The sequence below is a fragment of the Cyprinus carpio genome, unplaced genomic scaffold (genome assembly GCF_018340385.1).
Source record: "Cyprinus carpio isolate SPL01 unplaced genomic scaffold, ASM1834038v1 S000006767, whole genome shotgun sequence".
In the NCBI taxonomy this organism is placed as follows: Eukaryota; Metazoa; Chordata; class Actinopteri; order Cypriniformes; family Cyprinidae; genus Cyprinus; species Cyprinus carpio.
This window is the reverse complement of record NW_024879361.1, coordinates 69,658-127,325: the sequence shown is the minus strand read 5'-3', so window position 1 is coordinate 127,325 and position 57,668 is coordinate 69,658. Positions and strand designations below refer to the sequence as shown.

Genomic DNA, 57,668 nt, shown 5'->3' with positions numbered 1-57,668 from the left:
TTTCAGAGAATTTAGCAGTACATCTAACTGGCCTCACAACCGCAGACCACATGTAACCACACCAGCCCAGGACCTCCACATCCAGCATCTTCACCTCCAAGATCATCTGAGACCAGCCACCCAGACAGATGCTGCAACAATCGGTTTGCATTACCAAAGAATTTCTGCACAAACTGTCAGAAACCGTCTCAGGGAAGCTCATCTGCATACTTGTCATCCTCATCAGGGTCTCAACCTGACTGCAGTTCGTCATCATAACCGACTTGAGTGGGCAAATGCTCACATTTGATGGCATCTGGCACTTTGGAGAGGTGTTCTCTTCACGAATGAATCCCGGTTTTCACTGTACAGGGCAGATGGCAGACAGTGTGTACGGCATCGTGTGGGTGAGCATTTGCTGATGTCAACGTTGTGGATCGAGTGGCCCATGGTGGTGGTGGGGTTATGGTATGGGCAGGCGTATGTTATGGACAACGAACACAGGTGCATTTTATTGATGGCATTTTGGATGCACAGAGATACTGTGACGAGATCCTGAGGCCCATTGTTGTGCCATTCATCCACGACCATCACCTCATGTTGCAGCATGATAATACATGGCCCCATGTTGCAAGGATCTGTACACAATTCCTGGAAGCTGAAAACATCCAAGTTCTTGCATGGCCAGCATACTCACCTGACGTGTCACCCATTGAGCATGTTTGGGAAGCTCTGGATCGGCGTATACGACAGCGTGTTCCAGTTCCTGCCAATATCCAGCAACTTTGAACAGCCATTGAAGAGGAGTAGACCAACATTCCACAGGCCACAATCAACAACCTGATCAACTCTATGCGAAGGAGATGTGATGCACTGCGTGTGGCAAATGGTGGTCACACCAGATACTGACTGGTTTTCGGACCTCCCCGGACTCCCCAGTACAGTAAAACTGCACATTTTAGAGTGGCCTTTTATTGTGGCCAGCCTAAGGCACAGCTGTGCAATAATCATGTTGTCTAATCAGCATCTTGACCTGTGAGTTGGATGGATTATCCCAGCAAAGGAGAAGTGCTCACTAACACAGATTTAGACAGATTTGTGAACAATATTTGAGAGAAATAGTCCTTTTGTGTACATAGAAAAAGTCTTAGATCTTTGAGTTCAGCTCATGAAAAATGAGGGCAAAAACAATAGTGTTGCGTTTATAATGTTGTTCAGTGTAAGTGTCATTAGTGTGAATGTTTTACCCAACAGCCCCCAGCTGGGAGCATGTATCATCATCATCTTCAAATTTCCTATAGAAGTGGCAGCACTCCGGTGTCTATAACTCTAAGTAGAAACTTGATCCAGGAGAATCAGAATTGGTCTGTAGCTGAAGTGCTACCTTTCAGAGGATCACACAGAAGTGGTATTCTTTAGGCCTGCTCTGTCTGTCCTTGTTCTAATTGGTTTAAGAAGAAATGTTGTGGTGTTTGTGCCCTTGTTTATGTGGCAAATCCACATTCTGTCAGTTGAAGGGGCTGCTTATACAGCGAACACTCAACAACACGTTATACACTGTGTCAAACATTTCCCAATTGTTGTACAGATCCAGAACTGGTATGCTCTTGCATTTGGTAAAATCGTTCTTATTTGCTGATTTGCTGTTGTGCTGCCTAATATTTTTGTTGAAATATCAATACTTTTTTCAGGATTCTTTGATCAATAGAAAGTTCAAATGAACAGCAAAAGAACATCTTACATAATATTTTAATTGTTTTACTGCAATTTTTATCACTTTAATGTACTTGGTGACTATTATTTTATCAGTTTAATGCACTTGCATAAATAAATAAATTAATAAAACAATTTTTAACAGTAGTGATTTGTTTTAACAGATAATCTGTTTTCTTCTTCTTCTTCTTCTTCTTCTTCTTCTTCTTCTTCTTCTTCTTCTTCTTCTTCTTATTCTTCCATCTAAATCTTATAGCTGGAATTTTATTCTTTACCAAACATGTCACATAGGCTACACAGGCTACTGGTTAATATTAACCAGTATAGTTATTTAGGCATTGTTTTACACTTTTGTTGTTAGCAATACAACATTTAGGTCAATTAGTTGAATTTAAAAATTGGATCAGTCTGATTGATGAACCTGATTATCTGCTTCACAAATCAAACCAAATGATATGCAAATCAATCATGATTCATGAATGGGACAGATTCATTTCTTCAAGATCAGATTTTCCATTAAATTACAAATTAATTTCAGTCTGTTCCTCATATAAACCGATTGCAAAATCTAAGGTTCTTTTCCAGTGAATCCTTACATTGAAATCTGAAAGAGAAACAAGCCCTCACATCTTCTAGTTGGACATGGTCAATATCCATGTATGGATGCTAGGTAAAATGATTGCAAAATCAACCCAAGTGGTCTTTGAAACCTGACAACTTCCAATGGAGCGAGACCGAGGCTGCAGGAGTGAACGGCTGCTGTTTGAGGCGATATGCCTGCATGCTCTTCCCTGCATCCTGCATTGCGTGACAACTGCTCTTTTATTAGTGGGTGAAAGTTTAATGGCTACACATCCACTGCTTTATTCACCTTGTTTTGGCATTTGTGATTCTCATGCTTTTACCGCCACACCTGTTATTTGCAAAGCTGGAACAACAAACGTCAATTCTGCTTTCATTCATGGCAGATTTAGAAGGAGCAGCTAATTTTGTGTCATTTCAAGTGATAAGCAATTATTGTGCTATTGTCCGTTTTGCCTCTGTTAATTTTCCCCATTCTCCACTTCCTCCTTCCGAACACTGCGCCTCCTCTTTGGTAATCATTTGCACCTTTTAAGAATCACATGTCCTGCACGATTTACTTACATTTTATTATCCAGCTTACTTCATGGCTGTTTCCCCTGTTCTCTTTGATGTTCCACTTGCTTGCTTTATAGTAATAGAGTTTGGTTTATTTTGTGAGGTGAAAATTGCCCCCAATAGGACCGGCTTGTTTACGCCCTGAGGATTTTCACAGGATTGAATTTCAATGAGAGTTTATCTTCACTTCATTTAAAAGAAAAGAAATCTTTTACAGGATCAGCAGCCCTCAGGTCAAACCCATAATCCACAAAACACTTACAAATGCACATCAAACCAACATCACAGGCCATTAATAAACTCTGTACGGGACTCCTTTCACTTTTGGCAAATGTGCACAAATGATTATTTAGAAGAACATTTGATGGTACAAAATCACACCACGTGTCACACAGCACACACAAAAGTGTGTGGCAGGAGAAAATGGCAATAGGATCAAGTGCAGATATATGGGTACATCACATGAAAACATGTTCAAGTTATGTTTCTCTTCTCATTAAATAATCATTGTAATTCCCTTTTTCCCTAGTGGTGATTCTCCTTAAATTCTCATTATATATTAATAAAGGTACACAATGGAATTGAGCTCTCTAGCGACATCTCTGGTTCAAAGATCACAATGCAAATTGCATGCAGATGACCATCAATTGTCCTTTGGGTTTGCTTTTCTGTAGATGAAACTGATTTATTTATTTTTTCTGCCAAATTAAACACAACTCTGAATATAAATCATTATTGGCAGCTTGAGGTATGGCAAGGACCTGGTTTTGAACAAGGCTTTTTATGTACTATGAAACATAATAGGATTTGTTCATTTCCAACTAAAAATAAACAAGAAATCTTTTAAAATGTACCTTTAATTGTCGCAAAAACAATACAACGATGTAAAATGTTTTAAACCCTCTTTTTCTAGGGTGATTTATAACTTGTTGTTGACTGGTTTTGACCTGAAAATAAGCTGAAAGCAGTTCAATTAAACAGTAGGTAGATTTTAGAAATTAAAAGCTCTACATATATTGTTTGATTTTTAATTTTCTCATTTTAATGAGCTTTTAAGGAATGCCAAGTAGCAAGCAGTTATTTTTGGATGGTGTGGTTTGGCCAGTTCTTTAAGATCATGGTATCTTGTCACCATAATGTCTTTGAGCAAGACACGTGTATTTACATGTATTGAAAGTTGCATTAAATAAAATCATCTGGTAAAATAGTGGTTTTCAACTGGTTTGGCTTCAGAACCCAGATTTTATTTTGCAGATCGAATTGCGATTCAGTGTACCAAAATTAAAACTGACATTTATTAAAAGGATAGTTCACCCAAAAAATGAAAATTCTATCATTAATTTCTCACCCTCATCTTGTTCCAAACCCGTAAGACCTTTGTTCATCTTTGGAACACAAATTAAGATATTTTTGATGAAATCCGGGAGCTTTCTGACCTGCACAGACAGCAACGCAACTACCACTTTCAGGGCCCAGAAAGGTAATAAGGACATCTTTAAAATAGTCCATGTCTTCCATGTCAGTCTTCGACGCATGTTCACGAGAGTACCACGATGCACGTGTGTGGTGCTGCCAAGCGGCAACCTCCCGCTCTCTCTCGTGAGGCCAACACGGAAGTGACTTAAACTGTAATTCGTCAACTGGCCGCTAGAGGCTGGCTGCAAAAGGGAGTCAATCCCATAGACTCCCCATGTTAAAATGCCCAACTTTACAGCAGAAAAAAAAAATGTTTATAGTCTGGTTCAAAAAATGATTTTGGTCTATATAGCTAATTTTGCCCTTCATGACAACTGTGAGGGGATGAATTTTTTTATAACTCATCCGTTTCAATTATATTAAGCCTTAAAGTTGTGCATAATTAAGAGTGTGGCCACTTGAGTGACAGGTGGATTGCCGCTGCTGTCATCACCTTTGAGATAGGTGGGTGTGGTTTCAGCAACCAGCTCCTGCCTTTTTGCCCATTTTCGATTATCCGTGAGTGACCCCTGGTGACGCGCTGCCAAGATGGCGGCAGTCGGCTCCGCCTACTTTAGGCTTCAAAAACGCTCTTCGGAAACCTACAAGTGATGTCACGGACACTACATCCATGTTTTTCACAGTCTATGGGTGCTGCTGATACAAGAGCTGCCATTCTGTTGTTGTGGTACTGTCGTGAACACGTGTCAAAGACTGACATGAAAAGAAATTGAATTGAAATTTAATAAAGTTATTATTTTTGTTTTCAATGCATGAAAAAAGTATTCTCATATCTTCATAAAATTAAGGTTGAACCACTGATATCACCTGAACTATTTTAATGATGTCCTTACTACCTTTCTGGGCCTTGAACATGGTACAGAAGTTGCTTTGCTGTCTATGCAGGGTAAGAAAATTGACGTAATTTATAAAAAATATCTTAATTTGTGTTCCGAGGATGATCAAAGCTCTAACGGATTTGGAACGTCATAAAAATAAATAAGTATGGCAGCATTTTCATTTTTGTGTAACTAACCCTTTAATATTACTATGAGCAGCACAGACCCAGTAATATGCTAAATTATTAACATGACATATTACATAGAAAAATTCCATTTTAGATCATTTTGACATCCAAATGATTTTGATTTGTTGGCAGGCTTGTAATTAAAGCACTTGGAAGCCAGTGGTTAAAAACACAAAGAACATTGTGATTGACACAAGCTATTTAATTTGATTTAATGTACTCTGGGTCCTATTCTATTTTACCTTAAATTTAGTTTGGTATTGGCATCTATCTAGTTTGACTAACTTCTGCTAAGTGAAATATGGATTTGCGCCAAAAATACTGTAGAATTTGATTGGATGCATGACCTTTGACATGAACAATATATATAGGAAATAATGGAAATTTTAAACACTGCAAATTAGTATTGTATTTTTCTCTCAGAAGAGAGCTCCTGCCCATTTTTGTGGGCCAGTTGAGCGTGATTATTTGCTTGTCTTTAATTGCCAATTCTTCATTAATCCTAGGTTGAAATTCACACCTCAGCATCTAAAATGACCGCATTGACCTCTGCAAGGCCTTCTTAGTTTCTTTTAAAACACTAATCTGCTATGGAGGGTTATTTTTCCCATTCTTGAGTGTTTTTCCCCAATCTCTCTCTTTATGAGGGACTGGAAATTATTAGGAAATGAGGCCATTGTGAGGACTACACCAGCCTGTTGAGCGATGACAGAGACTGTAGCCTCATTCGTCAAGCTGTTCCTCTTTCCCCTTAACATCAAATTAAACACAAATGTGTAGCGAACAGGAACAGAGAGTGTGAAAAGAGCGCCCATGATGCTCTAGTGGTTCATTGCTTGCAGGAGGTCAGCGAGATCATTATTTCACTTTGATTTGCTTCTGATTTCTTGATTTCTGATTCTCAAGGACTAACTCAATTGGCAGCTAAACTATTTCAACTAGACTAGTCTTTTTCAAATCGGCACTGGTTCCTTATACATTTTTTATGATTTTTACGAAACGACTTTTAGGTCGTGACTTGTTATTGCTCATAACCCGTGAGAAACGTTTCTTTCTCAACAATCAGGTTGATCCGCATCATTTCCCATCAGCGATGATGCGACCAATCATCACGGCGATGACTGTCTGGCCGGTTGCATTAATGAATCCCAACCGCAAAACAGCGCTGCAATCCAGCGGTCACACAGCGAGGACACGCGAGATGCCATGGAATGTGCACCCCGGCCCATCACACCAGTCTTGCCGAGCTCCTCTGCACGCCTCTGTCGTCTTTTTCCAATCCAGACTTCATTGTCTTGGGAATGTTGTCCTCCATACGGTCGCGAAAAAACACTTTCCTTCCCACATCACTTAAAGTGACTCCTCTGAACTTGTATTGTTCAGATTGGGTTTCAGCACCAGCTAATCATTATCAGCAGTACTCAATGTAGAAACAGCAGGGATTTTTCCTCCTTTCAAACACAATGTGTTTTTGCTGTACGCTCAATAACAGCAAAGCCTCAGGATGGGGAGCAAGACCAAGCGACCAAGCGTTTATTTATGAAACAACTTGATCAATTAATGGACAAACCTTGTCCTATACAGTGTTGGTTGGCCACCTACAAACATTTATTTTTTATTGTTTGGATCTGCGGCTCAAGGTTTACACAACGTCTTTTGTCAAAATTTGCATTCAGTGCAAATGATTTGCACATAACACAGACGGGTTTCCTGACTGCAACCGCACAAAGTGAAATTCAGACATTGTAAAGTTGATTTTTTTTAAAGACATTGCAGAGGTTAGCTATATTGCTAATATTATCTTAAATACAGTATTTTCAAGAAAAATAGTTTTTTTTTTTTTGTTTGTTTCATGGTTTCCACAAAAATATTAATCAACAGTTTCAACAATGATCATAATGAGAAATGTCTCTTTAGCACCAAATTGGCACAAAACTGTGTATATTTTTTACTGTGAAAAACATCCGGTTTGTTTTTACAGTTATACATGCAGTAAAATACCTTTTATAATATACTTTCGGTTAAGCACACTTGACTTATGGATGAATTACATCTTGTGCAGGATATTAGGTGAAAGATGAGTTTAAAGTTTCCGGAGGGACGCTTACTTTCTCTCTTCAGTTTTTTTTTTTTTTTTTTTTTTGATACAATTAGAAACAGATGCAGTAAGAATAAAGTCAGGTACCATTGCCAATCACACTGTGAAGAGTGCAGTCCTGTATGACAGGGTAATCTGTCACAGGTCAGCATGACTGATAGATAGGGACCACGGCATGGATCACATAGCACACTGTAATATTCCATGTCTCCCTGCTGTACCTGTCAGTTTTGGCACTGTGTTTGTCAGGAAAATTGTTTTAAGTTGAAGCAGGTTGACGCAAGTTAAAATACCAAATGATTTAACTGAAGCTAAATCTCTCTAAATATTATTAATGTGTCAAGAAGTACAAGATTTCTACACATTTAAAGGTGCAGCTGTGATGTTAGGCTGTTGTGGGTGGTTGCCAGTGTATTACTATGTAGTTGCTTGTTTTCAGATATATATAGATAAGTGCTGTTCAAATGATTAATCACGATTAATCACATCCAAAATCAAAGTTTTTGTTTACATAATATATGTATGTGTACTGTGTATATTTATTATGTATATATAAATAAACACACAAAACAGAATATATTTTTAAAATATTTACATGTATATACATTTATATATTATATTCTTATATTTTATATTATATATAATATATTTTAATATATAAACATAACATTTTTCTTAAATATATACATGAATGTGTTTTGTACTTATAAATACATAATAAATATAACACAGTATACACATATATACTTAAGTTTTTCAAAGTTTTAATTATATTACCTAACCTTTGAGACTTTTTCAAGGTACAAGTTTTAAACTTTTGTGTAATTTTATGCTCAGTTTTTTTTTTTTAATTTGCATTTATACAATATATGGATACATTCAAATTTAATTTGACAGTCCACATGAAAATTACAGCTTATATTTATTTTATTTAGATACTTAATTCAAAACTTCCACAGGGCAGGAAAAAAATTACCCAGGACCAGTGCTGGGTGAAATGCATTACTATAATTTAAACACTTTTCCCTTGAAAAAGTAAGGGATTCACTACAGTTACTTCTGAGGTCATTGCATTTAATACTGTATAGACATTTCTATATAAAACAATAGTGGATTGATTAAACATCAAAAATGTAATATTTAATATTCAAAATCATATATATATATATATATATATATATATTATATATATATAGATATATATATATATATATATATATATATATAATATATTATATATATATAATATATGTAAAAATGTATCCTCCCTTTAATTTTTTTTTTTTTACATCACAATTTATTTTAAGGTCCAATTCTCGCTATTAACAAAAATAAGCTACATCTTTTGCCTCAATAAACTCATAATTTGCTGCTCATTAATAGTTAGTAAGGAAGTTGTAAAGTTATTTATTGGGTGTAGAATATGGTTATGCAGATATGTCCTTTTAAAGTACTAATAAACAACCAATATGTTAATAATATGCTAATAAGCAACTAGTTAATAATGAGAATTGGTCCCTATACTAAAGTGTTACCGTAATTTTATATTTATTTGAAATAATTAAAAGCAGTTTCATGTCTATCCTTATATTATTTAGCTGGTCAAGGTTGATATGGATTTATAAATTAATAAGTAGTAAGTAATGTAATTAGTAAAGTAATCTAATTACACTGTTGAGATGTAATTAGTAGTTGAGTAATTAGTAGTCATAAATTACTTTTGAGAGCAACTGATCCAAGACTGGCCAGGACTCAGCAGAAGTCAATTAAAGGGGTTTACCTTTATGTGAATTCTGCTTCGTAGAAGCCATGGACAGGGAACAGGGATAAGGCGTCTTATGAGAGATGCCCCCTGGTGTGTGAACCTGAGAGGCCAGAGAACATTCCAACTCCCAGAAGACAAACATTTCCACGATGGTCATCTCTGTATGTGAAGAAGTCAATAAAAGCTTTAAAAATCCCATCAAGACGTTTTTATAGACGACAATTAATACCAAGTATCTCAAACTGCTGTTGTCATGATTTGTACCATGACACTCCCGCCGATCAGCCATCAACCCCTCCGGCACGAAAGCACACAGACCCATATAAACTGAACATTAAGGTGTTCCAGAGACTCAGAGCTCAGCAATATCCTGCCTTATGAAGACGGCGGGCATTAAGCCATGGCTGCGTTTTTATTACAGCATGTGTAAAAGAGACTGACTCCAGATTACATTTTGCACTTAAGATGGGCTCTAAAATGAGAATTCAGACCAAGGACAAGTTCATGTTCAAAACCAGTAGAAAATGCAAAAGCATCCCTGCGTTATTAAACACATGGACGACTCGCCATGCCCTCAAAATGCTTTGGGGAAAATATTTACTGTACGCGAGTCATGCTTATAGAACTGCATGTGTCTTTCCTCAGAAACACAATGGCATTGGAGCTGCTCGGGTACATGAACCAGCAGCCCCTTGTTTGTAATATATTATTCAGTCCTGTAACCTCTAAATTTTATTCCCTGAGGTCCAGTAATAATGTTACAAGGTTTCATGCACTCACAACAGCTTTAATTTAGATTTACATGACCATTTTCGTTCTCTACCTGACTATAAATACTCTAGGCTGGTTTGCTACTGTAGCAATTAGACTTCTATATGCAAATGACCTCTGTTAAGAATGGCTAACTTGTTGGCAGGCACGTCGAACTGCTGAATACTGAATATGCTGATATGTAAATGTGTGGTTGCACTGAGTGAGTGAAGACATTATGTAACATATGTACAAAAATAAATAATAAAAGTGAAATCAAGATGTAACCTGAAAATAAATAAATAAATAAATAAATTATATAGCTCCTAATATAAGCTGCAGATATGGGGAGGCTGTTTTTGCAAAAACAGATAAATTCAGATATCTCTCTTTAAGATTACTGATGTGGCATATTTACCCACTGTGTTAATAGAAAGATGTAATATAATCAAGTGTTAAAAAGCATGAGAAACCATCACAATGGCAAGTTCAACACTTTTTAGCTTTGATGGAATGTTTAAATTGTTGGGAATGTTAGTATAAAATTGAGCTTGTCAGTGAATGCAACACACTTAGTTGCTGTAAGGCCCGTGTTTTGACTGTTTCAGAAGTTTTCAAAAGGAAAAGTAGACATTCAAAGCTCACTGATTACATTGGTATGTTTCACTCCCCACAGAGAGCTTTAAGCAAAGTTTACAGTGTCCCTTTAACTAAAATCCTTATTCAACAGCTGAGCCTTGGGTTAAAATGATTTGGATCTTTAGATCCAAAAGGTTTTCGGAATCATCTTGGATCAGCGAGCAAAAGAATATTCTCACTTTAGCATTTCAACACCAGCTCTTCTTTAGTATTTGAACAGCTGGCTTTCACGTGTCAAACTGTTGTGGACTAAAACACATAATTACAGAGGAACACTTCATGTTATAATTAGAATACAAAATCGGCCATTATCACATGGATTAAACACTGTGGACTAACTAATAAGTTATGTAATTTAGCTAATGTCCACACAGTCACAAAGACTAAACAGGATGGTCATTCACTTTGAAGTTACATGTGAGTAATGACGCTGCTTTTTATACTGCTTAGATGATGATTTCCCACCTCTTTTAATTGAGATGTATGATGCTACTGTAATTAGCTAATTCTTTGCTATTTGTGCATGCTACATTTATTTGTTTTCATAGACCGACAACAAACGAAATTGTGCATCACAGTGTGTGTGTGGCCTCATTACTGAACCTGTGATTATACAGGATACAGCTCTTTTTAAAGTACCAGACAGAAGCAGAAAATAGGGAAAGCGAAAATAAAAACCTGAAATGATGATTTGTTCCAACTATCTATCTATCTATCTATCTATCTATCTATCTATCTATCTATCTATCTATCTATCTATCTATCTATCTATCTATCTTTTTAATAATATATCATCTCAATGATGATTCTTATTAGATTTCCATGAATAAATACATTTCTATTATACTACAGCTACTATAACTGACCTTCACAAAGAGCTTGATTGACAGGCGATCTGACCAATCATAATGCAGAATCTGCCATCTTGTCCGACAGCTACAGGAAACTAACAATAAATTTAATTGTTCACCTATTAGATTGTGTTTTATTAACGCAATCTAATAGGTAAAACCTAGTCTCAGTCTCAGACGTCACGCCCACGGAACATTGGCTAAACGTCTGATGCATATGGGACACAAAAGTGGAAACACTTCAGGAGTGTCGAAGTCGCCATCGGATTGGTTGAATTCTACAGGATTTCCGGGTGTCGCATTCTTTAAAGGGGTCATATGATGCGATTTCAATTTTTCCCTTTTCTCTTTGGAGTGTTACAAGCTTTTGGTGCATAAAGAAGATCTGCAAAGTTGCAAAGACTAAAGTCTCAAATCCAAAGAGATATTCTATATAAAAGTTAAGAGTCAACCATGCCCTCTTAAAACGGCTCATTCTAACACACCCCCACATGTCTACATCACAATGTGGGAAGATTTGCATAACACCACCCAAATGTTCACGCAAAGAAAGAAGGTGTAACTTTTATTCTCGCTCTTGCCGCCGTTGCCATGTTGTGGAGTCGCTGTGTGTTTCATTGTGAAAGCGAAGCTACTTTGTTTGGCCTTCCAAAAGAGGACACAACTAGAAATCAGTGGTTAAGTTATATTTACAACACTGTTCCAGAACAGTTCAACCCAAATATTCAGATGTCTGCTGTGCATTTTATGGAGGATGAGAACTGCAGTGCAGACATGGTTTTATTTTTATGCAGCGCGATACGCAATACAACGCATAAAAAGACAGCATAAGTCATTATAATGAGTAATTATGTCCCCACTGGATGCCACAAATGGCTCGTTTGTAATGGGTTTTATTGGTTTTGTCACGTCTAGTGATGTCCGGATCACGAACAAATCGTTCCATTTAACCGGCTCTTCTTAGTAAACCGGTCGAACAGTTCACAAAATCAAACTGAATCGTTTGAAACTGTTCGTGTCTCCAGTACACACTAATCCACAAATTACTTGAAGGGATACTTCAACCCAAAATGAAAATTTTGTCATTAATCACTTACCCCCATGTCGTTCCAAAGCCCAAAAAAGCTCTGTTCGTCTTTGGAAAACAATTTAAGATATTTTGGATGAAAACCTGGAGGCTTGAGACTGTCCCATAGACTGCCAAATAAATAACAGTGTCAAGGTCCATAAAAGGTATGAAAGCCGTCTTCAGAATACTCCATCTGCCATCAGACGTGCAATCTGTGTTATATGAAGTGACGGGAACACTTTTTGTAAGCGAAGAAAACAAAAATAACGACTTTATTTAATAATTTCTTTGTCAACGGTCTCCTCTGTGTCTCTCCATATCACCGTATGCTGTGTATGCTCTTGTGTCATCCACGCCACAAGGATGCACTGTTTCTACGTGTATTTAGCTTTGATTTGAAATAAAACAGTGCATCCTTGTGGCGCGGATGACAATGGGCATAACATTTCCGTCACACGCTTGAGATATTCAACCAATCACAACGCACTGGATAGCTGGTCAATCAGAGCACACCTCACTTTTTTTAGAATGATGAGCTTTGTAAAAATCAATGCGTTTCAGAAAGGCGGTGCATAGAGGAGAAACAATAATGTACATTATATGGAACATAATGTGTTTTTTGAACCTTAAACAAAAAAAAAACACATCACAACAAAAAAAAAAAAAAATAATCTTCTTATCAAAGCAACATCACACCACCAACTTAAACTTTCTGCCTGGAAACAAAGATGCCATGACGCCAAACCCCCTCATGTGATGATGTGCAATTATCAGATTCAACTAAACACTGGAGTTTCAAAAGTATGTGAAATATGTAAAGTTTGCGGCATAGAATCTTTAAAATGCGTCCGAGAGTTTTACACACAGGTCTGTTATTGTGGCGTAATTTCCACTCCCCGAAACGTGACGCTGAATGAAGCGAACTGTGATTGGTTGTTTGACATGTTGGTCAAACGGCCTCATGGGCGGGCCTTGGCCAATGAAAGCTGCCATGGATTCCGTCAGTCTGAAGGTCTGGCTACACGAGACTAGGTAAAACGCTACCACTAAAAACAATTATGCAAAAACAGTAATGATTGTTGTGCAGCTTGTAAAAAAGTATAAGCTATATTGATGTGCGCATGCCCAGGAGCTGCAGCTGTATCCCAACCACAAATCAGACAGGAGAGTAGACTTAAGACTTAAACTTGATAAATGGTGTGTTCCGCAGTTGAAATAAAATATGTTCACATGCCACTTTAACTGTGGCAATATAGTGATCTGTTATTAAAGAGCCACAAAACGGTATTTATATTTTGAATTTCTTTAAAAATGACAAAATTTGAAAACTGAAAGTCCTGAGACATTATTTCATACCAGAAGGAACCTGCTCTGTCTTGTCTGTCAGTGTGTTGTCAGTTTCCTCTTTGCTCTGCAATGTATTTTTCATTATTTTTAACATGATATGTAGTGTGAGAGTGGCAATGTTTGTCGGAAATAGCAAAAGTAATTAAGGAGGGCGGATCATTGTGAATGGACAGTTATAATAATAGCACAAAAATACTACCACAAACATAGAAATTTATTTATTTAAATTGTATTATGTTTCGTTTTGTTTTAAAGTTTTGCAGTGAAATGTGACCTGGACATGTTTTCATGAGATTCATTCTGAAAGTTTGGAACACCTTTATTTATTTATTAATATTATTTATTGTGCACTGCATTCAAATGTACCGGTGGATAAGGGCAAATGTACTTAACTGTCATAAAAATAATGTTACAAAAAAAATTACAATCATCCCTAATTTCATATCAGAAAATATAATTTCTTACTTATTTCTGTTGATTTAAGGTTAAATGTAGTCCAGACACACTGTAAAAAAAAAAAAAAAAACAATTCTAAATATTACTAGAGATCTTTTTATAAGAAAGTACTATTTCAGTCATTCTACTCCAAAATCTTATGTTTAATTCAATGCAGTACTTTGTACATACATTTCTTTGTAAATATTTGTGAAAATCACTAATCTTACAGGTTTTTTTTTTTTTTTTTTTTTTTTTTTTTTTTTTTACTGTGCAAGTTCTTGACAGATATCGTGACAAAAATAATATTCATTCATTCATTCATTCATTCATCAATAATAATAATAATAATAATAATTCAGCTTGTTCAACTAGGTCAGTCTAAGTCATCACATATTACTACAGGTATCCCACAGGGTTCCGTTCTGGTCCCTTTATTATTAACTTTTATTTACTGCCACTTGGAAACATTTTCAGGGAATATTGTATTCATTGACCCTAAAATTGTATGATGTTTCTTGCTGTAAGAACTCCAATCACTATAGGTGGTTTTCCTTATGCATATGTGTTGCACCATTGGTGTGGTGTGCCATTTCTTAATAAATAGGTATGCGCTGTGGATTATTTTTTTATTTTTTTTCTATTTACAGAGCAATCTTATAATGTGTTTTGCTTGTGTGTAATTTATCAGTGAGATTGTCTGCATGTTTGGATCTTAGTTGATGCAGTGTTCATGGGGATTTATATTAGGAACCATGTGCTCTATGCTCTCAGGTCAGAATCATTCACTGTGTCAACAACCCATCACTTATTACTGAAGCCACAGTGTACCACATTTAGTCATAGTGACATGAAAAACCTGCCATTCCAAAAAGGCACCCACCTTTGATCAAAACTACTTCTTGAATACTTAATTTCAATAGAATAGCAGCAACACCCTAAAAGACACATACTTGCTGAAAATGTGGACTCAATCAAAACTTCAGATCAGAGCATTTAGAGTCAAGTCACCCTCCATTATGGATTGGTTGATGTTAAAAAGAAAGTGATTTTCTTTTCTTCTTTGAAAGGAATAGTTTCCCTAAAATAAACATGTGCTGAGAATTTATTCACCCTCAGGCCTTCCAAGATGTAGATGAGTTTGTTTCTTCATCAGAACAGATTTTGAGAAATGTAGCACTACATCACTTGCTTACCAATAGATCCTCTGCAGTGAATAGGTGCCGTCAGAATAAGAGTTCAAACAGCTGATACAATAATCCACAAGCAATCCATACCACTCCAGTCTATCAGTTAACATCTTGTGAAGTGAAAATCAACATGTTTGTAAGAAACAAATCCATCATTAATATGTTTGAACTATGAACTGTCACTTTGGCTAAAATATGAATCCATAATTAATAAAAAACACTTCCTCAAGTGAAAACATCACTCCTCTCTTGTCCTCTCACATCAAAATCCACTGACATATTTGTTTAGAACTTTTTTCTAAGTAATTTTACTCTAATGGCAATGTATAGGTCCTTTTCTATGCAATTAAAGTGAAATAACTTAAAATAAACAGGAGCCTGAAAAAAATGTTAATTTTAGAAGAAACTTTTAGATGGCACTTAAGCGGCTTTTGCATCTGAACTCTTCACTTGTATTCTAGTTAACAACAACTTAATGATGGACTTTATTAAGTTCCTTTAAGTAGCTTTTGAATACCTTTAGTAGATTTGTGGTGAGATAGTTATCAATTTCTCCCATTGATCCGGACTGGATCCCACATCTGTTGGGCCTGATCCGCCTGCCTCCATGGCACATCCTGTTCTGATTAAAGATTAAATCGTGCATGGTTCTGTGCGTGTATCAGTATGATCTGACTTTGCCATTGAGACGCTTTTGTCACTCAGAATGTTTTGCTCATGTCTCGGCAGAGCTATTCTTTATTTAAAAAAACTGGAATGTTTCAGGCACCTCGTCAGCATAATTATTCCAAAAGTGTGCACTGCTAAGAAGAGAAAAGCACATTCTCTGAGCAACTACAGAATCACTGATGTTGCCGTGAAGTTATAACATCCCAAGAGAGTTTCAAGCAGACAGAGAATGTTGTTTGTGAAGTTGAAAGTCACGAAGACCTCAAACTCCACGTGTGAAAAGATCTCCACCCTGCAAAACATTGAGATGTCGTAGTCTTTTAGTTTGACTATGTCTAGTAAGATTAAACAGTACAAGAGAAATCCAGTCATGTTCCTACTTTAAATATATGTGTGTTGCTGGTCCAGGAATAACATTCCCATCAAACTCAATACCCATCTATGAACATAACCAACACATAAATAATAATAATAATTAAAATAATAATAATAATAATAATAATAATAATAATAATAATAACTCAACTTGTTCAACTACACAAGTTTAAATCTAAGTAATCACATATTACTACAGGGGTCCCACAGGGTTCAGTTCTGGACCCTTTATTATTTATAAAGATATCTATAAATATCTACTATGATAATATTTACTGCCACTTGGAAACATTTTCAGGGAATATGGTATTAATTTTCACTGTTATGCCAATAGAACCCAGTTCTAATTGTCTTCAAAACCTACTTCTAAACTTCCTCCATCCTCTCTTTCTAACTGTTTTTCTGAAGTTAAAGTTTTTTTTTTCAAGTAATTTTTTTAAACTTAATAGCAGTAAAACAGAAACTTCTTGTAATTACAAAAAATAATTTGTCAAAGACCAGTGGTTTCTCTGTGTATCAGTGGTTCTACAATTGCTCCTTCAAGGCAGGTTAAAAGTGTGGGTATTATCCTTGACAATGCAATATTTTAAAGCACATATTAACAAAGCACATAGTTGCTTTTTCATATATATTTTTTAACCTATTTCAACTGATTGAGTGAGTATTTGGTTAACATTTGAGTTAAAAAATTCTGTACTTCAAACTGTATGATGTGCTTTTCATTTTAGTGTGATTACCTGTCTTTCTTTAACATCTTCCCTTAATCCAAATCCAGCGTTAATACTTCCTTGTGGCCCGTGACAAAGAAAGTGAAGAGGCAATTCATCATCATACCCTTAGTGTTGATGACTAAGTGCTGCATTTTTGTGCCAAGAGTCTTGCACAGCTGTTGGGGAAATGTTTTATAAACTAATCCTCTTATCAAGATCCCTCGCTGGCTCACCTGCAGGGCAGAGGAAGGCCTCACCTGGGCCTGGAGCAGGGGCTGAAGACACTGTACATGGTTTACTGCTATCTGTTAGTTTACCCCTAGCAGGCCAGTATCTGCCTTATCTCAGCTGGGATTCTTCTGTCTTTTCAAGCTGCTAAGGTGAGCATGACGCACTGTCAGTGTGCTAGAGCAAATAGAGGTGAGAGGGAAAGCCATAGACAGAAACCCACAAGACAAATGTCATTTCTTTGAGGTTGCTTTTTCAGAACTCAGTACACATAAAATGCAGTACGTAAATTTTATATATAAACTATTGACTATTATTTCATAATTGATTTATAAATGATAGATTGTCTAGAGAGATACACTTTGTCAAAGGTTTATGCAGTGTAAGCCATTTCTTATATTCACCACTGTTTATACAACAAAACATTTATAATTTATAACACAATTTTCAAAAAAAAAAAAAAAAAAAAAAAAAATAATCCAAACAATTGAACAAAATAATGTGGATGGCAGCTCAGATGTTTTGTTGTTGTTTTCAGTTCATATTGAAATATGTTCACATTTTGATTGCAGGCTTTGGTATCTGGAAATGGCAAAAAGTTAAGATCTCTTCTGAAAGTCTAACAAGTCACAATTAAGATTATTTGCTCTCAATTTGATCTCATTACTGTTTAGAAGAACCAACTGAGGTATTAAAAAGGTATCCGTTGTGATTTTTCTTCACTATGTGAAAGCATTTTAATGGCACACCCTTCCTAGTATTACAAAGAGTAAGACTGCATTCATTCATTTTTGGTTTGCTTACATTCTTTTCAGGTTCTAATTTAAGACACAGACTGCTGAAGTAATTACTGTACAGCTGAATTCCCATGTGCTCGATATAACAGTGAGAGTTTACAGTGAGCTGGGCTCAATGAACAGTACCCTCATTTCTTCATGACAGTAACTGACAAACTTGTTCTTGATCCTATAAAAACTCCAATCTATTTCATCGAGCAATAATCAGTGGTGAATATAAGAACATCTATCTAAAAGAAGCATTTATAAACCACCAAATATGAAATGAATAGTTGCTATTTTTGGATAAACTGGTCAACGGGACCTCTAGGAGGGAATTTGACTTTCTAATGTTTGAGGAAAAACACTGAATCTTGCAACCAAACATAAGTGGGAGTCTTCGGTGGCTTCCAAGATAATGCAATTCTGCTATTAAATGCAATAGCTACAGTATCTGCTTAGATAAAGCAGGACACGTTTCCAAGAAATCCAAAAATGGAAACTGGTGGAGACAGACGTGAATCAATCCCATAAACCCTCAGAGAGAATCCCTGCATGCTGATATTTGTAAAACAGACAGCATTGCTGTTAACAGTAAAAGTGTAGCTTTTTTAATGGTTTAAATGCTTTTAAAGTTTTTTTCTTCTCTGTACACTCCTAAAAATAAAAGTTATTTACTGGCATCCATGCAGCCTATCCATTCCTCGAAATGTTCTTCATCGTGGGAGAATGTTCTTTATATTTTTAAAATGTTTCGCACTAACAAAAAAAAATGGGGGGGGGGGTCTTTTAAGATGTATTCACTGAATGGTGTGGTAATTCTATGGCATCGTTGCAAAAACCAAGCGAAAAGTCAATGTAGTTGCTATATGCTCTTTTGGAATTCCAAAATACTTTCCAGTTATTTTAAAGGTGACATATCATGAAAATCTGACTTTTCCAGGTTTTAAGTGCTATGATCAGGTCCCAGGTACATCTACCAACCAACGAAACGTAAAAAAAAATTAACCCAGTAACTTTGTTTTGGTAAGCCTTTTTCTGCAGGCATCTGAGAAAATGAGCGTGTCTGATTTCGCTTCCCTAGTGATGTTGCAAAGGGATCTCATTATAATATTACCACCCCTTAATCTGTAAGTTTCCACCCACGGCGCCGTCATTTTGATTTTGCAAGTGACAACGGCGACCAGCTCTAATGCCATGGTGAAAGTTTGAGCAAAACATGCTAACATGGCTGCAAAGACGAGCACAGAACACTGTTTAGAGTCCCAGCCTCAGAGGAGACAAGAGAGCAGTGGATTCTTTCTTTCTTGACTGTGAACCTTCACAGACATAACCGACTGTTTTTGTAACTTGCGTGTTTTTAACATAAACTTGTCTGTGAATGAGAACTTAGTTTAGTACTCACATGCTGTGACAGCTGCTTTCTGTCCATGTGCTTCGAATGTGTGCACTAAGAAAACCGTATCTCAGAAGTTTAAACTAATGTGGTTTAAAACGGATGATTTCAGCGTGATAAACATGATAATCAGAACCAAAACAGATGTTTTTATCAGGTACGAGCTGTAATGGTGCAGCTCTATTCTGGAAAAGGGGCAGGGAACAGCAGCTCATTTGCATTTAAAGAGACAGGCACAAAAAACAGCGTGTTTCTGCTTCCACTCAAAATAGGCATTTCAAACGGATATAATAAATGAACTTTGGGGTATTTTGAGCTGAGACTTGCCAGACACATTCTGGGGACACCTGAGACTTATATTACATATTGTAAAAAGGGGTATAATATGTCTCCTTTAAAGCCCCACTGCAGGTGGTTTGTTCTCCAAAGAAGGTTTTTCTGTGGCATCAAGCCTTTACTTTCCATGTCTACAAACATAAACACCTTCATAAGCACTTTAATCAGGTTCTCCTGATGCTCATTAACAGTTGATTTCATTGCTACAGCCCTAAGTTCTTCCACAGTGTTTAGAGCTTCAACAGTTTACAAAGCAGAATGTCGCTCTAGGGGCCATTTATGGAGAATGTCACCGTTTGTACCGGAGCACAAGTGCAACAGCCAGATTCTCATCGACATCTAAACAAATCAAACTTTAAACAGAAGCAAATTAATGAGCTATGATCAAACTCTCCAGTTCTTATTGATTGTCAAATAAACTAAATATTTGAGGATATGAAAACAGTGTAATCAAATCAAGATTTAAACGTTAGGTTCCATAAATGACCATTAAATGCAGATGTTTTTCCATCCATAATGATGAGCCACACGGCATTGCACAGAAACACGTGTTGGTTTATTGCAATGGACGCCCTTATCGATTTAGTTAAACACTACAAGTGTTTCAGGATGCAAACTATCTTGTTCTTAACTCTGCGTTCCAACCAAAAAAGATCCACCGATTATCTAATCCACCAAATTCAACAACTCTTAATGAAGATAGTAATTCATAAAAGTGTTTTTTGCAACTGCCATTAGGATGATGAGGAAGTCCACTGGGATGAAGTTTAGGAACATCCCATCTCTCTTTCCAGCCGTCTTGATGCCGTTTATCTTTCATTCCCTACAAGAGCAAGTTTGTCTTTCACAACTTCCTCCATCCCGTGGGTCTTTATGTCCACATGCAACACTGGCTAATACATTTGCCTGTTCATAAAGCATAAACTAATGTGTATTGGCTTACCACTTTTCACATGATTAATTCCCATGTACAGGGAGGAATGTGGTCCCTTGGAGAGCAACGGGGTGTTTTTAACTCCCTGGGATGAGCCAGCACTGCAGACAGACCGAGCTGAGACAAAGTGAGCGAGTGCAACACTTTATTGATAACAGGTGGTCATGCATGCCGAGACGTTAACGATAACCAGCTGTGAGGCTGGTCTTGCGCCAAGCGCCTGGTCGGAGGACCAGAGAGTGATTGGCCAGCTCTTACCTGACCTGATCTATTAGCTCATCAGTTCTGCTTTTATTGTTTTCTGGGGTCAGACGCAGCTGACTAAATCTTGACAAAGCGAGCATCATTACTCCGCGGTAGAGAATCGTTTAGCCGCACATGTGTCAGGCAGCGTATCCTGTAAAAATAGTGTTAGAAACAATATGTTCGTTCGTTTTGGTCCTCTGCTCAAAAGGCCTTCACATGTCATGCCAAATGGATCTCCTCTCCAATCTCTGGTCTGATAAAGATGGGGTGAATTAAGAGAGAAAGGTTTGTACCCTTTAAAGCAAAGCCAGACATCTGCAGACTCGATGAAGACTGTGAGCAAAGAGCTGAAAAGCTCTTCTAAAAAACCAAATGGTTACTTCAAAATCTCACATTTAATTCAGTGTGGTGCTTGCCATTTACTTGTAATTTTTTGAGAAATTTACTAGGAAGTGGAAAACACACGATCACATCTATTCTCTTTACATGATCTCCTGTGCCCAGATGAGATTTGGGGGGAGCGGACAATCCAAAGCAGATGCGATGAGAAGCGAGACAACATGGCCAAGATCTGATATCAGGAAGACATGCTTCTGGCTCAACGCTGTAGATGCACTGAACTTGAAGGTAAGATGAAATAAGATGCCCTCCAAATTTACCAGCAGCTGCTTGAAAGTTCCACTTTCTGCATTGAGCCATGTTGAAAATGGCAAACGATGCATCAGATAAGTGTATCTCCATTGCTCTCTTTCATCATGAGGTTGGAATCAATGCCATAGCGATGTTATCAGTAAAATGTAATCCATATAGAACGCTATAATAAATGCTTCATCGCATTAGTCTACTAATCGTGTTCTCAAGTCAGAAACTCTGCCAAGAGCAACAAGAAAATGAGTTTGGAGGAGAATGAGGGGGTCGGAATGAGATGCCCCCCGCCCTCACATCACCGTCACACCCGTCATGTTTACCCGTATCAACAGCTCTGCTGAATGAAGTGGTGAAGAGCACCTGATGTTCTGCTTTCCACACATACTCTCGTTCTGTCAATCATGTTAATGAATAAGAGCCCCCATGGCTCACCCCACTTCCATGGCACAGTGGAGGGGGAGCGGGACCCCCAGGGGGGTAAGTGTCAAGGGTAAAATGCACGCACACACATACACACACACACAAACAGAGGCATCATTTGTGATCATAATTTCTCAGTATGTTTATTTTTACAGCTCTCCCATTGGAAGTGACAAATATCAGTACACAAGCAGCAGTATTTAACCTGTTGGTTAACTTTAAAGTTACCCAATATTTTTTGACTTTAAAGTTTTATCTGCTGATCTCTGTAACAAAAGGTGAAATGCAGTCCTCTGATCACCATTGTAAATCCAGTGAAAGTGAAATTATGGAACAAGGCCCGTATTTACCCCCGTCCATAATCGTCCACTTCTCCATCCAAACCACAGGCATTTGACTGATGGATGGAAAGATGGGTGAATAATTGAATATATTATTCACCTAAGCAGAATTTTATTCAGTGTGAGCAGCATTTGGGTTTTTGACTGCTTTGGGCACACGCAAAGTACTCTTGGCATAAACACAAGTCAAGATACCACACTGTAAATGCCTGAGCCTGTTTACTCGGTGCAGTAAACGCTTTGAGGGGGAAATGAAAATGTCTGTGGTCTATTGGGTCAGTGACCTGTCAGTCTGTAAGAGTGACAGTTAGTACTCACAGTAAGACAGGGAGGTAATTATGGGGCGGTCATTCTGATTAATGAACTTTGACCACTCAGGTCAGTGTAAATGACAGTTATGAGAAATATTAACTCTTACAGACATCATAAAAAAGGCCCCGTTTCAACTAATTAGATACTTTTGGCTACGTTTAGCAAAAGTATTTCCACAATTGGTTCTGTCAAAGGTGGTAGGAAGGTCTGTAATTCTTAACCTGTTGACCAGTGCTGACCAGCCTGTTAAAGTTTTCTGCTTCAAAACATAGACAGCTGTGTATCTGTATTCCTCCTATTGTACATTAATTTTAGCAGAACTCGAAGGCAGCATCACATGAATCCTTCTTAGAGAACAAAGTCCCATAATGCAATGGATCCAAGGAATCCAAGAATTGAGACAAATGTTGATTAGAGACACTTTAAGCATTTAACACTGAAAAGTATTGAGAAAAGGTTCAATTGAATTTAAAATTATGTAAAAATAATATTTTATCCAATAATTCGTTTTATTAGAGTATAATTTTATTAGAGTATTAGAGTGTGCTGATGTTAACTCAGCAACATGTTAAAATTGGACTCTGCAGAAATTATATTCAGAATTTTTGACTTGTTTTATATCTAAACATTTTTAAAATGTTCAAAATGCCAAGTAAATCATTTTGGGGTGTGCTCAGTATTTTTGTCTAGTACAAATATTTAAGCATTATTAAATTACATAAGATACATTTATATGAAAAGTAAACTGACAAGATATTACGCCTTGCTTTTTAAAAAGTTTATAAATAAATAAACGTAAAAAATATAAAATCTGCCAATGAAGTAAGAAAATTCACCCATTCAACCTGAAAACAAGTTAATTTATCTATACCCCACTGGCAGATTTTCTCACTTTAAATTTCCCCCTCCAGATAACAACACTTAATAGCTTAGTGTGTTTGCTTCTCAAGTAAATGTATCTTAATTTAATATTAACTCTATGGTCCCAGTGGTCTCCAAACACCCAGCTAAAACCGGCCAGCTGGATAACCAACTGAGACCAGATTAAACCAGTTTAGACTATGTTTTCAAAAGGTGTTCACTTTCATTTAGGCTGCTGTCTATTTAGGGAATATACAGCTAGACAGCTCAGTAGGTTTTAGAACAGAGCTAAAGAGTGTTTGCAGTATGTCGCAATCATTGGGTGGTTACCACCATTATTTCCATTCAATTACAAGAGAAATTGTCCTCGTCTGTTAGCTAATCATTAAACTTCTGTATAAACGTTCTTTTTAACTTTCGCAGTTTGCTGGGCAAAATCAATTTTTCTTGCTTTTCCAACAGCTTCAAGGCCTCATAGGTCAGTGGACACAAGACTGTCTTTCCTTGATTTTGCTACAACAATAAGTCCATTGCTGGTTCCTGCAGTATGATAAATTTTCCTTCCAGGTCCACTTGTCTTAAACCGACCTTGCCCACCATGTCCCCCTTCATTTTCTGCCCTCTCTACAACTGCAAAGCAGCTCCTGGGACGACATACATTGAATGCCCTTGAGCTGATTAATAAAGCAGAGGGCTGATGGGAAATGAACCGCAAAAACTTACTCAAACAGCAATAAAACAAGTCAGGATTCACAAATCTGCATTAAGAAGGCCCTGTGCTATTTGCACCCCCTCCTTCCTCCTTTCACGCTGATTTATAAAACAGGACTGGCTGTAATTGACTCCCCCTCGGATCCTAATATAAAGTTATAATCGGACTCGAGCCTGCGAGCCAGGTCTCCGCCACACGTTTAAAAGCAAATAGAGCAAACTGCATGGAGCACAGAAACACAGCCATGAATGATGTCTCTGTGAATGTTGGCTAAATTAAGAGGCGAGGGTTGATTTAGGCCATCTCACTCCTCTCTCTCTCTGTCTTTTTCTCGCCTTCTCTGTTTCTTTTTAGGGTGGCATCTACAAGTCCTTGTTCTAATTGAAATAAAATATATTGAAGTTGAAGTACTAAAATTGCTAAAACTAAAACTTATATAAAAATTAATTAATTAATTAATTCATTAATTAATAAAAATTACAAAAACATAAAATTACTAACGTTTAAAGTGAAAACTGAAAACATACTAAATGTATTTTAGTGCATTTTTATTTTTTTATTTTTATTATTATTATTTTTTTAAATTCCCTTTATTAAAAAAACTTTAACTTTAACTTCCTTTATTTAAATAAAAATAAAAAAGGCCCAGATTTTCAATGCGGTCACAGACCTCTGGATCCCACTGTGGTTAAACCAGATTAGTTTCATTGGGCAATTTATTATTTAGAGTAGAAGTTCAAGTACTTATCATACAAGAATAAATGTTTTTATAGTGGTTTGGCATGTTTATTGAGCTGATATTCATTATTTATTTGTGTTAATATTATTCAGGACATTAGATGTTGCCTTTTTGGTTAACAAAACTACAAAGCTCTTTATTTTCGTGCTGATTTCTGCAAGAACTGTACCCATGATGAACCAGGCACCAGCAAACTACAGACCCTGACATTAAAAAGATCGCTGAAAGTAATTTATCTGAGATTGATGGCATCCTTCAGAGCCAAAGTCAGCCGGTTCATTAGCTTAATGGCTTCACTTCAGTGTAGTTTATCTCCCAGATTTCATAATACTAACAGTTTTGTGCCAAACACTGCAACTCACATTATACAAGAAGGTACTGTGGAGGTGAAGTAGTGATACACTTTTCACTCAAATTGTGCTGAGAATATAATTTGTACTGAAAGAATATTTTTTAAAATTGAAAAGACTTCAGTCAAACTGGAAAGAATTCTGCATCTCAAGTCAAAACATGCTAAATGATATACTTAATAAGTCAAAGTCAAGTAAATCACACGTTAAATTGTGAAGAACTTTGTGTGCAGATAAAGAAACATTCTGCAGCAAACCAAATGGGCTGAGCTTGGCTTTCAAATGTCATGTTAATGCTCTAAACATTGTGTGAATCGAATGCTATACAAGGATATTGAAGGAGTTCATCTGAAAGTTCACGCTCATTTGGCCCAAAGGACTGTCTAGTGTCGAGTTGATATGTGTTTAACAATTCACAGGGCATTTGATAGGTATGTGTCTTTGAGCAGCGCCCAGACGCTGGGATCCACACATAGCTGGTCGGTCTATGGCTTGGCAGCTCATGCAAAACGTTTTATTTTCATAACCAAGGTTGTAATTCATTTGATACTGAAAAATATTGCTTTATTACAGTAGAAGTGGGAAAGAAGTCAATGTCAGTATAAATAAAACAGAGAGTTCTACTGTCCTATAAAACTTAGCCTTTCGTTTGCGATTTCAGTGATCAACTAAATGAATTTGGTGCAATATATGTATGGTAACAGCAGTTGTTATGACTTACCTGTTGAGTTCAGCAATGGAAAAAGAAGAAACCCACATACCGTAGTTGATTTTGATAAGGTGTATGAGCGTTAAAGGATAACCAATTTTTGTTACAGCAGTCAGTTTGCGACCCATGAAACTTCGCCACCACCGTGGCAGCAGGCATTCCAGAACATGTATCTCTACTTACGTAAACAGACGTAAAAATCCAGAGGAAAAAAAAAAGAGGGAGAGAAAAAAGGTAACATGTTGAAAAGTGCAAATCAAACACTTACCAGCATTTAAAGCAGTTCACTGTGAAGAAGCTTCGGACAGATCGCTAACACCTGTGTTAGCTTATGACATATTTTGTTCAGGCAGTCAGCTATATGGCACTTAACATGTTCGCTCACATTTGCCTTAGAAAATGTAGTTTCAGGGAAAAAAAATACAGTTCAGAAAAGTTCATTTTCATCCATTAACAGTTGAATAAACAGCTCAACAAAATCTGCTCTCAACAACCTTAATTATTACATTGTCTCACTGTATACTGGGCAAAGTTATCCACCTTCTTTTGCAAGACTAAAACAACAACAAAAAATCTGTGAGTGTGCAGTAAATGATAAAACTAGTACGCTATAAACCAGTGTGTTTATAATTAGGACACTGGTTTAAAATAATATGATAAGAAATGCCAGTTTCAAGCAGCAGAACCAGCTGTTTTGTACAGGTAAAATAACTGGAAGCACCAGAAGCCTCGCACATCCAAGAGCTCAAGCTCTTACGTTAAAAAATAAAGTGGATGAAGTGTATAAATTAGAATAAGTTGATGCAGACAGTAGCAGTAAATATTTTGCTTAACATTACCTCTTTGAATCACTGATGGTTTGGTGAAGCCTGCAGACCAGCCAGAACTTCAACAGTTGCTTTTTTTTCATTCCATTAATGCTTTTATATAGTTTTTATTAAATTATCCTCTTTGACCATTACGCTAAGTTTTTCAGCCTTGAGGTTATAAAAACTGTGTGTCAAGGAAGTTCAACTTTTAAAAATATGTCTCAAGACCCTGCGACCTGCGTGTTTTTTTTTCACTTTGCTGCGCCTCGTTTTTAAATGTAAAAAAAGCTCTTTGTGAACTGTGTTCATTCGTGTTAACCTGACTTTTACAATTGTTAAGTCAGCCATCCCTTACGAAAAAGAAGTTTATTCAAGTGTGCTATTAGTATACTTCTTTTAAACTAAAAATAGGAAAGTATGCTTTTAGTTTACTTTTTATGTACTTCTCAGAAATGGGCTTTATGTATTTCTCAGAAATATACTTAAAATGACATTTAAGTATACTTGACTTATACTTACAAAAAGTCTAAATATACTTGAACTATACTTAAGTATACTTAATATAATAAACTTGAAGTATACTACTTTTTGGTAAGGGATGGCCAGTGCAGCACCCTGCTATAATGGAAATAAGGGCTAGACGGAGGGATTGCATTGTTAAACAGAGATTGTGATGAAACATTTTAACAGAGAGATTTGTTGTAAGTTTATTAAAATTCATATAGTTGAAAGACTGATCATGTGATTGATAAGTTCCAGGTGTCATTAAGATTCTATATAGTTTCAAACGCATATTGTGAAATTGCAACTTTTTAATCTCACAATTAACCTTTGCAGGGTTTGATTGACAGACGATCTGAACAACCTTAATGCTGAATGTGCCATTTTTCTCTCACAAACAATCCAGACAGGAGAGTAGATTAAAGGGTTAGTCCACCCCAAAATGAAAAAAATATTTAGTTAATTACTCACCCTCATATCATATCATCCCAAACCTGTAAGACCTCATCTTTGGAGCACAAATGAAGATATTTTTGAAGAAATCTGAAAGCTTTCTGACCTGCATAGACAGCAACGCAACTGCCACATTCAAGACCCATAAAGGTAGTAAGGACATCGTTAAAATAGTCCATGTGACATCAGTGGTTCAATCGTAATGTTATGAAGCTACACGAATACTTTTTGTGTGCAAAGAAAACAAAAATATTAATTTTGTTCAACAATTTATTTTCTTCCATGTCAGCCTTCACCATACTTTGGAGAATACCACGATGCATGCGTGTGATGCTGATGATGCAGGTGCCGGCGTTGTGACCTAGAACCCGGATGAGTTGCAGCTTGTTTACAAGCAGAAGAAGAAGCATGCTGTATGTAAAGCCCTACTTATTCAAACCAGAATATGCAGACGATGAACTAAGACAGATGGATTCACTCTCATGAATGCGCAGTGAAGACAGACATGGAAGAGAAGAAATTGTTGAATAAAATTGTTATTTTTGTTTTCTTTGCACATATAAAGTATACTGGTAGCTTCATGAAATTAAAGTTGAACTACTGATGTCACATGGACTATTACCTTTCTGGGTCTTGAATGTCTCAGTCGCATTGAGGTCTATGGAGGGTCAGAAAGCTATCTTAATTTGTGCTCTGAAGATGAACAAAGAATAATGACAGAATTTTTGTTTTTGGGTGAACTATCCCTTTAACATTGGTGGACTTGAACTTGAACAAAATGGTGAGTAGCCTATTTCATCTTTCCGCGGTTGAAACACTTCTGATGTTCATTCATGTTTGTTTCAACTAGTAAAGAGGAAGAGATGATCAGTTCACGTGCCGCTTGAACTGAGGCACTACAGCGATCTGTCTTGATACATTAAAGAGCCACAAAATGGTATTTACTGTTTGAATTTCTAAAATTGACCAAATTTGAAAGGTGAGACTTTAAAGTATCCTGCTCTCTACAACGTATTTTTCACAGCGTGAGAACATGATGTGTGGCGTCAGAGCACCATGGTAGAGGGCTGCATTGGGATTGAGTCCCGCCGGGTCCCGCGGGACCCAACGCAAATCTCGCGGGAGCGGGCGGTTTGAATTTTGCTGCGGGCGGGAATGGGCGGCTAAAAAAACACCACGGGATAGGGAGGTTGCCTAGCGACATGATGGAGAAGAAGTCAATAGATGATGTAGAAAAGAACCTCAAACATGGTATTCACACATGGAAAACACCTTAGCTGACAGCTCCCTAAATTATGTGAGACTACAGTTTCAACAGGAACCACACGTTCAACAAAGAGCGCTTCCCAGCGCTATCAAAGCTGGCACGTTTCATTATCCCCGCATCCAGTGCGCCTTCAGAGCGGGCCTTTAGTGTCTGTGGGCGCATCTTGGAAGAGAGACGCACGGGATTGGGACCGCAGTCGATCAGCAACATTCTCTTCCTCCACAGCAATATTGCAAAGTGATTCATTTGTTAAATTCATTCGTTAACGTTGTTTATTTTATGTTATTTATTAGTGTTGTTTTTTTGAGCACAGCCCCTCGTTGCCATTTGTTAATTAGGTCAAGAGGCGTGATGATGCCAGTTTTATTGAGCAGGCTGCCTAAGTTTGAATGTTTTTATTCTTATTTGTATTTTTCAAACAGAATACCTGCGACATTTGGCTAATAATTGTAAAAACTGCTGTTTTTTTCATGTAGCCTAGTTTATCATATTATGTATATATATATATATATTTTTTTTTTGCAAAGCAGTCTATTTTTATGTGCAAAGTTTTTGATAAAAACGAAATTATATTTGAATGTATTGTGTGTGTTTTTTTTACATGCAGGCCAGGGAAACTAAACAAACAACCCCATGAATCTCTTTAATAATATCAATACAAATACGTGTTTTTTGTTTTGTTTTTGTTTTTCCTGCGGGACGGGAGAAGACACAAAATCAATGCATCTCTATTATTGTGCGGGAATAAATTCTCAGAATTTTGCGGGTGCGGGCGGGAGTGGACATACATATTGCGGGAGCGGGCGGGAGTGTAACACATACGTTGCGGGAGCGGGCGGTAATGGTCAGAAATTCGGCGGGCGGGAGCGGGATGAAGAAAACAGTCCCGCGCAGTGCTCTACACCATGGCTTGTCGGACATAGTAACAGTAAGAAAAGGGGGGTGGATCTTGGCGAAGGGTAAATTCTGACTTTTTTCTAACAATTGAGAAAATAAAAAACAACAGAACTGGAAAATATAAACTCGCAATTCTGAGAAAAAAATTCAGAATTATGACATAAAAAGTTGTGATGGAGATACTTTTTTTGTGTATTTGTTTCTGTCATTCCGAATTGTGAGTTTATATTTACAATTCAGAGTTTATGTTTATGCAGTTCTGAGTTCAATTCTCACAAGTTGCTCAGAATTTTGAATCCAAATCGCGAGAAAATCACTTTGCATACAGGCAGGAACCCCACTGGTTAATCTCCTATGACAGGTAATTTACCTCGTTTATTGCTAAAGTACTTTATATGTCTCACTCAGAAACCTTCTCATTTGTGTGATCCTTTTACAGCCCTACGTGGCCTGTGCCCTGTGGTGGATCTCTTGGTTTAGGCCATATTCACTACGCACTTTGCTGCCAGAGGCATCCGCTGCTGTGGCCAAGCGCACCCCTGAGCCATACACTGGAGAATATGTAAGCGTCTCCCTCAATTAGTCCTGTTTGGTCTTAACACTGCTCCTGGCTTCGGCAAACCCACCACTCCCAGGGGACCCAGTGGTGATATTTTCAGTGTCAATAAACCTTTACAGCAAACTGGCAAAGAAGTTGCCCCTAATGGACATTAGTGGTACTGCAGTTTAAAACTGTAAGAATCTTTATTCATAGACACTGGAACTTATTATCAGTTGCAGTCTTTTAACAACAGTGAATTTGAATGAACTTGTGTAACCCATTACCATTATTCAGTGTTTTTATTAGGTTTTTCAGCATTTATAAGTGTTAAAATAAAAGTGTAAAAAATGTAAAATAAATGTAAGAAAAGCATAAGTAGTTTGTAATATAATATCATCATTTGCTAATAGTTTTATTTTTCCACATTGAAGTGTTAATGTGTATGCAAAGTAAATCATAAATAATAATAATAATAACACAAAATTTATAAAACTAAAATTGCTAAATATACATAAAACTAAATTAATAAAACTAGAAAATGCTAAATATAAAATTGGAAAGTAACTCAAAATACTAATAAAAACTACAATAGCATTTCTTCTTTTAAATATGCTTACAAAATGTTTGTACAGAGCCCAACACATGATGCATTAGAAGAAAAAAAAAAAAAAAACTAATTATGATGACCACGATTTAAAAAAGTTTATAAAAGTTAAAAAAGTAATACAATGTGGCCATAATTGACATAAAACAAGGAAAAAAATTAATCAAACATGACCATGATTTAACTAAAATGAGGGAACAAATTAATAAAATGTGATATGTTTGTGTCATTTTTTGGGCAGTGCTATTTTAGTGTTATTGATATATTATTATATTTTTTTTGTTAATAATTTAAATTAGATATTATTTTTATATATTTTCTGTCTTTTTAATCTTAAAAAGACATTGTATATGTCTAGTATATAGTGTAGTATATTTAGTTTAAAATATTTTAGAATTAGATAAAATAAGCTTACTGTTTATTTTTTTTATTATTATTTTAACAGCTTTGTTATTTTTATTTCAACTAATGAAAATGTTTTTATGGTTTTAGTTTTAGTTAATGATAATAATCTCAGTAAGGTGCACCATACTTTTGAATGGCTGTCAGTAGAGAGAGATTTTCCCCACCATGACGTACCATGATGTAGTAGAGCATCTACCATCAGGGGCAAACTGATAAAGCAAAACCTTCATAAAGCCAGGGACAGTCTCTGTGAAGTTAACCTGAAATTAAGTTGCTGATGTGAGATCTGGCATGCTGTTCCAAAAGAGCAAATGATCCCATCACATGTTGACCATGACTTGCATATTATGAACATCTGGAGGTTTGTCTGCAGGTCTGTGGTATGGTGGCACTTAATGATTGGACGTCATTGGGTCAGAAGCCAGTCCTGACCACAGTGTGGTTATTCATTCTTCTGAATTACACCTGTATCCCCAGAAGCCCGCAGAGCCCTGCTTTTTTGTTTGCACAGCTGGTTTGCACTAAAACAGTCCAGGTTAAATAGTATCTTTGGTTGTCCCTCTAAGATGTGAACCTACAGCCACATACTTTGTTTAAGATGATGGCACAGTGGTTGCAGGTTTGAATACAGCCAGATCTCTACATCATATTGGCAAAAAGGTGGTTTACAGTACATTGTAGGCATGCATCTCATCAGTATGCACACTGCCATTAAATATATTTTTTATTTTTAAAGTTAGAAATAGAATATCTAAAAATCCTTAAAACAAGATATATTTATATGATATTAGGACAGGTTTTCAAACAGTTCTTGCAAAAATAACTAAAAATAAATTCTTACACTATTTTTGTGGGGTAAGAAAAAATAATTAAGAATCAATATGAGTTATAATTCATTTTTCTTACCCCATAGGCAGATTTTTTTAATAGATTATATAAAAAAGGATTTTATATCGCTTATCTTTGCTTCTCTAGTAAATGTACATGCCAGATTAAAAAAGTTAAAAACAAATGAAAAGATCTTCCAGTGCAGTAAGACAAAATATTAAAGATGCAATCCCTAAAAATGAGTCTTAACATGCATTGTTGCTTTTCTAGTAAGTGTATCTTATTTTTGAGAATTTGTAGCTTGAAAATAGGTCAAAAATAACATATTATCTTTAACTTTAAAGAGAGTAAGTCATTTTTGACAGAGAGAGTAAGCCATTTTTAACCTTATTTAACCATTCTTTACTAAAATAAAAATAAGCTTCTAAAAGGGATTTTTGCAGCGAATGCCAGTAACCAGTTCTCAATATATATGTATATATATTCTTAATACAAAGAACATTTGAATAATCTATAGAAACTTTTTTCCATTTTTTATAGAATTTGTAGCTTGAAAACAAGTCAAAAATCATCTTTAAAGTATCTCTCTGAGTAGCTTTCCATATTTTATATTGACATTCTCAGAGACTGATCATTGTGAATTGTTGTGTCTGCCTTGTAAACAGTTCAGCTTGTTTTGGGCGGGTTGTATAAGTGGTAATTCATTTGACTAATTTTGGATTTAGTGGCTCTTCCAGCATATGAGACAAGCAGAGGATTCTCATTAGATGAGCGTTAACACCATTCAATGGCTTGATCCCTCATGTATCACATTAGTGCTGAGGTCAGATGATGGTGTGGAGGTATGTATAACTGCTGGTATTACTTCACGGTCCTTGCGGACAATTCAAGACTGCTAGTGTTGTTTATCACATTCTTGGTACATATCGACTAGTAACATAATATGTTATTCCGCATGTAGGCAACTGAAAAATAGAAGGGTCAGGGTCCAAATTACACTTGGAGAGAAAAGAAAAATGGTTGACTTGTTTCCTGAAGTATATATTATTTTCCTTCCTCTCTCGCTCGGCTTCACACAAAGTACTCAAGACTCAGTGTTTCAGACCTGCGTTAAAAGGTATTATTGATTCTATTTAACTAAACCGATGTCCACGTCCCCTAAACATAAATATTGTGTGTTGGCTGGGACGCTTGCGCCGCTCGGCGCTCCGAAGTACCATCTGGCCGCTGCCAAAACAAACAGTAGTAATGAGTACTAGGTCGTAGTTGAGAGGCCAGTCTAAAAGTCGGGGACTTGCCAGTGTGCACACACTGAAGGGCTGTCATAAGCCAAATTAAAAGACTGACTGTTTCTACCCCCTCTTGCAGCTGAAGATGCTGGGAGTCGACGTGGGGGAATGGGGGAGGCGTCGTGTTCAACAAGCAGATGTTGTATTTGAGAATCGGCTCTGGGGAGTGAAACCGAGGAAAATAACAAGTGAGGACTTATTGCCAGACGATTTGTTTACGTTAAAACGACGGGTCGTTTGCACCAGCCAAGGCGGTATTTGCATAATACATATAAAATGAGATCCATCATTGCCACACGCATACCTGTGAAACCTTGCGTTTTAAAAGAAGTAACCAGAGTATCGCTCAGTCAGGGTCCACTGCAGATTCACGACCAGTGTTGGTGCGGAAAAACGCATCTGTAGAAGTGGCAGCAGTGTGGGAAAGCAGGTCAAATGCTCTGTGGCCTCCCTTGGAGGGCCTGTTTACACCTGGTCACTTCATGCGTTTTCAAAGACCAAGTGTAAATGCCCTCTAAAACGTTTTTGAGACTGATTTAAATCCGATTGCTCAAACCACTTAAGGAGGAGGTCTTGGCCACATACATGTACCTGACGAAACTGGACAAGTGTAAATGCATCTGGTTGTTGAAACCACATAAGTAAATTTTACTCCTCCCAAAATGTTAAAATTAACGTGTGAGAGCATGTTATAGGCTATACAGTATGTAAGTGGCTAAGATATTACAGTGTAATGCAACACACTGATGATAATTAAGTTTACGTAATTTTAGGGTCAACGTAAGCTTTTGAGAATTCAGTTATCTAATATTTATATTTATATTTCAGCATTATTTAAAATTATTTTTAATAGTTTTTGTTATATACAGTAACACTAGTGCAGTGGCAAGATTTCATGATTATTAATTATGTGCTGTCAGAACTAAATTAGCAAATGTTCCCATTAGTGTACATTGATAATATTTTGCCATATAGACATGAATGAAATCTTTTTCTTTAATTTATAAGTCTTGTTGATAATCGGTGTGCTGTTACTTTACAAGTAATCTGAGATAAAGTTTTGCACAAACAGACAGCGCTCATTTTCTTTAAAAAACAAACAAACAGATCTAGTTTGAAACAGCTTTGTTAATCAAATAATGTCATAAAGCATATTTAAATTAATCTAAATGATTGAATGTAATTGTAGGTTCTAAAAGAAGTCCATATTGAGTCTAGTGAAGGAGAAAGCTGACTGCTTGTTTAACATCAGGCCGTGAAGCAGAGCTGTTTCAAGCATGTCAAACTTCGTCTCTCCAAGAAGTCTGAAGGAAAACAGGTTGCTCATTTTACTTATTAAAATTCTCTAATGAACATTAAACTGGTGTTCGCTTGTTCCCAACTTGAACACGGTCCAGTAACAACATGTCTTTTGTTCTATCGCGTGAAGTAATGCTCCTGCTCCTGATGTCTCTGGATGTTTATGGGCAGGTCAGAAAGGTCCTGATGCTTTCAGTTGAGGTGGACCCAAAAATGCAGAACTGTTTTAATGTGGTTTGCTGCGTTTATTGCGCGTGATTACAACAACCATTATGCACATCGACAAAAAATGCTTCCACCCTACGGCTAACCCACAAACTGGTGCACTCATTTCCTCTCCATCCTTCACCAGTGCAACAATGCCACTGTTTTTGCTGGACGTATCTGCTGGTCAGAGGCATTACAGGTGTGAAAAAAGAGGCCTCAGTTTGCCATTCAGTTTGGGCATCATTCATTCTGGAGGTTATTTTTAGTGCTGAAAAGTTCATTGTGGGGCTACGTTTCTTTGGCAGCCCGTAGAGGTTTTCGAGCCAGCACTGGATGCTGCAGTGGCTAAGGTCTTATGTGTAAGTGACAGCAATATGAAATGTTTATTAAAGACTGCTTCCTTTCCTCTTTATTTTTAACTTGAGTTGCTCATCTATATTCAAATTGTTGACAGCCGTGGTGGGTGTTCCAGATTTTGCACATAAGGGTGTCTTTTCTGTTCTGTTCTAGAACTTAAACAGGCTTTATATACCTGTTTAAAATTCAGACACACCTACTGCTTCTTTATTATTAAGATTACACTCTTTGGATTATAGTAAAGTCATCAAAGCTAAGAAATGTATGGAAGCATGCAAAGAAATAAATGCTTATACAGTTCTCATACATTTGGTAGAGTCAATCAATCAATCAATCAATCAATCAATAGTTTAAAAATATAAATTACAAAGTATTTACAAAATGTTTTTAATCAAAACCAATATTTTAAAACATTTAATTTAATTCAATATCCTTAATATATAGTAATTAGTCATATATATATATATATATATATATATATATATATATATATATATATATATATATATATATATATAGTAATATTTAAATGAATATTTGAAAAAATATGATTTAACAATTAGGTAAAATGTACAAAATTTTAAAATGTAACTTTTTAGGTATTTTTAAATATTAATGTTTAAAGGGGTCATCGATGCTACATGCACTTTTACAAGTTGTTTGAACTGAAATGTGTGTTGGCAGTGTGTGTACACAACCACCCTATAGTGATAAAAAGCCAACTAGGTTTTTTTTTTATTTTTATTTATTTTATTTTTTTTGGTTTATCTACTAAAATCTTTACTCCTTTCTCAAATCGAGCAGATCTCAGATGCCTGTCTGTGTGCATCTATCTTCCCGTGAATCATTTGCGATACGGCTTTGCCTACAGAAAAAGTGAGTATAAGGTTTTTTTTTAATGAATCTTTGCAAATGCCTTTCCTAATAATGTGCTAATTAGCAAGTTTCACGATGAATGCGGCTAAAGCAGTCTCTCAGAGAGCAGCTCGGAAGAGAGGGGCGGGGTCAGCAGAGCTCATTAACACATTTAAAGGAAAGGAAATGCTTACAAAAACGGCTTGCTCTGAAAAGAGCTGTTTTTGACGGTAAAAAAATTGTTGTTTTTACACTACCATTGAGAAATTTTAACCAAACTATGTTACAGACGTTTCATTAAGACCCTAAAGAATCATTTCAACTTGTGGTAGATGGGCATGCGATGACCCCTTTAATATTTATTTTCTTTAAATAGTTTTTTAAATATTTAATTTAAAAAAAAAAAATTATTATTATTTGTAAATATTTATTTATTTTAATTGTATCCAAAGGCTTAAGCAAATACATAAAATAAAATGTAAAATTTAACATGGATTATGTATGCCTTTAAATTATGTGTATACTATGTATGTGTGTGTGTGTGTGTGTGTGTGTGTGTGTGTAGGAGGAGACCGGGTATGCGGTTGTAACACTTTTGTTTCAGCATCTGTAACTTGCTGATTTTTTTAGCTAGAGTGCTTAAACTTTTACACAAAACACCCACATTTGCTCACTACAAAAGGCACCAATTCAAACCTCTGCAAGTTAAAATTATATAAATATTTCCTTAGTCAGATAAATTCCCCTTTCAGAACTATCACGTCCGTAACGGAGAAAATTGAAATAAAATTTATATTTTATGTTTTGTGAATGGCCAACCCTTCTCAATTCGGCAGATATTGTTGCTTCTGGTTTGTGCATTGTAAATCACAGAAAGTCTACAAAATATGTTGTCTTCCAGAAACTTGTGTCTTTTTTGTCACATCCGTAACGCATGTGTATGTCCCTCATCTAAAAACTAAATCACGTTTATTGACGGATACTTTTATGGTGTCTGGACTCTATTTTTAGGGGTTTAGAAAAATATAAAGAGATGGTTCAATATATTGCTAATGAATACATTTTATGTGAATTTATATTTTAGGTTTTGACTGCGAATGTCACTTCCTTAACGCTGGAATTGCCCACATATTTTTTTTTAATTAAATAATAATTTTTTTATTTACATTTGGTACATTTTATGCATTTGAGAATAAGTCTTTACATAAAAAAGTATCAAATGTGTCCAAACTTTTGTAGTGTGCAAAAGCTGTAGGCCTACAGTGTTTAGATCACAACAGTTTCAAATTATACCCTTTATGTAGGCCTGCACAAGCTGCTTTCCACTGCTATCTTGACTCATTACCTCTGTAGATGTAATCCCATCATGCATCTGTCTGATGAACTGCGCTCTAGAGTGAAAGAATGTCTCGATAACAGACAAATTACTTTGAGTTACTGCTCCAGTCAATGAGGTGTGCTGGAATTAGGGAAGAACACACGGTCAAGAGCAGTGGGCAAAGCTCCTCAGTCTTATGCATCTGACAACAATCTGCCGTCACAGGCTCACGGCACCCCTCCCGACCCACCGCATTCAGTTTGTTCAGGCTGGCTTTCCGCAGACTGTGGCAGTGGCTCATGGGAACTCCCTCGTGCATGCCAGCTTTTCCTAGGGCGCTAAAGGTCGGGTTAAGACTGAGTGGAAAATCTGTCGGAGGGGGTCTGTTGCATTTAGGATCAGTTGTTCTTCCTTGGATATTATTACAGAGCGAGTGCTCTCCTGTGTTGGGGAAGGAATCCAGGAAAACACATCGGAATGTGCCATGATAAATTTCATGTGGCACAGCGGTGCCAAAGGGCATAAACTTGAGGACAGCTATATGAGTGTATAGTGAGGGTTCGTAAAAATACAGCATCATATATGGTCAAAACTGAAGTAAACCCATCAATGACACACATGTCTTGTTTTGGGGCATTTTTACAATTATACAGGTCTTCTGTTACTCTGATGACACGATCCAAACGGGATAGTTTATAGTCTCTTTGACATTTTTATGCCTCATCAGGTTCTGCCAGGTATCGGATTAACCAATATTTACGTAAATGATGATCTGTAGGCCTTCGCCGAGAGCTTTTAGCAGTTTTTTCCTAGGTGGTCCATTGGTGTCTGACAGCCTGACACCTCTACATACAGTTTTCTGTTGTTCTGGTGACATATGAGTGTTTTTGTCGTCTGATACATGAGGATAACAATAACTGCGAGCGCAGCATTTGTGACAGGCCTGCTCTGGGAGGAAAAAAAATATGCTTTAAAAAGAACAAACTGAGCTTTTGAATTATTTCACGCAAGTAATTTAATAAAAACACTGGAATACATTTAAATTCCAAAGTGGCAGGGAGGTAAAAACTAGAGTGAAATGTTTTTATTACTAGTTCTGAATGATTTAGCACTTTCAGGGCTGGTATGTAAGAAATATATATGCAAAAGTTTGGTCTCTAGATACTGAAGTAACTCAGTCTGTCCAGCTGTTACAGAATAAAAAATAACCTATGGTTAATGTAATGTAATACACACAAACAAGGTAAATTAATGAACTGAAATACCATAAATCAAGTGTTCGCAAAAGTATCAAGCGGTCTCAATCTTCAATAGCTGTATAAGAGCGTCCTCTTGTGTTTGCCTTTAGTTTTGCAAGCAACAAATGCTGGAAAAAAAAAAAAGAAACTATTATTATGACAGTGTACGTTATATCCGTTTATATTTTATAAAGGTTTTCATGGATTTTTTTTTTGCAACGCTTCATTGTTTCATATAATAAGAGAGACCGGGGCTAGTTGTCACACACTTTCCAGCCGATTATACAACACCAATGCATTTTCAGTGTTATTACAACTAAAAAGGAATTTTAGTAATTTAGTAATTTAAAGTGAAATAAAATAAATTAAATTAATTGTGCGTAAATAGGCTACCTTTTAGTTCCCGTCGATCCCATCTGAACGCAACGTTAATAGGAACCTTCTAGCAAAGAATTATACAACACCAGAAGACGCCTACTAGCTAAACCCTACAAACCCTAAAACCTACTGCCTTACAACTAAAAGGAAGTCGAACCGGAAGTTGAAGTCGGCCGCGTGCCGCCATCTTGTAGCATTTCACCTGCTGTTGTAGCATCCCATTGACTCCCATTCATTTTTGTCACTTTGGACAGCGAATAACTTTTACATAAGGCGTTTTTAAAGACTCCATTTGTCCGTTTTTTTATTTATTTCTCAAGATACACGACAATGTAATAAAAGGGCTCCATCACGTTCTATGTTACATTATGGCCCCGTAGAAACAGTTTTTGTAGTAGGCCGATTGCGTCATAACCACTCGACGCTCTGTCGCACAGTAGAGAAATGACCGTACAGAGAAGAAAGGCCTTCGATAAAGAAGACTACTGTCGTTACAATTTTAAAATACTATACAAATCCGGTACTTACTCCTTCATTCACTCACTGCCAAAGAACACCCCGCAAACTCCTGTGCAGTTTGCACAGCCTTTTTATTGCTTTCGCTTGTTTGTATTTCTTATAGTCTTCACGTACAACATATGTTAATAATATAAGACCAAATTAATAATTTAACCACTATTGAATCTTTTTATTTCTTAAGAGCTACTCTAATGAACAGATATTTCTTATAGTCTTCACGGATTGAGTTTGTTGTGCGATAATGGATAACGTTAGTCATTTCTGACAAGGTTTAATGTTACGAGCTATGCTAATGAACAGAAAGGTATGGATGGATATTCTGAAAAAAAGTGAATTACACTTAGTTCTAAATTAATCAGAAATAATAACGAAAATGACTTTTCTCTTATAGTGTTATTTAATAAACGATTCCAGCTGTTTTAAAATGACAAAAAAACCCACGGATTGCTAGTTCGTGGGAATGAGAAAAACTGTGTACATTTAAAAAGAAAAAGAGACTAAAACGATTAAAATAATAGAAATAAATATAATTTAGATATATATCAGTGAATAAATAGTACATGTACAGTGCTAAAATGAGTAGACTTTTTCTAAACTATTTTCTTTCTTTCTTTTTTTTTGACATTTATAATAGTTCTTCACAGTATAAATTGTCTTTATACGAGAAACTATATACATGCTTTTAAATTTGAGGATGAAAGTCCCTTATACATTATTAAGATGATAGTAGACGGTGCATTATTAAATGTATATGTGGCATCTAAAAGATTGAAAATCTCTGATGCACTGTACATTATACTGTTATCTGTTTAAATGTGTGGCTTCAGTAACCGGTTTTTATTTCAGTGAAATTATAATCTGGACTCATATTTGCCTAAAATGGAGCCAGCTTGTCGAAAAGACAAACAGAAGCAGCACACACCGACCCGTGGAGACAGAACCAAACAGAAATCAGCCCAGCAGGAGCTAAAGCAGAGACAAAGAGCCGAGGTCACATTGCATTTTGCATTTATTTGATCCAAAAAAAAAAAAAACAGTCATATTTGTGAAATATTATTACCATTTCAAATAACTGTTTATGCATTTACTTTAAAATGTAGTTTATTCCTGTGATGCAAAGCTGAATTTTCAGCATTACTCCAGTCTTCAGTGTGACATGATCCTTCAGATCATGTAACCGTCTGTACAAAGTTGCATGATCAGTATGATCAATTACTCATTTACTTGCATTTTTTAATTTCACTTTGTCATTTCTTTATTTTAAATGTTAAAAATCCTCAAATTTAGTTTATTTCCATTTCATTTCAATTCAGATCAATTCATCTCAGTTTGTTTGTTCTCTGTTTTTGGTGTGTTACAGATTTATGCCCTGAACAAAGTCATGACTGAACTTGAACAGCAGCAGTTTGAGGCCTTTTGCAAGCAGATGCAATCACAAGCCGAATGAGAAAAACTCATGCCAGGGCACACATACACAGGTTATGGTTATGTCATGATGTTACTTATATTTTTTTGTATTATTGTACAACATTTGATAATCATCCGTTTCAGCCCTTGACATTTAAACCAAAATGTATTTGCTGGAGACTGATACACACACACACACTACTTGAATCTGAGTGTGCAATCACATCGTAAAAGTTGGTCAGTGTGTACAAAACCAAAAATATCATAATACATTATATTTATCAGAGCATCTCCCTATGAAAAGACATTCACTGTTCAGTTTTATATTGACTGTCATTGTTAATTATGATGTTTTATATGACATTATTGTCCTGAACAAGTATGATTGCACAAAGCTATTTTAGACTATTTGTGACCTGTTGACTGAAGGAAATTAAGATACAGTTGTTACTCTTTTGATTTATGATTAATTTATTTTGTGATGTGACATACTTTAATAAAAGTTAATGTTCTTTTGACCACAGTCGGTTTTGAACAGATTAGTTTTTAATTAAAATTTGGTTATTAAAAGTCATCTCTTGAATAAAAAATATAAAATGATTTCCTTCTCTGAGCCTTATTTTCCTGCATCCCACAGTCAGTATATGCTGATATAAGGATCAATGAATTCTGAAAAACGAAATGCATCACTGTTTCCACAGAAAATATTAAGCAGCACAAATGTTTTCAACATTGATAATAATAAGACATGTTTGCTGAGCATCAAATCAGCATATTAGAATGATTTTTCTGAAGGATCGTGTGACACTGAAGACTGGAATAATGATGCCAAAAATTCAGCTTTGCATCACAGGAATAAATGACATTTTAAAACATATTCAAATAGAAAACAGTGTAATAATAAATTGTGATAATACTTCAAAATATTACACTTTTACTGCATTTCTGATTAAATAAATGCAGCCTTGGTGAGCGTAACAGATTTCTTTCAAAAACATTAAAACTCCCCCCAACCCTAAACTTCTCAATGGTAGTTCAAATACAGTCTTCATCTGACCTGAACTTGTTCGCTTGCAGTAAGATGAAAAAGGCCAAGTCATAAAAACGCAAATGTTTCAGTGCAAAACTATAAATGCAATATATTGTTTGATGAAGGAAGGTCTAAAACAGATCATGTTTTGACACTCCTTTTATTTAAGTGTGCATGATACAGACCTATTTTTATTGCATATCACATTAGGAGATTATGCTAATTGAAGATCTAATGCATATAGAAACTTCATTAGAAGTGCATTGTTAATGTAAGCTAACTAAATGCATAGCTTGCAGGGGCATAACGAGGTAGTTAGTGGTTGAACAGAAATACCTCTAAAAAAACTAAAATTCTAATCTGATAACATGCTTTTTAAGGCCAAGCATTACATGTACAGCTTCAGCTGTATATTTAGTTACTATTACACCTAGAGCAGTATCTGCAAAACTAAAAGCAAGGTGCGAGAAAATACATCTGGTCCTTTTTAATCAATCATAATTTTGTCTAATTGGTGTTTAGAGATCTACTGTAACAGAGCTTCCAGTCACTCTCACTCCAAACCAGCCCTTCCAATACTTGGTGTCTTGACCGCCGTGTGCAAAAGAGATGAAGCGAAGGCCCGGACCATAATCTGTGAATGTGTGGCTCACCTATAACAGAAGTATAAGTTTGCATGATCAAAGCTGAGATAGCAGTTTGCATCTCTTTTGATTTTTAGTGGTGTCAAATGATTAATTGCATCGCCAAAAAAGTTTTTGTTTACATAATAAATGTGTGTGTATTGTGTAGATTTCACACATGCATGTATACATTTCAGAAAAAAAAATAATGTTTATATATTAAAAATATTTATATGTTGTATAAATTATATGAATATGATTATAGACATGTAAATACATGTAAACAAAGTATATACTGTATGTGTGTATTTAATATGCACAGTACACACACAGTATTATGTAAACAAAAACTTTTAATTTGGATGCGATTAATCGTTTGATGGCACTAGTTTGTTTTTTATTTCCCTATTTAGTTCTTCACCTGTAAAACCTGACACACACAGTGTTGCAATACAAATTATTCATCACCCTTGACCTGCAAGGCATTTTGCTGTCAAGAAAATTTTATGAAAACAATTCAACAAAGGCATCGGTAAACTATGAGAAAAAATTTATCAATGCACACTTGAGTAATTCTGAGAAAATACAATTTATGAATAATGACCAAAAAAAAAAACATCTATTTGGCTCTAAACATTCATGTACAAAATTATTAAACCCCCAAAAATCAAATTTGGTAACCAATCTTTTGTTCTTTATAACCTCCAATAAACTCTGTGAGTGCTTTGAAGCGTCTGTCACCTGTCTACTGCAATCTTGGCCCATTCTTTATGATATGGTGCTTTTTCTTTAACAACCTCAAAGGTTTTCTGGTACAACATGTTTTAATCTTAGGAATAAGGCTGCCAGCTTTGTCCATAGGAACTTTAAGTGTCTAGGTAAGCTTTATATTACCATAGACTTTCTGATGTAATAAAACTATTTATTTTCTATAGCTTTTGTGAGCACTCTGTTGACTACTCAAATTAAGCAGATGCAAGCTCAAACTAATTCTGTTTTCTAATAGAGTTTCTAAAGTCTTAATTGTGTTTTAAGACAATTTGGTTTTCTATCATACAAATAAGTGACTTTAAAACAGCAATGTTGAATAAGGGTTGAATAATTATGACAGTAGTTTTATAAAAAAAAAAAAAATCAGCAACTTTTGATAAATTCTGGACCTTCAGAAAAACTTGTATTTGTAAAAGTACTACAGTCTAAAGTGTAGATAGATACAGTTGCTTCATTCCTATAAGTGCACATCTTGAAATATTACTAATAATATAAAGTTTGTTTACTTTTTCAAAAGTTTTCAAAGCAAAAAGATGTGAATCAAGACCTGAAGTTGGATGTTTGTACAATTATACTAAAAGGATGTTTACTTACTAAAAAATTCTAAATCAGAAGGCATGTGGTAGATTGTGTAGAACAGATTTTTCAGTAGAGTTTTGATCATTTAGATACCTTGCAAATACAATACAATAGGCTGTATAGGGTTAAAGGTTAAGTGGGTGTGTTATGCAAAACTGGACTGGATTCTGCACTCATACCTGTTTCCAAGAGCAGTCGTCAGAGTCGGGGTCAAGGGTCACTTCATCTGGCTTAAATTCTTCTATGACCTCTAGGTTTTCATCAAGCAGAGTCACAGTGAGCATATAAATGCATCCACAGTCTGCTCGGCTACAGAACCTACATTCAAAAGAAATGACTGAATGGGCAACATGACAAAACAAAACTTGTGCCATTAAGTCCATATCATCAAGGCTTACCAGTCCTCCACATTGACCGCTGGCTGTGCAATATCTAAATTTTCAGGGTCGTAACCCTCTGCCAGCAGGTCAATCACTTGTCGTTTCATACACAGCCTGGAACAGAGCAGAAATAGACACTGAAACACCCAGATATACAAATGATGAATGAAGACATGTTAAAACACAAGCAGGGAGTGTGAAAGACAGAGACAAGGATCCTTTTTCACCAAGAAAAAACAGCCTTATTTTCCCCACCCTCATCTGTTCGGGCTACTATTCAATCCCTTACTCGAAAGAGGTGCAGAAGTATTTAGTGATTGATTCGTCATTGAAAGTGTGTCCACAGTCCTCCGGCATGTCCTCTGTCCGCCATTGATCGCCTCCATTCTCTGTCAGCTCCCAATGTTCCAGATCCTCTGATGAAGATACAAGTTTTCCAGATATCAATGTGCCTGAAGTGCATTTTACTGCTCTGATCATTTTATTTAACAAAAGGAGAGCCAATGAGATGCAAATTAGTTCATCTTTAACTATTACTTCATCTAAACAGCATTTTTATTTATTTTTATTATTATTATTATTTTGTGTTATGCATGCAGTTAACTTAACTACATACTGATTAACTATGGAATTATTTTACTTTCAAAAATGCATTTAGCAGATGAATTTTCAGCATCATTACTCAAGGTTTCAGTAAACCTTGAGTAAACATAAACAAACACCATTAACATTATAAATGACTTTGTCACTTCTGATTACTTTTATGCATCTTTGCTTATCAAATATGACCTTTTGAATGGTAGTGTAAATGTCGACTTACCATATCCATTAGGATTTTTTAAGAGGTTTCCAGGCATTTTGTTGAATCTGAGAGATGTCTGCTTTTCCTGTGAGAAATACAGATAAAATAGTGTTCACAGTGACCCTTTCAACTAATAACTTCAACTGTTCATTGCCATGACTTTGAACCAGCTGTCCTTTTTAACATTCATACGCCTGATATCGATTCCTTTTCCCAGGATCCTGCAGCAGATCTCGAGCGTTTTACTCCTTTCAGGATGTCCATCACCAGGAAACCATTGTGATAAATTAAAGCCCATTATCAATGCAATGCTAAAGCTGACATAGTTCCCCAGAACGTATTAACATGAAATTATGAGTCATATAGTACAAAAATGCTGCCGTGAGGTTTATTTCATTCTGGACTGACTTGCCCTGTAACGTTAGCTCTAGCTTAGCCCTTTGCAGTGAGCTGACTCATGTTTCTTGCTGTACAGCTGTTTAGCGCAAGGATGAGCTCTTTGCGCACAGATAAAGTAAATGCATCACAGAACACACATAAAAAAGCAACACATTGTATAAATTGTATTATAAATTGTATATAATAGTACTTACAGTGAGAGGAGTAGAGTCAGTCGAGAATGCGTTTGGAGATGGGCGGAGCTTCCTGTAATATGATCTCTGCAGACTTTCTTTGGTTGGCAGAATGAGGCACACGAGTCTTCCTGCATCAGCAGCTGTATTCACCGCTGACACTGTGTGTGTTAACAGACTTGTCTCAATTCTATTAACATCATTCACAAACATAAATTTAGTGTGTGTGTGTGTGTGCGTGTGTGCGATTTTATGGAAACCATGTCAAAAGTCCCACTATAGCTTATAGCCAAGAAAGTGCGTAAAGCGTGATCCCTTCATAATCACTTAAACACTGTCACTCAAGTTCTTCGTGATCTCACAAAGTTCCGTGAAATCATTAAAGCTCTACACTGCTTTAGCGAGAGTGCTTGAACAAACTCAACACTGAACAAAGCAAGCGCCAACGTTAAGTGGATCCTAATTTAAACGCCTCTGATTGGCCATTGTGTTCATTAAATCAACAGATATGTCTGGGATTGGCTACATTGCTAGATGCTGCAAAACCACGTTGTAAATAGAAACCTATAAAATTATATACACACACACACACACACACACACACACACACACACACACACACACACATATATATTATTTGCTATCATGCTATCAATCATACATATATATATATATATATATATATATACATATATATATATATATACATATACCTATATATACATATATATACATATATATATATATATATATAATATCTATATATATATATATATATATATAACATATATATAAATATATAGATATACATATGTGTGTGTGTGTGTGGTGTGTGTGTATGTATATAAATTACAAACACCTATGCATGTATACATTTAAGAAAAATATGTTATGTTTAATATATTAAATATATTTTATATTAATATAAAATATAAGAATATAATAAATACATGTAAATACATGTAAATATTTTCAGAAATATATGCTGTATGTGTGTGTATTTATATATACATTATAAAATATACACAGTACACACACATATAGTATGTAAACAAAAACTTTTATTTTGGATGCGATTAATCGCGATTAATCATTTGACCAGCACTAATATATATATATATATCTATATATATATCATATATATATAATATATATATATCTTATATATATATATAATATATATATACGTTTTTTTAGTACGTCAAATAGTCATTTTCAACAAAATGACTATTTGTGACGTCTGTACCACAAAACCTAATCTTAAATGTCAAATTACGATTTAGACATAATCTGAAATCTGAATAAATAAACTTTCCATTGATGTATGGTTTGTTAGGATTGAACAACATTTGGCTTGATACAATTATTTGAATATCTGGAATCTGAGGGTGCAAAAAAAAAAAAAAATTTCTTAGCAATTCATATTACTTATATTTACGATAGGAAATTTACTAAATATCTTCATGGAACATGATCATCACTTAATATACTAATAATTTTTGGCATAAAAGAAAAATCAATAATTTTGACCCATACAATGTACTTTTGGCTATTGCTACAAATATACCCCTGCAACCCTGAGACTGTTTTGGTCGCTAGGGTCACATTTACATTCTCTCAAGGTGAAATACCTTCTGAGGGTTAAATAGGGATAGATGTAACAATTTGTCATGAATTTGTATACTCCATGCCAAGAAGGGTCAGAGCAGTATACCTAAAATTATGGAGGACATATAGAGTACTAGAATGTTACACATTTGTTGAATTTAAAGATAGGGTAGGGGATTTTGGAGAGGCTAGCAATAGCAAGCTAGCTTTGAAAGCATAAGCTTCCACCCTCCCTGCAAATCACTCTCCGAAGCCACGCCTCCTCCAAAACACATGAACGTGCACGTGCAGAGCAGAGGCTAACCAGCAACACGATGAGAGACTGAGATGGTGGAGGGTTGAATAAATAATATTATAATATTAATGCCTTCCATTCTGACTTGGTCTGCAATAGCGTAATGGAGCATGCAAATACATATGTTGACAGGCAGCCTATCGTTGTCCTCAGACCAGGGGATATGATTGGATGAACATTTTATGGTCCTACGTCTTCCACAAACCTAATATACCTGTAAACACATAAATACATTTAGACCGCTTTAATTTAGTGATTGCTATCGGGATGTGAAGAGACTTTCAACCAGCATAACAAAAAAAATGTTTTTGAACCAAATCACCTACCTTGCCTTTAATCAAGTGTGTGCTAACTTTTGCAACCCTACAGTTAAATACATTTTTAAACAAAATGTATACATTTATTCATTTTGCAAAAATATTTATGACATATATTTCTCTGTTTAGTAAATTTAATTTTGCCATCTATTCCATCTTTCAATGATATATATATATATATATTATATATATATATATATATATATATAATATATATATTTCCTGTATTTGCTCAGATTGGGTGCGCTTATTTATTATTATTTATTCATTTCATAAGTAATTTTATTTGCATGTAGTTGTGGTTTGTGCACCTGCTCACAAACATTTCACAGATTAATAATAAAGAGAAAGACAGATTTATACACTCTATCAAGTGATTTTTGCTCTGTTTTGTTTGAAAGGCGTGTATTTGTGGTTATTTATTTAAAAATAAATGTCACATGGTTTGGTTTGATTTTTTTTTTTTTTAATCTAATTCTATTCGAAGTGCATAATACACATTTTACGTGTGTATTATATTTCTGGCCTGTAAACTGACAACAGATGGGTAATCCCTATGACTGCAACGAGGGCTTTTATTTTTGGCAGATGAGCAGATCTGTCTGTCTGGGTTTCACCCATCACATCTTCATCACATTCGGACATATCTCACCACTGTTTTTCCCATCTCTCCTGCCACTTGTCATCGCCTGTTTTTCGATACAGGATAACTATCTGCCTTTTTAACCGTCGCGTGGGTCCCCTATCTGGTTTCAGCTGCAGGTAAGCGTGAATAAAACACTATAGACACTAACATCAGTCATAACAATGTTAGCGTGACGGCTAGCCAATTAGCAAGTTCCTACAGGGGAGGAAAAAAGTGGATAAAGTTTTGTTTAAATACATTACAGTTCGATCTACTTGAGGATTTAGTTGTGTAGTCGCGATATTGATCATAATTGATGCGTTATGAATTGTATAGTGTTATTATAAACATAATAGATCAGGTCTGTAGTTGCTAGCAGGCTAACAGAGCTCGAGGACTGCCTATCAAAAAGATTAAAAACCATAGTTTTCTTTAATAAAATGATCCGGAAACATAATAAATAATCAAATGAAGATGAAGTAGATGGATATATAAAGTAGTCAGAAGAGTTATATGTATTTTTGCAGTTTGTTTAGCTGTGGAGATACGTGACGTGATTCTGTGCATTAATCATAAATCCCTTTTTAAAACTTTAATTTGTCTGACAAGGTTATTCTATGTAATGATTGACTGAACTGAGCAGCTGCTCTAATGTTTTTGAATAATTGTGATCTTGAGCTAAAACAGATTTTTCTTTTCGTTATAGAAATGGACAACAGCTCGACGACTTGTCCGTTTGACACACAGGTAAGAAGATTTTGATTTTGTACCCAGTTATAACAGTTTTTATTTTGTTCATTTTTAGATGTCGTTGTGTATTGTATTTGTACAGTGTTTTCTGCCTGAATTTGTTTTCTGATTAATTCTCAATGCACTTAACGTTACAGCTCAAAATAGGCTTTCCTTGTTGAACACTGTACGCAACGTGTGATCATCAAATCGAAAATGTAAAAAAAAAAAATACATATCTTATTTCAGTGATTTTACTTAGTTATTTACTAGTTTGATCTCTTAAAATAAGTAGATTCATCAGAGGAAGTGATAATGTCATTGGTTTTAGGCGATCCCATTAGCAATGTTGGCTAACTCATTTACTCATTAGATGCGGTTTAGCTTGATTGAATTAAAGAAGATCGGAGTCTTTTTTCTGCTTTTTCTTCATAGTTTTCACAATTTTCATAAGCGCTTTATATTGTTAAGCTCTTTTTCGTTCTCTTCTGGACTGTTAGTGTTGAGTCAATGTGCATCGAGTCGCTAAAACAAGCCCTTTTACAATCGGTCACGTTATTTAAAACGTGTTTACATCAAACATGTAGTTTTGTCGAAGTAAATGGCGTTTCTGTAGTATGTCAGGCGTGAGGTTTTACATTGGTGTCGATCGTGTAAGTGTCTGACGGTGATGTGTCTTTTGCTCGCTGGTGTTAAATATTGTCGAATGTTTGCACAGTTGACAGAGCCAGTGCGCGACTGCGCATGCGCGGACTCTGCTTTACTCCTCCACTCTCCGGTTTGCAAAGTAAAGCAGAGGCTAGAGATTTATATGTGCATATATATATATATATATATATATATATATATATATATATATATATATATATATATATATATATATATATATATATATATAATATATATATTATATATATAATTATTATTTCTTAGTATTATTATTATAGTATATTATTTTATTTGGCACATTTTTTTTTTTGTTTCAAAAATGGAAATACATCTCGACCAATCGAATGGAAACCCTATGGAGAAATATAAACCTGTTTGATTTAAAGAAGACTTTTGAATATAGAATATAATTCTTTCGGCATTATTTTGTTTTTTTTTCAATTCTGTGATTGGTGTTTTTTTTTTTTTTTTTTTTTTGTAGAATCATGGTAATATAGTTTTTGCACCTGGTTTTCCGCTATTAAACATCTTTAACAATTAAGTTGAGATTAATGCCGCCTGAATGGTTTTCAGTATAAACACATACTGTTGATTAACCAGTCTAGTACACGTATGTTGGCTGTCTTTTAAGGTTTTATAAGTTATTGTTGAAAATCCAGTTCCCCTATGGAGCAAATTAAATGGGATTTTAACTTCTTTAACCAACCTGTAACAATCTGTATGCAGAGGACAATAGTGTTGATTCTCCTATAAAAACTTAAAAGCTCGTAATGCTCTCAAACCATTACCTGGTTTTGTTTGAGCATTGTGACCAACCCAGAACAACAACAGTGACTCAAACCAATGGCATGTGCTAGGGGTGGGACCGACTACCTGTTTGAAAGCAGGTCACTTGTTGTTTGTTGGTTTGTTTTTAAATCCATTTGGTGACGTAAGTGGTGCAGAATGTAATGTTATCCTGATGATTAATTTTAATTCCATGGTTTACACGTTCATACTTTACCCTGATTTAAAATGAGATGAAGTTCATAATAATTTAATGAGGCACACATTTGCTTCATTGCTGATTCGGCTTAAACAAGTTTGGTCATAATCAAATGTTAAATGTGGCTTTAATCATTTTCATCAAGAATGACAATGCTGATTTTAACCTTTTAAACTCATTGACACTAATAGATACAATAGTCACTTTTAAAAGATTTATGTCATTTATTGACGCTGTTTTTAATTGCAGGGCTACAGTTCAACATTTAAGCGGAACGGACAGTGGAAGATTTCAACAATTTCGGCACTTTTTGTGCTCTGCTCGCATATGCCGGCCTCTATATTCCTTAATCCACAGGATTTGGTGAGTATGATCTGGTCTTTGTTATGTAACTGAGAGGTGAGTGTGGTAAAAATGCTACTCACTGTGCTGGTACTTTGATAGAAAGTGCTGTCCCGAGTTGCAGGGGAAGTGTGGCCTTGCTTTCCTCAAGATCGCTATCGTCAACGATCTGACACTAAGTTCGACCTCCAGAGGTTCCTATCCTTGGGCAGTGGTGGTATCACTGGGTTGTTCCATGGGATTTTTTTTTTTTTTCTTTTTTGGTGGCACCACCTCTTATGAGCTGCTTTGCTGCCTGATGCTCTTGTTTTGATTCAACAGAAATGGTGGGGGCTTCTTATGTCATGGCCGCTGAGAGACAGCCCCCCCTCCAACAAAAAAAACCTCAGCCCTCCCTCCCAGGGTAAGAGGGCCCACTCCAGTCCTCCTCCATTCTCATCCCAGACCTTGTCTCTAAGTGCCATTCTTCACAACAGCAGTGTGTGTGCATCCACAAACACTTCAGTTTCAGGTCTTTTCTTTAATGGATCCTTCAAAGGGATGGAGGTTTACTCGAGGAAACCTAATGCATGAAGGGTCCGATAATATCCTCAAATGTTCCAAAACCCAGTGTGCTGTCTACATAGGGCACTGCCTTTGGAAGGAAACAGCTTATCTGCTAACATACAGTGCATGGGGACACTCAAGTCTCAAATGACATTGGCAATGATGGTTAGATAATAACAATATATATATAAATAAATAGTAAGTTTTGGGGTAACCAAATAGTAAGTGCAGATGAAATGATGATATACTAAGATGGTTGCACCCAAGTAAATGTAAACCGTTAAAGGATAATAAAAGCATTTCATTCAGGTTATCAATAATGGAATAAAACCCACTATTCTTTTATTTATTTTTTGGTGCATTTGTGGATTTGGTTTCCATATCATCATCTGAGCATTGGACGTCCAGAAACTTTATGCTTGGAAGTAGGCAATATTTAATAGAAAATATCCCACTGTAGGCTTTTAGTCTGCCATTTTCATTGATTTTCTTTGAGCTTGTTGCAGTGCATTCTGGGAGTGCCTTCTTTGTAAAAAACTACATCTTGTTCTCAGAACATCCCTTCACATTAACAGAAAGCCCCTGTTCTCTAAAATGATGTCTATGTAGGCAGCTCAACTATGTTTTGTAACAGCTAGTGATTTCATAATATTTGCTTTTGCCGTCCTTTCAGCTTTATATTGAGTCTGTTTTCAGAAAGATCATTATGTAGTTCCTCTCTATTCAGTCTTGCATTATTATTTATTTGCTTACGACTTGCTTTCGTTTCCACAGAGTACTCAGCACAGAGGAGACATAGCCCCCTTCATAGTGCACAAATAAATGATGGCCTTTTAATAGCAAGGAAACAAACAGTAAATGAGGGTATAAACAAAAGTAAGGGTAGCAGAGAGATGAACACATAAGCACCAAAATAATCCACCATTGATGTGGATCCATGCTTTCTGAGTTCATTATTCGTGACCAAGAAATCTGATTATGACCTGACAGCAAAATGAGGGGGAGGTTTAAAATAATTCTGAACATACAGTGGAAGTTCATAAACCTGACATTTGTGTACCTTATTTTTACAGAGAGCGGTTTCATTGTGCCAGACGCTTGCATTTCCAGGACAGTCTTTGTTTCTCTTAGGTGGTAGCTTTTTAATTTTAGGAGTGACTCTACAAGAGCTTTGCTTGACACTTTTGCTTCTCTTACCCTGGTTTGTGATAGTCACTGTTTTTACTTGGTGATTCAGTTAAACTGTTTGTGTGTTTAGTGCTTCCTGGTCACTGAACTGGTCATTGATCTAATAAACGATTGCTGGGAATTTTCATTATTACATGTTTTACATTTTAGCCTTTATCAGACTCCAAAAATGTCTGTAAACTACTGAACTCGTTTGTCATTATGAAATTTAAATTAGCAAATTCCTGACTGAAATATTTATATTAAAATTTCATAATGATGCAAGTTTGAGTCGTATGTGGGATTTAGACATTTTTTAATTTAATACTGGACTTTTGTTCAACGCACCTATTAATGATTCAGGGTTGCAGGCACTGTTATTTTCTATTTAGCCTTTATCATACTGCAAAATGTGAAATGTTCCATCATAGAGATCTTTAGTTATTGTAAGTAGGCATTTTTTCATCTTGCACTGGTGTGGTCTGCCTTTTCTTATCATTATAAATATTGCAACTTGATCAGCAGGGTTCGTGGGTGTGGGTATGATTTGTGTTTATTAATTTTTCACCATAAGTCTTCTGAACCATGCAGTGAAGTTATTCGGTCACTGTTTTGTTCCATCTTCAGACTTCAGACCGTTGCCTTAATTCAAGAAACATTCAGTGAAACTAGTGGTTAAATTAGTGTTTTCATATTGCATGTCCACAGGAGGGGCACATGAGGAACAGCTCTAGTCCTCCCAACAGCACCGGTGAGCACTGCAGACAGCGACGACCATGGGAGAACCAGAGGCTGGGCTGCGGCCTCTCGTCTCCGGATGAGCCCCCCCCAAAAACCGCAAATGAGCTTTGCTGGATTCAAGAGACCCGTGAGCGAGGATTCCAAGCCTCAGAAGCGTCCGAGAATCCAGACCGGTCTTCTTCTGGAGGGTCGAACAAAGGGACGATAATAGTGAAAAAGGAAAAAGAAGAAGCTGAGGACAAGCAAGGATGAGGTAATTTGAGGACTTTCGCCCATTTTTCTCCTCCCTGTGCTGAAGGTGAGATTTCTATATATGATTTACTATCAACAGAGAGAACCGGATAGATTACCTCAGCAATCCCTGTACCCACTGACGGCATGGGTTAGCAAACAACCTATGAGCACTGGCACCAAGTTCAAAACCTGCCTTGAGTTCACCGGGTCCTGCAATGTGCAAAAGAGGAGTCGGATGTTGGCCGTCCTTGCTGGAACGGTTCTAAAAGTTCAAGACCAAAGTCAGAGGATGCCGAGAGGAAACCTTAAAACTGAAGAAAGGCCAGAGAGTTCTTGAAGGGTGGAAGGTTTTTCTGGTGGTAAAGGACTGTGGTCCGTCAGGGGAGGGAAAAACCAGGTGGTGTTTAGAGATGAGGATGGATCGGGGGGGGCTGGAGTGTGGGCGGGTGTTGGCATATGATGGATGGCGGGATGATTGCGAGGACCCATCCTGGTAGGATTCAGGTAAGCTAGGGACGTTTCAGGCCCAATATATTGACAGAGAAGCGTAGTTGGAGGACAAGTAGTGGGAGAGACAGAAGTCGGTTTTTTTTTTGCACCCCTCTGCGAGTGGTAAGTGTATGTAAAGATGAATTTGTTTTTCTGCAACTGAAATTTAAATATAATTAAAAGGTTAAATTCGTGGACCAATTTTCTTATCTCAGGGGACAAGTCTGGACTTTTTTGGCACAAAATTGCAAGTTTACATCTTGCCATTTTTTACTCAGACAGAATGCGGAGATTATAAAGTAGTTGCAATCGCGTCTATTATAAAGTCAAAGTCGAGGAGTCATCTCATCTGCAAAAGAGGTCACTCGCAATTTTGAGGAATAATAAAAAAAGAAAAAAAAGTCAGAGTTGTGAGATAATTGTGTGATCTCACATTTATTAAAATTTTCCTCGCGTGTTTGCGAGTTTATCATCTCAAGTTTGTCCATTTCTCAACTTTTTTAAATCAGAATTACGAGTTTTGGTGTTGGGTTAAACGCAAAAAAATGAAAAAGAAAGGTGAGACATTAAGCAGCAGTTCTGTTTTCTTCAGAAAATTGTTATATAAAGCTAAATGTGGACTCTAATTGTGATCTCAAAATTCTGACTTTTGTTTTACGCCAACTTGCAAGTTTACATCTAGAAATTTTTCTCAGAATTGTGAGATATAGGCCTTATCGCTAATGTCTCTTAAGCAAAATTGTTGCATTACAGTCAGAATTGCGAGATATAATACTTGCAAACTTATAGGAAATACTCACAGGAGTAAGTCAGTCATCTGCAAACAGTCTGGCATTGCAAGATAAAGTCAGAATTGTGAGGGGGGCAAAACACGTTGCAATTACACCTTTTTTTTTTTTTTTTTTTTTTTCTAATCATTGGGACAAACAGACACCCATATCAGTGTAGTAAGGTTTTTGAAGGTGTTCTTTACTCAGCTGAGAGCCAAACTTTTCTGGAAAGTTGTTGAAAGTTTGTCCGATGAAATAAAATAAATATATTATATATATATACTATATATAATATATATATATATCTATATATATATCTATATCATATTATATAATATATATAGATAGATATATTATATATAGATTGATAATTGTTTTTTTTTCTTTGCTTCAGAAAGAATTGATGAGTATAAATGTTATTGAGAGTTAGAAATCTCGCAGTTGGTTTTACCTGTTTTCTTCAGAAATTGAAATTATATATAAAAAATGGTAATGGCAGGTTCTGACGTTTTTTTCATTGAACCCGTAAGATACAAACTTGCAGGAAACAACCCAAGTAAGAATTTTAGATGAAATCCGTAAGGTAGATTTTTTTTTTTTCTTCGTAAGTCTTTTATATCCTTTGGAGGAAACAAACTTCCATCGTTTTCAAACTCCAAATACCATTTTGTGCCAGATTTTGTTTTTTGAAATGACGTCACCTCAGTTTGTTCTTCTCTTTGAAGTATATCGGCTGGCCTTTTGATTTTTTGGAGTATTGCCCATTTTGTCGCAGTCAAAAGTAGATTGCAGTTGTATATATATAGTTGAACCATTACCGTCTTTTTCTTTGCAGATGATTGAACTCCTGGGACCTAGATGACATGTTTCTGCATGAAGCCTTCGAAGGGCAGGCCCCCTCCCCCCAGTGGACGATACGATCGAATGCAACCAGTGCAAACACATGGATCCATCTCTTCATGTGCCAAAATCCGCAAAGTCCAACGTCCCCGAGACGTACATCTGCCAGAGGGTGCAAAAGACTCAAAGGTTTGACATTCGCCGCCTCCACTTCGCTCACCGCACGACGCCCGACGCTCTCGAAAACACCTCTCGACTGATGCCGCTTCTTCTCGTTCTTTCTCTTGGCCCATCACCACATGTCAAGACAACTTCTGGTTGGAGGTATAGTTATGTTCGCGCTCCTTGTGTCTTGATAGGGACAAGGATCAGCTACATTGGAGTTCAGAGGAAGGGCTAAGTTGACCTGCTTGCATCACCCATTTTTGTTCGTTGTTTTTAATATTTCTCACTTTCCTAAATGTTTTGCGTCAGGCACAATCAATACTAGGCCATGATGCATTAACTGGACGCGATTTCTGCGGGACAGACGGACGACGTTTTGGAGTCGCTGATGGCACCACAGCATCAAAACCGCGTTATAACCGCAATCAGAGTATGTCGTAGAAAAAAGGGACTGGGGTGGTCGGGATTGCACTTTTTTAAGAACAAAAGGGGTAGCAGAGACTCCCTTTTGTACACAAAAAGTATGCCTATTTGTCAAAAGTACCTGTATTATTATGTGAAATAATCCATAATCGATATTAGTGTTACAAGGTGTTTAGACTCATCATTTGGTGTGGATCTTTTCAGAGGATTCGCCCCAAAATGCTGTATGAGAGAAAAGAGTTCTGATTGTTGGATAATGTTGAACAAAGTTTTAATCAGCAATCACTGATGATGTTCGAAGTGGAAATATCAGAAATGGTTCTTTGCTACATGTGTGGATATTTCTTTTTTTTTTAGCTAACAAATGGTGATAACTAGACGCACTATAACGTGTCATTTCCTTTTTGTCTTGATTTAGGGAGTTCTGATAACTTTCACTGCATTTTCTGTTGTTCATTGAAGCAAGAAACTTTTTGTGTTGCTATTGTTGATAATGTTTTAATGATATTTTGTCATTGCTATCCCCAAGAGTAGATAGATGTTACTATTTTAATTATGAAGAACTATGTGATAG

General features: G+C 36.0%; 2 protein-coding genes and 1 pseudogene across 2 annotated transcripts; 2 read left to right on the top strand and 1 right to left on the bottom strand.

The window, feature by feature from the left end:
• Window positions 1–40,615: 40,615 nt before the first annotated feature.
• LOC109097435 (small vasohibin binding protein) lies at window positions 40,616–41,992 on the top strand. Its single transcript, XM_042756001.1, has 2 exons — window positions 40,616–40,975; window positions 41,346–41,992. Exons 1-2 carry the CDS (start codon window positions 40,865–40,867, stop codon window positions 41,430–41,432), a joined length of 198 nt encoding a protein of 65 aa, XP_042611935.1. The 5' UTR covers window positions 40,616–40,864; the 3' UTR covers window positions 41,433–41,992.
• Window positions 41,993–42,563: 571 nt separating this feature from the next.
• Window positions 42,564–46,314, bottom strand: LOC109097434 (F-box only protein 2-like). Its single transcript, XM_042756000.1, has 6 exons — window positions 46,171–46,314; window positions 45,596–45,662; window positions 45,065–45,191; window positions 44,794–44,889; window positions 44,575–44,713; window positions 42,564–43,075 (listed from the first exon to the last, which is right to left on the bottom strand). Exons 2-6 carry the CDS (start codon window positions 45,630–45,632, stop codon window positions 42,941–42,943), a joined length of 534 nt encoding a protein of 177 aa, XP_042611934.1. The 5' UTR covers window positions 45,633–45,662; window positions 46,171–46,314; the 3' UTR covers window positions 42,564–42,940.
• A 3,170-nt stretch (window positions 46,315–49,484) lies between these two features.
• LOC122144822 lies at window positions 49,485–57,324 on the top strand (annotated as a pseudogene).
• Window positions 57,325–57,668: the final 344 nt, after the last annotated feature.

Bases quoted from the DNA above. Each gene is read 5' to 3' on its own strand.
- LOC109097435 (XM_042756001.1), top strand. From the start codon at position 40,865: ATGGAGCCAGCTTGTCGAAAAGACAAACAGAAGCAGCACACACCGACC. The intron at 40,976-41,345 runs GTCACATTGCAT...GGTGTGTTACAG, and splicing joins AGCAGAGACAAAGAGCCGAG to ATTTATGCCCTGAACAAAGT.
- LOC109097434 (XM_042756000.1), bottom strand. From the start codon at position 45,632: ATGCCTGGAAACCTCTTAAAAAATCCTAATGGATATG. The intron at 45,192-45,595 runs GTAAGTCGACAT...TATCTTCATCAG, and splicing joins AAAAAATCCTAATGGATATG to AGGATCTGGAACATTGGGAG. The intron at 43,076-44,574 runs GTATGAGTGCAG...CTTCTGTTATAG, and splicing joins ACGACTGCTCTTGGAAACAG to GTGAGCCACACATTCACAGA.